This window comes from Symsagittifera roscoffensis, chromosome 5 (assembly GCF_963678635.1).
Source record: "Symsagittifera roscoffensis chromosome 5, txSymRosc1.1, whole genome shotgun sequence".
Lineage (NCBI taxonomy): Eukaryota > Metazoa > Xenacoelomorpha > Acoela > Convolutidae > Symsagittifera > Symsagittifera roscoffensis.
In genome coordinates, this window is record NC_087066.1 from 28,647,570 (window position 1) to 28,715,681 (window position 68,112).

At 35.2% G+C, this 68,112-nt stretch overlaps 2 protein-coding genes across 4 annotated transcripts; both read right to left on the reverse strand.

Moving 5' to 3' along the window:
- Positions 1-10,246: 10,246 nt before the first annotated feature.
- Positions 10,247-12,672, reverse strand: LOC134846889 (uncharacterized). Its single transcript, XM_063864302.1, has 3 exons — positions 12,466-12,672; positions 11,928-12,023; positions 10,247-10,977 (listed from the first exon to the last, which is right to left on the reverse strand). The coding sequence occupies exons 1-3, from the start codon at positions 12,508-12,510 to the stop codon at positions 10,459-10,461; spliced, it is 660 nt and encodes a 219-aa protein (XP_063720372.1). The 5' UTR covers positions 12,511-12,672; the 3' UTR covers positions 10,247-10,458.
- A 15,313-nt stretch (positions 12,673-27,985) lies between these two features.
- Positions 27,986-37,300, reverse strand: LOC134846386 (uncharacterized). 3 transcript variants are annotated; one of them, XM_063863720.1, is made up of 6 exons: positions 37,136-37,300; positions 36,307-36,405; positions 34,759-35,007; positions 34,049-34,366; positions 33,667-33,901; positions 27,986-28,791 (listed from the first exon to the last, which is right to left on the reverse strand). In XM_063863720.1, exons 4-6 carry the CDS (start codon positions 34,262-34,264, stop codon positions 28,040-28,042), a joined length of 1,203 nt encoding a protein of 400 aa, XP_063719790.1. In that variant the 5' UTR covers positions 34,265-34,366; positions 34,759-35,007; positions 36,307-36,405; positions 37,136-37,300; the 3' UTR covers positions 27,986-28,039. The 3 variants fall into 3 exon arrangements, with proteins under 3 accessions (XP_063719790.1, XP_063719791.1, XP_063719792.1); XM_063863721.1 differs by having other exon boundaries at positions 34,713-35,007; XM_063863722.1 differs by lacking the exon at positions 36,307-36,405.
- Between the last annotated feature and the right edge of the window lie 30,812 nt (positions 37,301-68,112).

The following is a 68,112-nucleotide window of genomic DNA, read 5'->3' on the forward strand; positions in this document are numbered from 1 at the left end:
CAGTTACACACACATAAGACACAATGAAATTAGAGACACATTCGCCAACCTCACGAACGAACGCCGCTCTGTCAACAATTAAATTACAATTGAAGATGACGCACGACTTCACATTAACGCAAACGGAATCTGAGGTTCACGATTCAGCCGCGGTTTGTTTGATTCAGATCCCATGCCAAACCATTGCGAAAACTGCATAAAGACGCATACAATTATCATGAAACGCTGAAGAAATCCAAATATCAGCAAAGACTTTTAAATGCAGAGCAGAGTAGCTTCTGCCTGTTAATTTGCGGATGCACCGGAGTAGCTTCTGCCTGTTAATCCAACAACTACGCAAACGATGCAACGATTAGCCGAAAAATTAATGAAAGAGAAAAAATCCATCCGGAATCTATAAACTACTAAAATAAGCTTCGCGCTCCTGAGGAGCTCTATACTTTGTATATAGAGAGTGCAAATTGCTGCGCGAAGTTCAGTTTATCCAAAATTCCATTAGCGCTATTGTAGAGGAAGGACGGCTAAGATGAAATAACATTACGGCAATGCATTTAATGATGATTTATGACTTCATTGATAAAATGATAGAGTTTGCTGATATATATGCTTTTTAATAACGCTGGTGTGGCCATATCCAGCCTGTGCACTTACCGTAACTAAATGAAAGGGCCTGGGCCTCTTTTTTAAATTAGCCTTTTTGAAATATTTGCTTTCAGATATTTGCCCTAGATCTATTTTGAATTTGAAAGAAAAAAATAACTCCTGCTACTCTAGGCGTTGCTAGGGAAAAATTAATTGAACATTGATGTTGGGGACCGATCGTTTAGCAGACCAAATTTTTCGAAAAAAATTGGAAAATTTTTTTAGCAGACAAAGGTCAAAAACTGATGCATGATTAATTGACACACACAAAAAAACGCTTAGTGTTGGGTCAAGCTTCCACGGTTAACAAAATTGTCTCTCGATTTGTCAATAAATATTTCAACTTTAAAAACAACTCTAAATTAGCGGCAAAACAAAGACTTACGCGCACAATATTACCCGTGCCGAATGGAAGCTCAGCGTAGCAAGCTGTCGCTATGTGCGAACTCCGATTAAAATTTGCTTTTTTGAGTTGATAACTGTTCTGAGTCTGGTAAAAGAATGGTCTAATAAAAAACCGACCTGCTAAAATCCCTAGAATTAAGCTAGTTATTTTTGTGCTGAAATCAAATCAGCCCCGAAAAATACAAAGGCAAAAAATAAATTACATCTGACCTTGAGGTTTTGTTAAAACTGCCCAAAAATTTAAAAACGATGAAAGATAGAAAAAATCCCAATTGACGATTAACTGATGTCAGTTAGCTTATTTTTTTGCGTTTGCACCATCTTGATATAGCCATTTGATTTTTGTTGTACTTATTATTGTGTCACAGTTTTAAGGCCATCGACCCAACTAATTTCATTTCGTTTTCGTTCACATATAAAAATTACCACAGATCTGGGACTCGGATCCCCAGACGACGTGTATATACTACTAAAAACAAGGCCAAAAACCAAAATTATGGACATTTTAAGTGGCAGTTAGATATCGGATCCATTAGACATGATTTGACTTTTTCCTCACTCTCATTATTTCATGCTCTTGAAAAACAATCAAAACCAAGTTATGTTCAATCAACTCAGCGAGTTACACTAACTAAATCGACCTTGAAAAACAGTCCTCAGGTTTATCCTCTCACCTAGAGATAAGTTTGTTATTTTTTCCTTTCATCTGCTCAGGAGGACTCGTATCCGTCTCGATTACGCAACTCAATCTTCCGTGTTCACTCGATCTCCTTCTCAAGTATTTTACGACGAGAGCGTATTGTTTCAGGAGGCTTTGTTTCAATATTTCAGTGTGCTTTCTGTCTTTTCTCGACACCGGCTGTTCGTCGTGAACTATCCGGTTGTTGTGCGTGTGACAGGTTGTATCCAATAAAAATTGCAAATTCAGCATTTCTGAGAACTGCTGGGTCCTAAATGGGAAAATTTGAAAACTCAAAAACCCAGACATTTTGACGCTCTTTTCTTCTACTTCCGTCCAATTAAAATGCCAATTGACGTTTTCAACATGCACCGGAAGGTTCGGCTGTGCCATTGCAAATTTTGCCCAAAAAATTATACCGACGGATACTAAAGCTACATACTATAACGACTAGCTAGCGCCTAAATGGAGCTTTACGTGCTGCTAAGCGTCTTCGTCATAGCAAGTTCAATCTAATTCTTGTAAAACCGAGTCGAGGATATCGTTACAACTTGAGCGCTATCAGCCGTAACGCGCAAATTATTTGAGTTACATGAAAAAATAATAAGCTTATGGCTGAATATCAGTATCCCCAGACCACGTGGTCACTCGGTAAAACAGGGCTACTAAATTGTGACTACTAAAATACTATATTACTATTGTTTTTGTTCAGTAAAGAAAACCATCCTATTAATCGGAGATGTATCGACCCTTTCCCATGTTAAATAATTTAAATTCAGGCCATTCCGTGAAGCTAAAAAATGTTAAAAACACAACTTTCAGTCACAGTTCCGGACCTATCCGGTTTCTTCAATACTCGGAAAGAAGCGTCTTTTTCACAATCAGAAAATTTTGCAATATTTTTTGTCAGTCTTCCCAAATCTTTGGATGTGCTCAGTATTATTCGTAACAGTACAAAAGTTACAGTTTAGAGTGTCTTTTTTCGAACATTGATGATTCTCGCTTTTTCTGTTTTCCTGTTTCTCTTGTACAGGATCTGTCCAATTCCAATCAGCAAAAAATGTCGGTTTAATTTTCGCGGTTTTCAGTTTTCGGAAAACTTCAAGGTGGTCACTTTTGTTTATTTTTGAACAAATTTTTAAGAATAATTACTACGGTTCAAATCGATCTTTCCCAATATGTTCATTTTAGCAAATAAGACTGTTAATTGTCAAAACCAGCTTATCTTGCGATCCAACAACTATAAAATAAATTTCGTTTTGTTGTGTGTTTTTGATGTCATTCTGGTCGAATGGTACACACTCTCCGGACAACTTGTGTAATGTCCTCATTGAATTTCGAGTAACTCATCAAAAAGGTACAGTGCCATTGAACAGAAATTACAAAAATTAAACCAAAAATAAATTTATCTACACCATATCGACTCACCATGTGCTAAAAATGGCATTGTATTATATCGTTATAACCTTCTAACCGATTCATTAATCTACCCTTCAAAAATGTAACCTAAAATAAAATAATTTTCTGATTTCTTGTCTCCTTGTCGCACATTAAAATTTTTCTCTCAAAATTAAAATCACCTTCTCCGAGAGATCACTCAAGTTTCTTCAGATCACCACAAAGCAAACAGTTCTCTTAATTGATTAAAAACAACCAGGCAGGCTGGCATACTTTTAATCTTTTCTCCATTCAAGCTTCTCTGAATAAGTAGTAAGTGTCCACAAAAACACTAACAAAATCACAACGCAAAAAACATAATCGCAGCAGTGATGAAATCTAAGTTAATTAAATTTTCTTCTTCAAGTTTCAAATCTAAAATTGGTTAGCTCGGTTGCCCATTTGAGTTTTTTCATACAAGTCAATTTTTGAGATTTCATTTTTTGATTGTTGTTATTTCCTTGTTTACAGCTTTCTTTTAATTTTTGTAGTTTAAAAATTCTACAACTTCGAAATATTTCTAGTCGTCTTCGCTTCTTGTCATTCGGCGGTTATTAATGCTCCATCTCCTCTTCTTGTGACATCAACTCTGTTTTCTCGGTTTCAGCGTTTTGCATCGACTTACATTAGTGACCATTCTCATGCTGTTGGAAGCAGTCCTCCAACACCCCTGCTCTTCTACCCTCTGTTTACATCAAGGTAGAGGATCCACAGTAATCTTCTTGTTTCTGCAGAAGCTGTTGTGGAGGCGCAACTTCACTTCTCTCTAGATTTTTCTTCAAAATTTCTTCTCTTTCTTTTCTGTCACAATTGGTTGTCTTCAAAGTCCTGATCACTGCTGTGGTTACCGCATTCCGCAAAACTCATTTGAAAGCTTCTATTCCTATATTCAGCTGATACGAACTGAACACTCTGATGGGCTGCAACATATGCTTTTTAGCATATTCATACAACAAAACAGTCATGTTGGCTCTGAACCATGGCATCAGTCATCTTCAGCCAATATTTTCTATAATTCCGTCGGACTATTCAAGTTTTTGCTAATCTTCTCGAAAAGATCTAAATCTTTTAGACAATTAAGTGTTCCGACTGTTCTTTAGTCGGTGCTTCCTGTCTGTGGTTTTTTGTCTTACATGAGCTTCCACCAACCTAATCGCCATCAAAAATCCATTTATTACTATCGTTACGAACTGCGATAAGTCTGGTAAACCCATAGAGAGCAGCTCTTCAAGATCCCAATTCAACACCAGATTACTACTCCCGGGATACCACCATGTTTGGAGGAAACAGTGGCATGGGAATTCATCATGCGTTAATATAATGCTCCTCCAGTTTCGTTGCCCGACTCTTCCAGTAGTGATTTCACTTCCATCATTATTCGGTGAATCTCATCAATATCATCTATTGCAGTGTAATCAGTCGCTGCTGATCCGCTCTGCGTTTGTCTCTCGAAATCACTGAAATTTCAAATGGAATATCCATAAACTTCTTCCCAATTATCGCTTTTAGCTCATCCTTACTTTTTTCTGAAACTGCAGCAAAAATCTTACAAGGAACTCGAACTTTGGCACTGACACATCCACTGCCACGAAATGTACTGGATATTGGCTTGGGAACATGGTAACCACATTCGAACCTACTAGGTATAGAGCTCAAGACGGCCTATGATATTCTTCGCTCTGCCTAATATTTAGTTCCAATTGTATCACTTCACTCCATTTTCCGAATTATCTCTGCTCATTCTGTAAAACTGTGACTCCAGGCAACCAAACATGATGTAGAATCCTAGTGCAGCCACTAATTTGACTTCAGTTCCTCCATGATAATCCGCTACTAACTCTGTTTCCATTTTTGTCGCCTTCGTCAATTTCCAAACCAGATCATTAACTGCTTGTGCTGCTTGTGCTGCTTCATTCAGCCCAAACCTCTACAGATAGGACCTTATAGTCCGTAGACTTTTGCCAGAGAGCTACCAAGTTCACTCCATTTTTCCGGTTCCTAGTCAGGCAACTTCTTAGTTTTTTCTCGGTTGATCCAAGAGGCTGCAGTTAGCAAATCGTAGAAAATGTTCAAGTCTTGCAATTTACAAACAATTTTTAGCTCTCTTTGGATATTTTGTCTCGCTCGCAATATTGCATCCGGGTTGGAACTTGGGCACCATGATGACCTCAATACTTCCCGCACGACTACCCAGCTTGTTCTCAGTAATAAATCTGATAACCCAATCCAAATTCTCCTCTGCTAGCAGATTTCTGTGTAGAATGTGCAGTCACCTTTTTTTTTCAATACAAGTCCCACTTTGATTTTTTAACTTGCAATACTTATTAACGTTCCAGACATCCGGAACTTTAGTAACAATACTTGTTCATTATCTAGGTATCAATCAGTATAACTTCGTTGATGAAAGAGTTATAGGCAATTCCAAAACTCCCCATTTATAATGGCATGACTTCCTGATCGGTCCAAAGCTTTCGTTGGTTTTCCCATAGATTCTTTCGTGAGTCTAAGTTCTTTGATGAAAAATCTTCTGATCTGATCTATCTTCCTCCGAGTCTCCAAGTCTACTAGTTCTTTCATGTTCACCTTCAATGGCTTGCTCTGATGAATTTCCAGAAGTACTTGTATGAGTAACTGCCTTCCAGGGTCACTGTCCCTTTTCAGAACCTCGCACAGGTGTTCAACGTTGGTGCCGATATTTGCTCCAATATGAACCTGAGAAAACAGAGCGTCCTTACCGTTCCTTTGCATATTATCAGGTCCTGTAGATGAATTTTTTTAAACACTTTTTCCTCCTTTGGGCTTTTCCTTTCTTCCGAGCTGTTTTCTCCTATCGTCAATCTCGCCATGCACCAGGTGAGTCTGAGTTGCAACTCAGTACTGACATACGGTAGAGCTATCAGAGCATCTATTTTTGGGGTAATTCGCACTTGGTTGCTCAAAATGACATAACAATAATGCCCACTATGCTAAACCCGTGAGTTGGTCCACAGTTTCCGAGCGCTTTTACATTGATAATAGTGTTCCATAAGCTTTCTATTACATTTTCGTGTCCATGATGATGCCTTCTAGATGACACTCCAAGGTTACTTTGTTTTCTAGAACCATTAGATGCCCCTATTGCCGTACTCCTATTTTCCATCATTTCCATGTATCCATCGGTGGGCTCGTCTATCGTAACTGTCACCGATACTGTGTCAATCGGTTTTATTCAACCGGAGTTAGCTGTCCTATGACGCTTTTTTTCCCGTTGTTCATGCTCGAAGGCTTGAATTCCCCGAGGGTACTTTTACCACACTGATTCAAAATCTTTATCTCTAAAGTTGCTCCCCTAAGAATGCGGTCACCTTTTTGGTTTTTAGCTGGCTGATTTTATTCCTTTATCCTACGTCCGTCATCTTTGAAGTGCCTTGCGATCTGTCATTGCCATGTCTTATGATGACAGCTTTCTCTACTCGTTTTCTTTGTCATCACTGGTTGTTCAGGCGTCAACTTCGTTTTTCCAGCTTTCTTCCCATAACCTTGTTGCCCAATTTCATTTTCATGTCGTTGATCTTCTCAAACACTAGTTCGCGTCCTGGACAAATACACTACTTTGTCGTTGCTTGCTTTCTTGACAAGTCAGTTCGGACAGGAGAATTGGTTTGACTCTTATCGGTAGCAGAATCATTGAATATTTTGCTCATTTTTCTTCACACTCATCTAATTTTTCGAGGATTTCCTGCATCAGAGTTCTTTTGAGACATGTTTTCAGCAACTATTGGGTTCCGCAGCAGCACTGTATTATAGTCGAGATCTCCTAAATGCAAGCGACTCGATTCAGTTCACAGTCAGTCTTGTTTTCCTGATCACGGTGGTGAAATTCCCACTCTTCTTCCGGTAGAGTTGCAACGAAAGGTTATTGGGCTGCTTTCTCTATCTTTCTCGTGCGTTGTGATTCTGTCAAGAGCTTCGTTGTCCTTCTTCTAATTTTGTCAGGAGAGCTGCTTTCCAGCATATGACGAAATGTATTCATAAAGGCTGAGGGAGTTTCCATCTTGGAAGATTAGTTTTCCGCTGGTTCAGAAGACTAGTCTTCCGCCACTGTCTCCACTTCTTCGTACATATCGAGAAATTAAAATCCAGGACTGAAGTGCCACCTAATGATGCCCTAATTTTATCATCTTTTTCCGCTTGGTTGGGTCTTGATCCATCGGTTCTTCCGCTTGACGATCCTCCTGGTCTTCGCCCTCTTGTTTTCTATTCGGTTTTGATTCGAAAGGTCCTGGCTCATTGTCTTTTGTACTTTTAGCAGGGAGTTTAGACACTATCAACTCAGCAGCCGACTTGTCTTCATGCTCTTCGCTCAGCTTGAACTCAAATTCTTCCCAGCCAAATGGCCAAAGGGCATCTTTAGTCAAACACCTTCCACTCGTTACGATTTCCGCTCTAACAATTAGAATAATTAGCGCAGCTTCTTGAAGATCAACTGTTTTTATCCTTATGGTCGGCGTAAGATTCACTTTAGTCTATTCTCCATCGAACCTTCCGGGCTTGTGAGTCAGGGCATTGCTCATTCTCCTCCTAGACGCTTCCTCTAGGCACGCAACTTGAGTGCTATGCAACACGGCAGCGTTTCTGCCCACAAAACAAGGATCCAAGGAGCCAGAAATTTTTGCCATTCTTCCCTCATCGAGTTCATTTGCCCTCAGTCAGTTTGCGTATGTTATGGAGTCTGCTCCGAGCAATAGTCTTCGAAAAAGAGAATTTTTGTGTTTTCTTTCGGCACTTTCTTAAAGTCACCCCAATGTTCTGTTTCCTTTCTGATGCACTGCTAGCAATCTGTGGACTCTCGTTATCTTGCCGTCCGTTTTATGGTGGGGTCAGAGGTTCCACAACTTGGGAAATACTTCGATAAGTCCTCTTTCTACCTACCACATCCTATCACGGAAGTGGTTCTTGAAGTTGACGGCCTTCATTTCAGGTTCAGCTATTTTTCTAAATAACAATTCCTCACTCATGGCTTCACGCAAAAAATTTTGTGCATACCAATTGAGACTGATTCGTCGACTACTGAGATGTGGTTCAGGTGCAGCACCGACCTCCAGTACGTTGCTGACTTTAATTAAACGGGAAAAAAGTGCCCTTTTTTGTAAAAAAGAAAACTCACTCCCTACCTAAATTCATAATATTAGGTTTTTTTTTACACTTTTCACATTCTTGACAGAATTTAATGATCAGCTGTATCAAATGCTTTGTTTAGATTGAAAAACAATCATTTTCATCAAGTTTTTTATCTGTAGGGCTCTTCATGAGCTCTGTAAAAAAGTCGAAGCATGAAAACAAGATCCATTTGGCCGAAAACTAGTTTGTTGCGTTCATTTTTTGTTGCGTTCTCGCACGTTTTTTTTGCAATATAACATATTATGCTCAATTTTTTCTTAAAACTAGTTTTTCTAGAGACTCGCATTTTTCAAGTAAAGCTATCAAAAAATTGTAGTCGTAATTGAATCTCGAATGGAACAATTTTCGAATTTGTAGATACGTTCATCTAAGTCATTGATTGCATTTATATTCAGATATCAAGTACAAAATAAAGAAATCATAAAATTGAAACTCACGATTTCAAAATTTATGAAAACTTGCCTTAGCTGCTTGAATTTATTTTTTATCCGGCGTCTAGGAAATCTTCTCTAGAATCTGGTGTTTCAACTGTCGGCTTCATGTTTTTTATTAAGAGTTTACAAAAATATGAAAGTTTTTTGTCATACAAAACTTTAAAAGCAAAAAACTGCAATGGAGGGTGTACCTTAGAATATAACTCAATGGCAAGCGAAAATGTTTCTTGACTTTCCTTTAAGGTCTTTTTTTTGTTTTTACTGAGCGCTGCCGAAATTCATTGTTAAATTACTTCTTTTAGCATTTCAAAGCGTTGCACCAAAATTGGTGCCAAGTCAAAAAATTTAAGGTTTCCCGGTCAAAAACAAAATTTTAGTATTGGACCAAAACAGGAATTCTATAGAAAAACTTGGCCGTCAGAATTTGAAACTGCTCCACCCTCGGTACGACGCTACCTTTTATGTTCTATTTTTTAGTAGCTTTAGGGGCTAGAGGGCCCCTAACATCAATTCTAGTTACCAAAAGTTTTCGACCAGGCAATCTTCGAAAACTATTTCTGGCTGACCAACTATTGTGTGTTCATTCGGCGTTTCATACTATAAAGAACCATAACATGTTTTGCAAAATGTTCTGTGCTTAAAGGCGGATTTTTGAACACTGAAGCCAAAAATGTTTTTTTTTAAAGTTTGTTAGGAACGGATTTGATCAAAACTCGCATTGATCCGGTGCGCTCTCCCCTCTCTAAAATAGCATTTATTGGAAGCTTGGTGGTTTTTCGGCACGGCTCTAAATTTCAAAATGGCTGACCTAAACAAAAAAACCGCGCCTCTCCCGTCAAAAAAATTTGTCCACGCCAGTTTTCAATGAAGGATCAAAAAATTTTGCAAAAGATTTGCAAAAAAGTTTCGTACATTTAATCCATTTTTCTTGTCGTTCAATTACAGATTCTGGGACCTTGTTTTCTTGAATTATTTATTTACATTTAAAGGATTTATTAGGAGTGTGGGAAGTTGAGAGCCGACTTTTTCAGTTCAATCTGAATCGAAATCATGTTATATTTTTCGGTTGGGTCGTTTTGACTTTCTTTTGTCAATAGCCAAAGATGGTACAAAACTATCATGACAGAAACATCTTAAAATAACATAACGTCATTATCATTTGACCATTTGCGAGTTTTCTATTTCTAAAGCCAAAAATGAAAACCATTTATAAAAGAAAACAACAATCGCTTTTCATAAACAAGGAGTGAAAAACTGAACAAATCAACCAAAAATCGAGAAGCAATCTTCGATAAGAACATCGATCTTCCAGTTCGATAAATAGCAAGACTACAGTCTGGGTAGAAGCAATGATTTAATTTGACAGAAAAGACTATTGATGTTGTGATCTGAAGTCATTGTAGTCGCATATTAAAACATTTTCAAGCGAATGTAAGATATTCATCGTGAAGACTGTAGTAGTAAAAGACCGCCTTTGTTCTAGCAAGTGAACAGGTCCGTCGCGAGGTTATGTTTTTTTGCTAGCAAAAAGTTTTACATGGTAAGGTGAGGAGAAGAACATGGATATAAAAAATGATAACTGGAGTCAAAAGCGCTCGCAAAAAATGGGGAGTGATTTTGAGTTTTATTGCAAAGAGATTCATAAAGTAAACTGAACAGTCATTAAAATTGGAAATAGGGTAGGATTTAAAATTTTGGGTTTTAAAAAGGCCTCCAAAAGCTTTCCGATCGAAGCCTCTTCTTTTGAGCATTTGGATTCCTATGCATCTCTTTTTTACTAAGATTTGTGGATGAAGATATATCTGACAAAACAGTCGAAGTACTCCGTGAACTCTCGTCACTTTCAAAAACTCGAACTTCGGGCTCGGAATCTCCCTCAAACTGTTCAAAACTGCACTGGGAAAACTGCGCTGCGCGTCTAGTGTGTGGTTCGGAAGCTTCTAGAATATTTCCGGACGTAATCGGAAGATTATGCTGGAATCCGCTGACATGTTGAAATTTTAATTGATCTAGAAAATGATGCTGACTGTATTGTGACGTCATAACTTGGTTGGCATGAATAGGATTTTGATTGACAGTTGTGATTGGCTGCTGTGTTGGGGATGTGTTGATTGGTGGGTAAGTAGGAGGGGCACAACCGAATTGTCGTGCGGCAATGAAGTCGTTCAGAAATTGGACTGTCACTTCTAGAACATCTGCTTTTTCCAGTTTTGTGTAGGCCTGAAGAAAGTTTGAAATATTAAAACTCTAAATTTTTTTATGCTAAAGTTTTGAAAAATTATGGTGAAAAGTTTTGCGTTTCTAAAAACCTAATCATCGGAATCGAGAAGCTAAATAATTACGGTTTGCGCGGAATTCGTAACAGACGGTATTTTATTTCAACAGGTGATTCCAGAAACCCATCCCTTCAATTACATGTTCACTGATAGCTTCAAATGATGAAACAAGAGAATCTTTGAACAGTTTTAGAAAAGCTTGAACATTTTTTTTGCGTATCTGTTTTCTAAAATCATAGTTAAAGTTCCCCCTTCCCCTATTGCCAAAAGGGGGAAACTTATTACAAAGTACCAATAAATTCGCATATGCTGAAGGACTGAATGAGTTGTTTAAACGAGTTGAAAAATTTAGTATAGGAGGGGGCGGAAGGTCCAGCCAAATTACCAGAACACTACAAAAGCATTTGACTCTAAAATCTGAAGAATAAATTCTTCTGTAAAGGGGTTAAATTTGGGTTATTGATGCAATACACATTAAAATCTATCTTGGGGAACTGGTGCCATTTATGGGAAAGCGTGAAAGGTAAAGCCCTAAAAACTGAATAGCCTATGTTTGATTGGCAGATCCTAAGAATTATCACCTGAAACGACATCACGACACTATATTTCATAAGTTACGAAAAAGTTCATCAAATTATTACGAAACTAAAGTTTGGTTATAGAGTATAGATTATAGCTGAACAAAGTTAGCCCCCCTCTAAAAAGTTGTCTCTAAGCTCGAACTTTCAGCCAATCTTCTAAATTCGTTTGTTTAGTGGGTTAAATTTGTATGTTTAGAGGGGGACAATGATATTAATTTGTTCCGATTTCCGTGTGGTCAAACTGTCCACAAAAAAGGCGTTTTGCTAATTGATTAGTTAAAATGAGAGAAGCAGTTTAAAGAAATAAACTCACCGACTTGCCGAGTACTCTGAGGATGGCGTCTCTCAGCTGGTTGAGGTTGTCGTTGATCCGAAGACGACGTTGCTTCTCCACTTGTGGTTTCCTCGACTACAATTGATAAAAAATCTTCAAATTACGAAATTGATTTTTGGGCTTAAAGTATACGTATTCCTAGATTATCACGTTTCTATCAAACTTCGAAGCTTCCGAACAAAAATTGGTTTTCACATTGACACGATGCGTTTAGTTATAATAATGCGAATCAGTGACCCAAATAATGCTTTTTTGTTAGTTTATTTTTAAGTGGACTTTTTTTGTTTTGTTAGCCGCCTTCAATGCCGGGTTATAAGCTAGTCGAGTAATTATTAATTATATTTGCAGAACTTCTTTAGCGTTTTTCGAAATTAATTTTGATACCAACAAACTGATTTCAAACTTGCAAAATGGACAACTAACACACTTGTACATAACGAAGTGGATGATTGGAATTTTATTTATTGCTTTCAGAAACTCTATAGCGAAAAGCATACGTTTAAAAAAAATCACTCACCTTTTTGTATGTATTATCATAATCATCAACTCGATAGGATCTCATTCTTCGGTAATTCTTCGGCTCAAGGTGAAAGTGAGTGACCTATTAACCAAATCGAATGCTCTAATCTAACCAAAAACTTGAATAATTATTAATTATTTTTGAGGAATTTCTGTAATGTGCGTCGAAAATAGCTTTGATACCAGCTGATTTCAAGAAAACCAAATGAAATTTATAGCTAGTCGAGTAAATATTAATTATTTTTGCAGAACTTCTTTAACGTTTTTCGAAATTAATTTTGATTCCAACAAACTGATTTCAAACTTCCAAAATGGACAACTAACCGTAAATTGGATATTAATTCCGAATCCACTATACCCGCTTAAAATTATACAAACAAGATTAACAATTGGGGCTAATGAGCTAGCGAAAGTTAATTCTGTTATCTAGCTTGGTATAACTTAGTTAGTATGACCGCTGGTTATGAATTCAAAAGACGGCGCTTCATCCCTAATCCCCGGGTTTAGACTAGTTTAGACCCCGTTGGCATGAGGTGTAAACTATTGTTGTTTATATGACAGGTCCGATAACACTTCTAAGCTGCGTTGTGTACAATAAACAGAACTATCAGTAGCGAAACTCTGCTCCCAATAAACAAAGTAGAATAAGCATGATCCCTGTTTTTGAAATGGATTTGGGATACCCTAAGGTGCCTCGGTTTTGAGCTAGCATTTCGCGTCGGTGAACTTAATAACTATGTGGCTTTTTTTTCAAGATTTTCAAGTTAAAAATTCCTTCAGGTTTTCTCGATTGGATGAGTTGTCAAAAAAGCAAGGTGATCGGAGAGTACAAATGAGTTGATGTGTGTAAGGCAGACATAGATTATTGATGATTTTTTTTTGCAAATGACGAGAGAATTTTAAATATACGTTCACAAATTTCATCGAATTTAGGCCAAATATATTTACCAAAATTTGCTAAAACACTAGAAGTTGTTAATATCTTATCTGCATTAAAAATAATTTTATCAGAAAATTGTCAAAAATGCCTAAGTTTGGGAAACTCTCGAAGGTGTTGTTAACCCATTGGTTCGCGGTACAATTTTCTGTGAAGTGGAATCTTTCCTACCCATTTTTGAATAAGTATTTTTCGCAACAGTTACCGGTCTAATGCATTGACTGCCTCACAGGCAAAATACACAAAATACAGTGCTGATTTAAATTATACAAACAAAATGACCAAAACTTGAATTTACAAACACGTTTTTCTCAATTTGGTTTAAGATTAGACAAAAAATGAAGAGAGCAAAAGCTGCTTAACATTTTTTCTCCAAAATTCTAAACCAAAATTTTACCCCAAAAATGGGTCATTTTGGCTTTTTTCAATTAATCAAGAGTTACGCCGAAACTACTTTGTTAATTGATGAGAAAAATATATCACAAGAATCCTCTTACACAGACCAACAAAGTTTTGGAGGATTAAATCTCCAAAAACCAGTATAAGAGAAAATATTTTTTCTGGATAGTCATTAAATGTGATTTTTACTACATAAAACCCAAAACTTTTGCTTAAAAACAAATTTTAACCAATTTTCTCAAATTGCTGGAGATTTAACCCTTCTAGAACTTTGTTGAGCTGTGTATGAAGCTTCTTGTGATATATATTTCTCATCAATTAATAGAGTAGTTTAAGCGTAATTCTTGATTAATTGAAAAAAGCCATAATGACCCATTTTTGGGGTAAAAAATTGACTGAGAATTTCGGAGAAAAAATTGCACCATGCTCATTCTGATCAAGTTCTAAGTTTTTTTAAATTTCTTCTTTTTTTGTCGAATCTTAATATAAATTGAGAAAAACGCGTTTGAAAAATCAAGTTCTGTTCGTTTTGTCCGGATAATTTAAATCAGCACTGAACCTATAACAAAAAAATAACAGTGTGCAACAAAAATTTGATTCTACTTTTTTCCGTTCTTAGAAAATTTCTATTTGTATCCTTTGCAGAAAGTAATTCTCGGACTGTTTTATGAATCAGCAAGGTTTCGGCAACCAAAAACTACAATTGTTTTTTGCGCCAGCGAGACCACAGAAAATGTTTTTTTAAAAAAATGAGTCACTCAAACTTGGTATTCTAGAGAAGTTTAAGAGGTCTAGAGTGCGTAAGCCCACCAGGCACGGAGCAAAAATTTCTGGACGAAAAGGAAGCAACGTTTAAAAAAACGAAGTATTTTCTGTGATGTTGCGAAACACAGCCTTGACGGTAATTTGCCAATTTATCTGTGCCGCAGGCCAATGTTTGGAAGTATAGGCCAACAAGACTGCTCGTATCAAGGCGAAGAGCTGAATGTTCCGACTGAATCTTAAGATTTATGGAGTAGTGTTCATTTTAAGGAAATGGGTGACCTTTGAAAAAATGAAAAAACAATCAAGTATTTTCGTAAGTTTTTTTTAAATCATCACCCACACTCTATTTAATGTGAAAAATTGATATATTTCGCATCACCGAATTATTAAACAGACTAAAAAATCTATCAACTCAAATTGAAGCGATGTCTAAAACAATTTAAATATACGCTTATGCATTAATAGCACAAAGTATATTGCGCGTTATTGGTCCCAAATTGGGAAATTTTTAAACCCTCATAACTCTACAAAAAATACAGGTAAAAAACATAAATTTTTGAAATATTGAGCTCAGGACAATAATTTTTTTTCGAATGAGTTTGAAAAAATCCGTCAAAAATTGCTAGCTAAAAAATCGAAATTTTTCTGGAGGAAAAAAACCGCCCGAGCCTAAATAATCCATCATTATTTGTTCAACTATGATTGGAATATTTGAGGAATTTTTAACTTAAATTTATTATGGCATACAAAACTCCCTAAAAAGCACTTTAAGATTGGTTGAAAGAAAATTGATGCCGAAAAACAGGATGAACTTCCGCTCAAGTTACATATGGGAGGGGGGAGGCTCACCCCCTTTAAACCGCTACAGCTTAGGCCAAATATATTTGAGTGCTTTTGATCATGATTCCAAGACATCAAGAACAGTTTCTTTTTTGTGATGCTTACAAAGTGTGTGATAAATTGTTGGACTCATTTTTGCCCACAAATTTGGGGACAGTCAACTTTTTTGGTCTCCCTTTTCTGTCAGTGATTTGTCTCCTCTTAATAGTTTTTGTAAGTTTTGAAAAGATGCTTTTGACGCCAATAGTTAATAAATTTGAGGAGTGAGCGAGAGCCGCAAAGAGTCAGAAAGATCGTTTCGGCCTAGTTTTTTAATCCGTCTCTGAATCGAGGAACAATAAATCAAAACTAGGCTTTTTAAAAAACCTACGATTCAATTGAAGGTGAAAACTTATCTCAATTTTGAGAATCTAAATTATGAGAATATTTAAAGGAAGTCCGATCGAAGTTTTGACTTTTCTATAAAACATTTCAATTAACTCTCAACGGTTGCCAATTTAGATTGTAGAAAAAGTTTTATAGCACGTTATATGCTCGAGTAATTCCTTTTTCGGCCAATTTAAGTTTGTTTTGCAATTTAGCTATGATTTTGTTCTCTTGTTTTTTCGATACTTTAATTCCTGCAAATATTTTGTCCCAATGGTCTTTGTTCGATGAAATTAAGGAATACTTTTTCTGAGTTTTTTGTTCTGTCCAATTTTACAAAATTTGACTGCATATGGATATCGATCCGGAAACGAACGTATTGCTAACCGAGCATGCTTGCCACTACCCTAATCTCGGTTGATAGTGCTCCATTAAAGTTAATAATTTCAATGCGCGAATGAAGGTGAAATATCCCGCGCTTCCAGTTGTTCCAAACTGAGTTGAAGCAAATTCATTGGTCATTTTAACTAGAATCAAATTTAAGCATTTTAGTAAGAATTCACCAAGAAAATTGTTAAGCAATTCTTTGACGCTAGGTTTTGATTGAATGTTTTTAGCCTGTTATAATGCAATTCACGAAATTAAATTATAATCTTTGAAAAAACTGTTCAATGCAATACAGCTGATAATTCTCAAAACGTTAAACTTTGGTTTCTTTGTTTTCGTTTGTACACTGTTTACATACTGCAGAAAATTTTACTCGATTATTCCAATCACCTCATGGAGTGGAACTACATTTGTTCAAAGCAACCGCAAGTATTTGAAGAAAAGCTGATAAAGAGTAAGTGTGGTGCTCTATAATAGCCTTGTGTATCGGCTTCATAAAATTTTTCCCAAAGAGTTCTTTCAAATTACAAAATGGTGCTCCGAACTTTGATTTCAAACATCCATTGTGATTCTAAACAATGTTGAAGTTACTCTTGTATATTTTTGGCTAGCTTAAATGGGAAAAAAACGTTCCCCTAAAAAGCAGCAATTTTTTCTATATAAATTTACAGCACGGAAAAAATTTATGATTTTCAAATAATCATGCAAACTAGATTGAAACAAAACAGATAACATCAAGAAATTAGATTACACTGGTTACAATCATAATAAGAACAAACTAAACACAAAAAATTATATTTTTTCCATGAAAGTTTTTTAATGATTAGAATTGGCTGTATTCAGTTGATCAATTTTCTAAAAGTAAATCGTTTCCCTGAAATAAATAAAAAGTAATTTTTTTTTCGTTTGTACGTTTCAATTTTAAAGAAGCAAAATTTTGAAGTCGGTTTTTCAAAGTTTACCTGTGGAAGGGGTGAGATGATTTTAAGTTGGTGTACGTTGTCAGCAGCGTACTCTGACAAGATTTTGATTGTTTTCATAAATGAAGGCTTTTTATTTTGTTTTGGACAAAAAAAGAAACAACGATAAACGTATAAATTGCTTCCTTCCACACTGATTTGGGATATTGAAGAGCAGAAAAGCTTAAATTCAACCTTTATGACCGGAGTCGGATCTCAATAATTTTTTTATTCAAGAATTAAAATATGGGCTTTTCACTAGACTCATCATACACAAAATTGATTGACAGAATTGAATTGTGCTCTGACAAAAACGCGGTCTGATGAAAAGATGGACTGGTAAAAATTTTAGTCTCATTTATGCGACAAGCAAAGCACTGAAAACTAATCTATCTAACTTGCAGCCATCAAATTCAGCTTAATTTTTAGTAGATTGATAGTTACTAGGAGCCCGGGTTGACCTCCATAGACCAAAAGTGCTAATCATACAATTCCATAAACTAAGTCTATGAAAAAATACTAATCAAACAAATTTCATACATTTTGCTAAAATGGTGTCATCGAATTTTTGGTTTGTGGAAAAATGCTAGTCATACAATTTCCATATCTGGAAAAATACTAATCATAGACCTTTCATGCAATTTTCTGTACGCATGTAATTGTATGGAAAGTGTATGACTAGCATTTTTCCATATATGGAAATTGTATGACTAGCATTTTTGGTCATTCGGGAGTAGTCCTTAAATTATCCGTATTATTTTTCATCGATTTCAATAATGTTTCCAAAGCAACGAAAAGCTTGCGTACGGTTCTTAGGAGGCGTATAATGTTAATCAGCTTGGACATAAAATATAAGCGCGGGTTGATATGTTTAATTTGATGAAATATTATCTGATATTCACTCTGTGTCGACGATCTTTTTTTTTAGGTTGATGTTCAGCCGATGCTGGCGAGGCTCTCCTTAGCGACTGTAATCTAGTATCAGTTCGACTCTCGACTTCCATTTGCTCATGGTAGAAGGATTATATCGCGCAGCCTATCCAAAAGTGGGTCAAGGCATTTCTGAAGTGCGCTTTGCACATCATCATGTGGTACGTACATCAGACAGAATGCCAGTTTTTTGAAGTCGGTTTCATTTGAAGCCCACAAACATTGTTTTTCTCGTTGTATACATTTAATGAAAGTGGGATTTATCTTTTTCTAAAGTTTATTATGAAGGTCTTTGCAGTCTGATAGTGTATTTTTGAAACGCTTTTTTTTGAAAAGACGAAAAAGTGTCTTCGTATTTGCAGCGAACATCCTCTACAATGAGTCAGATAGATAACTTTTATTTTATAACGAATTCATAATAGACGAGAAAATCAATCGATTTATCTGCGAGATTGCTCTGTGCCTAACCAAGCACCTCTTCTTTGGGCATGAGTTCCTTATAAGTTCCCATACTTTTCAGCTCGTTTTCGTTCAGAAGTTGAAACTCGACTTCGCCCGCTCCTCGGAAAAACTCGTAGCTCACCTCTAAATTCAATGGAAGGTTGTTTGATGTTTTAAAAAAAAAGAACATAAAGCAAAATCAGATAATGACTCAGATGAGTAATCAGAACTTTACCTAACCTATGTAAACAATCTGCTACAATATCTATTCTAAAATTGTGAAGTTTATTTCAACAATACGATGATTTAAAACGTCATTGGATTATACCCTCATGAAGAACAAATATCAAACGATTTTAACTCGTCGGCAGTGAGTAATAAAAAAGTACTTGCTTGTCATGAATACAGTTTTGAAAAGTTTCCGGAAGCATTTGATAAGTATCCCTTCACTGATAGAGCAAACTCTTTTGAGTTCGGATAACTTTTTCACTCTATGGGAGGCTTGTGTTGATTTGTTTACTGGTGGAAAATTGTTACTAACAAAAAAGAAAATTCGATTTGAAATAAATTTGAGCTAGACTTACTTTTTACATGCTGTCTAATAATCAAATGTAGGTCTGAAAAAAATTGATGTTCGCTAATTACTCAAAATATTTTAGTAGTTGAATCTAATTATCACTATTTTCAATAGAATCTGGAAAGAAAACCTGCTCATTACAGTTAAATGGAAACTATAGCAAGAACCTTTATCATTCCATCTCGTCAAAATCAGTTTGCTCAGGAAAAAGGTTTTCAATAATGCTCAATTGAGAAGAATAGATGTTGCAACGAAAACAAATTCAGCTGCATCTTTCCATGAAATTCTTTCCAACTATCAAAAATTTCTTTTGAGAGAGCTTAGAGTTATTCGGAGTTGAAAAGCCATTGTTTCATTAGATACAATTTCTTCTTGTCGCCCTAATGTTACAACAATTAAAGAAATGCAGTATAACATAAATTTTTCAGCTCGTCCTTTAGAAGATTTTCAAAATCATCTTTTTCTTGTTTTTGAATTGATTTTTTACAGGATGCAGCTGAAAAGTTGCATTATCCAGAATTTAGTTGAGAAAACTTGAGTTTAGAAAATTTTTCTAACTTCCCTTGGAGCAAGAAACAAAATTTATAGTATTGGTGAAAGACTATAAAACGTTCAAAATACAAATTCGGATCAATCGCATAGAAAAGTTTAATTTTGTTTGAGCTTTTAGATTCCTATTAAAATATTGTAACTTTTTGGGACATTTCGTCGTTATTGTCTCTGTACCATCTGTTTTTTTTTGTTCAGACCTAAATCTCCAGGAAAATGGACAATGAATGCAGTTTAATGGAAAACTCGGGAAACTTTTACGAGATGGACTGTAAAACAGTGTTCAATAACTTTTGTCCAGTAGATAAAACTTGTGTATGGGGCTTTGTTGACTCAGTACCTTAATGCATGTAAGTCATCAATTTTACTTTTTTATACCAATTTCACTATCAAACCAAAAATTTCTTTGTTTTTAGATGTAAATCAGCTATAAGTTGCAAAGATAGATAATTTTTCACTTCTGCAAGTTATCGAACGAATTTCAGAGCTCAGTTTAAAATATATGGGAGCTTATCCAGTTAATAAAAATCCTCATTTAACAAAACATTCTTTTGCAATCGTTAACTCAGCCCCAAGCAATGATAGAGGAGAACACATGATTGCTCAATTTGATAAAACTTACTATTTTTCTGATTCATCGGGTACCAAGAGATCCACTTACTCCTTTTTGTCAAAAACATATCGACAAATGGTTCCCCGGGAGCTACAAAAAAACTGGGGATAACAAAACTGGATAAGCTCCCATATATTTTACTGAATAAATAGCTGGATAAAGCTCCAGCGAAAGCTCCAGATATTCAAATAGCTGGATAAGCTCCCATATATTTGAAACTGAGCTCTGGAATTCTTTCGAACTATAAAAAACTACAAATTCCCTGAGTGAAAAAACCTTAATCTTCTAATGGGCTGGCTAAGATAGATCGTTTTGAGTTTACCCTGATGTCAACCTAATCGACTGTTCGAAAATTGAAAATTTGATAACAGTCTCTTTTTCAAAAAGGAACAGTCTTTTATGTATCAAGCAGACGCGCTTGAGAACACGAAGATTCCAGGATCGATTCTTACTCAAATACTTAGTTAGAAAGTAGTCTGACTAAAAGAAGCCGCCTTAATTATTGTATTATTTTCTTGATTTAAAAAAAAAAATTTCCGACACAAAAAGATACGTTTTAGCTATTGAGCACGCTTTTTTTATGGTAAAAATTTTTACTCAAGATGACTCATTGCAAAAATTTGAAAATTTTTTATCAGAATTTAGTCGACATCAATTTCCAGCTTCCTGTGAGATGTTTTGTTTTTTGTTTATTATGTTCCATTTCCTGCAAAACCTACCAACTTTTTTTGAATTCGGTCAAATATCCCCAAACTGGTTAATCAATTTGAACCAATGTTTTTCAAAATCTATTAGAAATAGAATACGGTGGCTCAATCAAAGTCATCAGTTTTTTTTATTTTTAAATGCTCTAGGATCAAATATGTGGTGTCCGGCAAAAAAAGAAGGGAGCTGATAACATCACAACCATTTTCGATAAGAATTTAGGACCACGCTACACACAATTCTCCACTACAAGGCTTTCTTTTTTTGTTTTCTTTGTGAGCAATTTTGGTTTTTAGCAATCCCCTGTCTAAATGCTTAAACTTTTAAAGTGGAAACAAACTTTTCTTTTGTCCCCATATGATGTCACTGGGATGTACCATCTACCGACAGTTTTGTTCTCTGCCTGCTCATATTGAATTCACTGCTCATAAAACGTTCATTTGTCATACTCTCCTAAATAAAAAAAATTTACTTTGATCATTTTTACCTACCTAAGAGCATTTGACGAAGAACATATTGAGCCGGGCTGTTTTGTAATTATGGCGATGGTGTCCACTGATAATTTTGGTTGCCAGCCTGTGTAAGCCACTGCTCAGTGAGTTTTTACTCTTTGCATTTTTTAAGTTCTGTTGTTAATCGAACGTAATTACACGTTTTTTCACTGTCGTAGAGCCAAGAAGATCATTAGCGCTCTAGACAGCTGTCGTCGAATTCTGGGTGCACTATACTGCTATCGTCAAATGCTTCATACCACCTTAAAAGAGGGATTTCAAACCGCTTGGTTTGATGTTCCTGTTCCTCGGCTCTAAGAAATTTGCTTAAAAATTACACGGACTAATCAATTTCAATTTTCAAAGAACGAACTCCTCCTCATTTCTATTTTATTTTGGCGCCAAAAGCAATTATAGAAAATTTTTTGGGTCAGTAAGCCAATAATCGATATCTCCATATAGTACCGAGAGGGGAACCATTGAGTCGGCAGGGGCCAAGTCCCTGAGATAAAAGCCAAAGCCAGACCAACTTTTTGAATTATTGAGTGAGCACATTTATGCAGTCATAAGATACTCACAGGGATCGACTCACGGGCCCTAGGGCCCCTCGAGGAGACGTCCCATAACTTAATTTAACAAGACTGCTCGTATCAGGGCGAAATCCTGAATGTTCCGACTGCCTTTTAAGGTTTATGGAGCAGTAATAACAAACAAAAAAAACGTAAATAAAATAAAACGAAAAGTTTTATTTTTCTAAAATTTGATTTTTTTTGAAAATCTTCCCCCCACACGCCATATAAAGTACAAAAGGATAAATTTCGTTCTTTGTAACAAATCAAATATTGCAAGTAAGCTTCTGTCAACCAATTTGGAATGATTTCTAAGGCGGATTAAATCTCCGCTTACGCGTTAATAGCGCGAAATATATCGCTCGTTAATTGTCCCAAATTGGCCAAATCGACCCAAATGGCAATCTTTAAACCCCCATAACTTTACGAAAAATTATCACATGTAAAATATCTTTTCAAATTTGAGCTCAGGACAACAAAACCTTTCGAATGATATTTAAAAAAACCAATCAAAAATGGCTAGTTAAAAAGTCGAAATTTGTCTGAAAAAAAAACCAACCTTAGACGTGTCGAAAGTCGGAACAATAAGCTTAATCTACTTAAAAATTCATCCCCCATTCTTGAAAGTCGTTATGTATAAACTATTACGTTTTGCACTCACAGGATAATCGAGTTATACTGAGAGACTCGGGTTATACTGTGAATGCAAAATGTAACAAAATTATATATAAGGACTTTCACGGCGAAACAGTTTCTAAGAGAAAAAAAAAACCAAAAAAGTACAAGACTGCTCGTATCAGGGCGAAGCCCTGAATGTCCCGACTGCTTTTTAAGGTTTATGGAGCAGCAGTAATAACAAAAAAAATTAAATGAAATAAAATAAAATGATTTTTTTTTAAAATTTGAAGTTTTTTATGAAAATCATCCCCCGACACCCCATATAAAGTACAAAAAGAGAGATTTCGTTCCTTGTAACAATTCAATTATGGCAAATAAGCTTCGTTCAACCAATTTGGAACGATTTATAAGACGGATAAATTTTCGCTTACGCGTTAATAGCTCGAATTATATCGCGCGCTAGTTGTCCCAAATTGGTCAAAATGGCCAAAATGGCAATCTTTAGATCCCTCGTACTTTTACAAAAAATAATCACAGGTGAAATAATTTTTCAAATTTAAGCTCAAAACAACAATACCTTTCGAATGATATAAATAAAATTCCGTCAAAAATGGCTAGCTAAAAAGTCGAAATTTGTCTGAAGAAAAAAAAACCCACCCCGAGCACAAATATTCCGTTACTTTTGTATCGAAAGTCGGAACAAAAAGGCAATGAATAAGACAGAGCTAGCCAAAAGAGACATGATCTAATGTGGTTGAGTGCGGGATGATTGAGAATGATTTTAGCATGTATTTGGCTGTCCGTTGTGTTTGTTCTACGCTGTGCTGCGCTATGTGAATAGGCGGAGTATCTAATGATTTAAATAAGATTTAAAAGTTTGTCCCATTTGACTAGCCCCATTTGTAAAAATAATTGAGGTTTAACTCACGACTTTTCGTTGTCATCAGTGCTAAATAATTTCGTTTCATGTTGTTCTCATTACATAAGAGACGCAGAAGCTTTTAACAAGAACAGGAGTTGCCTTTTGCTCCAAAGTTTGCCAATAACCATTTAACTGATGTCATAGTTGCAAAAAAAACAATAAATATTTTGTCTGTTTGTGTTGTGTTTGCTTATTAAAACCGGTAATTTGCTCTTTTTGCGAGATTAAACCATTTTAAATTAAATATACTTTTTTCTTAACTTTTGTGCTAATTTTTCAATATCATTTTTTAAAAATTTTCATGTGAGTAATTTTTTTTTAACTGCGAGAAGAAAATGCGCCTAAATTTGGCTGGCTAAAATTAGCCAGCCCATCTGCATGTTCATCGAAATACGACAAAAAATAGTTAACTAATTTTTTTTCATATTGCAACAAAAATGTATGAATAAAGCTTGTTTGCATCTGATTATAGTACTAACTGATGATTTTTTTGTTTTAGATGCCACCAATTGTGATAGGAATGAGTTTGCGGATGAAAACTACGGCACAATCGATTTCACAGCAGAACAACGTAAAAATAACGCATAAAAAACTATTTGCTACAACAAAACGTAATTGAATAGGGCTGGTTGAAATAAGTGGCAAGGGAGACTAAATTTCAAATTTAGACTAGAAAAACTAAATTTGAAATTTCTCAACATCAGAGAACATTAGGCGACAAAGAAGATTGGTTGGTTCAAGTTTCAGGTGACAAAAGTCATTCTAAATTCTTTGTTCTGAATCTTTCGCACCAACTTCAAGACCAGAATTTATGTTCACCCAGAAGCAAGACATTCACTTAATATCTTTTATGAACCTTACCGTGTAATATTAATGCCCCATACAGTAAACAAGAGAACGTATAGTTTCTTAAACCTGTACGCAATTCATCAATTAATAAGAGTTGCATTTTGCAGCTAAAGAGTCTGCTACATGAGCAAAAACGGATTATATTATTTTTTCCAGAAGCAAACAATAACTTTTAATTATGTAATAGCAGTCGCGTTTTTGCTTTTTCACTTAAGGTCTAGTAAACTTGAGTCGGAAAAAAGTTGTTTCAGGATGTTAATTTGATTAATGAGATCTTGTGCGGGCAACAACTTGAGTTGAAGTTCATACAAAAAACTCCTGTCTTACAATTTCAGTCTATGGAAAGAATACTTGTCTTACAATTTATATAGAAAACTAATGTATGATAAACAATTATTTAATCGATATTTTTTCAGATATGAAAAAAGTAGCCAAAAAAATTTCATACATTTTTATATATGAAAATTGTATCATAAACATTTTTTCATAGAACAACTTCAAGTTTGATTTAAAAACTGATTTCTGAACTTTTGATGGCAAACTTTCTTCTGTGCTGAAATAAACACTTCACGAAAAAAAACTATTATCAAATTAAGTTTGATATTTTGTGTCTACAAAAAAGTTCAGGTTGAGCTTTTACCCTTAAAATTGTAAGCAAGTGTTTTTTTTTGATAAAAACTTTTGTTTTTTTTTTGTTTTCATATGGTAAGATAAAACTAAGTTTGTAAAATTCAGGCCTAATTTGTCAACCGCAAAACGTTCAAAGTAGACGCTTTCTAGGCATATACTATAAATAACGTTATTGGTATATACTTATGAGTACAAATGTCAACTTTAATTTTCACGGCTAATATCACCAACTGCAGTGTATCTTTTTTTGTTAGGTTTTTTTATTTTGGCGTTTTTGAATGAAACAAAAATTCAAAACGATTTTTGTTTGTATTTTCATTGGTGGAAAAATGTTTGTTTTACAGTTTATAAGCATTCAAAAATTTTTTACGCAATTTTCATATATTTCTGTTTTTTATTTCCAGAATCTGGAAGAAATGATTAGCATAAATGTTCATAGAGGGGGAAGTTGTATATTTTGCTCTTCGCATACTACTTCTTTGGTCACTGAAATTGTATGAAACTGTGTGATAGGCAATTTTTCATAGCATTAATTTGTATGATCCGTTTTTTGTCAATTCGGGAAAAAATCACGGTCGCAAATGTTTGAAAGAAGTAGCTTGATATGATATTCTAAACAGGTGTTAGGATTTTAGACGGAAATCAAACTAGAACTCTATATGAAAATTGTAAGGTATTTTAGACCTAATGTTTTTTTTGCAAAACTAGCATTTTAGACGAAAAGGAAAGGGCTAACAAAACAAATTGCTTTGAATAATTTTTCCCAATTACAAGATAGTATATAAAAGCATTGCATATCCTAAAATTTATTACAAATGGTTTATAAAAAAAATAATCCGATTACCTTAAGACATTATTGAAATGCATAAGTTATACAATTGCGACATGTGACAAAATGATTCGCATTCAAGGAAGACTGAACGAAAGTTAGTTTTCGTCAACGAAACTTATCTGCAGTCAGAAAGCATTTTTTTTAGAGGAAAACAATACAACTATGTCTAATTCCCCATGTTTGTATATTTTTGTATCGATGTCTAAATTCATTTTTCGGTCATGTCTAATTTGCTTACCATCCAATTTCCTAGGCGCCCTTCAAACTAATTGAGCACAAAACTTGTATCAGATATGTCCTTTTTCCAAAATTGGGGGACTTTGTTTTCAGGTGCGTTTTAGTTTTTTCTTTTTTTTTTCAATGCAAAATCAGATAACACAAGCAATTTTCGGAGTGGGTCGGCTGACATATCATTTCAAAAACTTTTCAGCCGTGATTCAAACCGTTGTTTTTTTTCAATATGGCCTAATATCGAGAAAAACAGGTTTAAAAATGTTCCAGACTATAAAATTTTTAGTTACTAACAGATTTGTACAATTAACTTTTGATTTGAAAAAAGTAGCCCATGTGAACAATCTCGCACCTAAATAGACCAAATGAACCTTCTGCCTCCTAGAATCAAAAATCAATATTGAAGCAGCTAGGCCTGCATTTACTATGCTCAAATTGATTGGATAAAAATATTACTTTTAACTAAAAAAACAATCCACTTCCTAAAATAATTTAGGGTGGAGATGATTCTCTTGATTTGAAAAATTATTCGATGAACAAATATTTAGGGATGTATTTTTTTGGTGTGGTAACAACATGATTGAGTCAACAATAATTGGCATTTGCACTTAAGCGTTGAGCATCAAAAAGTTTGCATTTAAACATTAAGCCTCGCAGATCATATGGTTTGAAGCTAGCTCAATTGTGACCGGCAGTTTTAAAAAATATATTTTTGTTTATTGAGAAACAGCGTGCAGTTAAAACATCGTTTTGATTTCAAACTTGGGGCTGCTATATTTTCAAATAGTAATTTGCACTGAAGTTTGATCACTAGAAATGGTCGGAATGAAAAAATATGAAATCAATTGAATTCAAATAATTTTGTTACTGTTACATTAAACTTTTCCGCAACAATTATTCAATGTTCTTTCGAATTTGAAATTTAATAAAAAACACTTTCCTTGTCTATTTTACCCTATGCTCTGTATCGTGTAATTACTTCTGTCAAGTGCTTCAACCATATTTTGATTGTATGATCAGACAGCTAATGTCTGAAAATTGTATGATCAGACGTGAAATTGTGAGAAAAATTCTTTTTCTTGTTCCAGTAATTGCGTCTATAATTGGTCAGTTGATAATTTGAGTTTTGGTCTACGGAGTTTTTAAAAAGCTTTTTAAATCTAGTTAAGATCATGTTTTGTCAGGTATGATCATGTTTGGTCCAGGTATGATCATGTCTTTTCAGACATGATCATGTCTGATCCAGGTGTGATCAGGTCTAGTCCAGATATGACCATATAAAGTCCGGTATGATCATGTCTGGTCCAGGTATGATCATGTCTGATCCAGGTATGATCATGTAAAATCAGATCTGAAGCATACCTGGGACAGGCCTGATCATACCTGGGCCAGACCTGATCATACCAGACTTTTTCCATGTTATCATATCTGTACATGTCTGACTCAGACATGTACAGCGAAAAAAGAGACATGCCACAGGACTGATACAGATCTGAAATTGGTATGAATTTTCGAGGTCCAGATTTGAGGTCCAGAAGTAAATGAATGAAATATCATCACTGCGTTCTTCAAATTTAAAGATTTTGTATTTGTTGTGTAGTTACAAGTATACTAGGTGTTTACAGGGCACTAAACATAGAGGTGCATCGGTTTTATTAACTGAAGTTATGCAAACTTTGAAATATATCATATATATAAAAGAGAAATCAATTCAATGAATGAATTGATAAACCAAAACATTACTTGAAAATTTAGTGCACTATTGCACGTTTTAAATGAAAAAGTTAGAGTTACAAACATCAAATTGTTGCTTTTACACGAAATGAACTGAGAAATGGACAAAAACGATCAAAAAATACTCAATAATTGAGGTCTAATTAGTGATATGTAATTTCAACTTTTCTTCTTTTTCAAAAGCCGTCTACAATTCTTGTTTTGTCTGGAACCCGAAGTAGAACTGAATTATTCCATTGGAACACCGGAGTGAGGTCTATCTTGCAACCAGTTCCAGAACTCTTTGTCAAAATCATCTTTGTGCAGCCTGCAAGGTTTTCCATGATCGAGGCACTTCTGAAACGCACTTCTCACATCGTTATGTGGTGCGTACATAAGGCAGAACGCCAGTTTTTTGAAGTTCTCGTCAGTCAAAGCTGACGAATATTTGGATCCTAGAATTATTCTGCTGAAGAATAAGGGCTTTATGTATTCCACGGTTTCATTGGCAATGTGTCCCTCAATCGATTCTTGCAGTACCTTTTCAAGACTATCAGGTAAAAAACTCGGAGGAAGCAGATGACCATTAGGTTGTAAATTCCTGTATTCGCAACGAATGTCCTCGGCAATGAAGTCCTCCAAGTAACTTTTATGCTCAACGAAACCATTCTTAATGAGAAAATCAATCCATGTTTTACCAAGCTTGCTCATTGCTCTGGCAATTACATTTATTTTCGGAATTGTTACTGTTTTTTCTGTCAAACTTTGCAGCTCGTTTTTGCTGAGAAGATCAAAACAAGTTGAGCCGACTCCTGCAAAGATTCCACTTTTTGTGTCGTCAGATTTCACGCTTAAAGTTGGCTTACAATCAGCGGCACCAGGGAAGTTGCATAGAACTTTAGCCGGATATACATCGTTGCCTCTCATTTGGAAGGTGATTGTTGCCTCTCTTTTCTTTTGCGTTTCTTGCTCAAACTCCAGCTGAGTAGCCGTATCAAAAGCTGAAAGAAGAATAGAAGGGTCGCTTAAAGTCCTTAGAAAAGCTCATGCTATGCCCACTCTTTTCTACAGTCAATTGTGGGCGTTTTAATGCCCATCATTTTTTATCTTGCGCAGATATTTTTCGTAGCAGGTTGAAATACGAGGTCTATGATTTCAAGACTTTGTGAAATTCATTGCTGCACAAATTCCTTTTTCTTAAATTCAGCCTATTTTGGTTTTAGAAATAATTCAAACAAAAAAAATTGAATCACATGTTCGACCATGAAATGGAAATAAACTCAAAAAAAAGCGTCAATCGTTGAGTTTTCTGAGTGCTCTGCAATTTTCTCAATTTTTAGAGCTTTAAATTCAATAATAGCCGACATAGAGCTTGGAAAAAGTATCGACTAGAAGAAAAACGATGAAGAGCAACGTTTTTTTTGAAGCCTTTAGAAAATTGAAGGACGATTAAGATTTATGATTCACAAACATCATTTCGAACTGGCACGTTTTGACATCTGCTAGATAATTTGAAAAATAAAAAAACTGGATAAATAAACTTTTTCTTTAAGAATTCTGAGACATTAAATGCAATTTTAAAAACAAAAGTCATTTTTTGTCTCACTTGAGTTTTTATTGCAAGGGAGCGTAATTGCCATCAAAATGATCATCGCCAAACAAAATCGACAAATAGATCAAAATTGTGATTTTGAGTGGTTTCAGTTATTTTTTTTCCGAAAAATAAATTTGCTCTAACTGAGTTGAAACTCAAATAAATTTTTATATCAAATAACTAAAGTTAACTAACTAATTAAAAGAATTTTAATTTTCAAACCATTTACAATTTTTTTTTGTAAATTTTCTCCCCATTAGCTGAAGCAAGAATAAACTGATGTAACTAAGAAATTTTTTCAGCAGAGGCTAATTCGCTGTTGTATAAGACAAAACAATACGTGCAATAAGAAGTCCAAATTGACTCCAAGCTGATCAGAAAGCCCGCAGCACGTCTCATGATAAATAATATCAGCTGAAAACGTGATTAATAAATACCATTCGATGTGCTCGATACTTTGGCGTTATATGTTTCAAATACAATGTTGTTTCCAACAACTAATATGCCTGAAATTTTTTCAAAGCTATAATAAAGATAGACAAAATTTTTTTTGGACATCAAACCTGAAGTTGTTTTTTTTGCTAGAAAAATTACCCAGCATCATTTTACCTAGCATCATTTTACAAATTACTATCAGGTGTTTTTTCTCGATTTAGTTTTTTTTCTCGCTATGTCAAGATACTCCTTATTGATTTGTATTTTTTTCCAAATAAAAAAAAATTTTATTTTGGTGTTAATCGCTGGAAAAGTGATTAAGAAATACCATTCAATGTGATCCAGACTTTGCTAATCCATTGGCAATATATGTTTCAAATAAAATGTTGTTTCCAACAACTAAAATGTCTGGCATAAGCCCGAAGTTTTTTCAAAACTATAATAAAACTTACAGAAAGTGAAGCAAAAGTTTTTTTAAAACATCAAACATGAAGTAGTTTTTTTTCTAGAAAACATTTGTTTTTATTTAACATCATTTTACAAAATACTATCAAGTGTTTTTCTTCAATTTAGGATTTTTTCTGGCTGATGTCAAGATATTTTTTATTGATTTATCTTTTTTTCCAAATAAAAAAAATTTTTAAACTGGCTTTCACTCCAAAATGCACTACCTTAAAAGTTCACCAGTAAAATTTTGAGATTTGAGCTTTTTGTTCTTAATTTCATTTGAAAGCCAGGATGCTGGGTTTTTATGACTTCTGGAGTCGTGGCAATTCCAGCGGCAATTATGTATAAACATTTTCATACAAAAGAGCAAATATTGACAAAAAACTTCGAGGATCGATATAACAACTTCGAAAAAAAGGTTGTTTTCTGAGGTTTGTGATTTTACACTTTGTGTGAAAGCACTAAAAAAATTGTTTCTTTTTTCTAAACGGAATACAAAAAAAATAAAGCAAGCTAATCTATGAGCAAATTGTATAAATTGATTTTTAACTTTGCGTATAGTTTACACAAAGTTTTAATGGTTCTTTGAGCAGCAATAGATGGTAAATTTGTTTTCGAGCACGTTTTTTAATTGACCAAGCCAACAGACAGTAAGAAAAATGTCAATGAACGCAAGAAAACAAAAAAACTTGTTTTGAAAAGTTTTGAAAAGCTTTGAACTTTCGAAAATCAAAAAAATTGCCTTGAAGCTGTTTGAATTTCTAGAACGTTTGATGACTTTTAAATGTTCGACAAGAGCTGCCCAGTTTGAACCAATGGAGGGGGTATTTTTTTTCAACAGGGAAATCTGAAAACCTAAATCAAGCAACATCTCTAGCTGAATTTTTTCCTTATTCGATGCAAGAGTTAAATTTAACCACGAAAGTTTTTTTTCGCCATATTTTTGAGGAAGCAAGGAAATAAAATGAATTATAATTTTCAAGTGGCCTCATTCATAAAAAATTTACAAACAATTAACTCCATTAACTCCAGTAATCTCTGCAAAACATAAATGTTAAAACCTTGCTCTAGTGGCACAAATATCACAAAGTGCATTATGATTTCATTACTCTTGTAGTTAGTTAGAATGGAAAAATCGCAGGATCAATTGAGCAATCTCTCTCCCAATCTCGCGTGGGGGGGGGGGGGGGGGGAGAGATAGATCAATAGGTACTTGAGACATGTTTATAACCACTTGAAAATAGTTTGAATGACGTGAAATCATAAAACATATTTTCCAACGACTGTATAAAGCCAAAATTTACAATATCAAAGCTCAAAAGTTTCATTCAGGTTGAAAAAAGAATCAATAAAACAGGCATAAAAAGCGACTTTTTTTCTTTCTTAAAATGACTAAAAGCTTTAGCGTACAATATTAAGGTGCTGCCGAGAACCGTTTTTGCTATTCAGATACAAGACTAGAGCACCAACCCTGGTAAATCGCTTTCCTCGATGAGGCTATGGTCCCTAAAACAAAAATTTGCAAAAAAAAAATTTTTTTTCATAAATTTCGAATTTTTTTTTGAAATTTTTTTTTCGATACTCATATAAAATAAACTTCAGTCGATTAATTGATTGCGTGCTGTAAACACATCATCCATCTACTTGCGTTTGCTGACGTCTTTTTGTAGAGTTTTTTCGTTTTTGCTGGGGGGGGAGATAGCTCAATTGGTCATTACGGGGGGGGGGGGGGGGGTTTGAGATTGCTCAATTGATCCAAATCGCAAATTATCATTGTGCTGTAGATAAACAAATTCCGTATCCAAGCATGAACTTAAAATTTCAAATTGAGTGATTCGTATTCCGCGTTAAACATTATTGTATTGCGTATCAGCATTATGTGGATTCCGTATCCGTTGCGACTCTGCGTCCAATAACAAAACATCGCAAGGTAATAAATGAAGAAAAGTCAAATTGTCACCGAATAGGGGAAGTCCAAAACATTATGAAAATCAGTGGGCCCGAATTATAATGAAGTGGATAATGGAATCCACAAACGAATTGGAAAAAAATGATAACTTCAGTATGATTTCAGCTTGAACAAATATAAAAAGTGTTTGTTAATTGAATTTAAAAAACTGAATTTCTGTAATTACTAAAACACAAGTGCTGTAATATCTGAGAAAAAACCCTGATTTCGGGGGAAAAATCAAATCTAAAGTTTCTCCAAACCTTCGAAAGTCGAAAAGAAATGCATGATAAATAGCGTTGTTGATTATTAACAATTTCCCGGGTTGTCCTTCATAGACCGAAAATGCAAATCATACAATTCCATAAAATAAGCGTATGAAAAAATTATACTTATAAAGTTTCCATACTTTTTTGCAAAAATGGTATAAACGAATTTAGAAAGTATTTTATTTCCTTTTTTTGCATAAAAGCCTGTGTATCGTCATAAAAAAATGTCGGCAAAAAATGCTACTCATACAAATTCCATGCATATAAAACTTTTTGATGGCGACAGTAAAATTTTCGTGAAGCAGTTTTAAAATTTTCTACCAAATTTTTTATTGCTTTTTTAAAAGCGCAAAACGAATTTTGTACTTTAAAAAAATTTCCATTCAAATTTTGGTGCGCATTTTGTCGTCTTGAATACACTAATTTGGATAATTTTTCCATTTCTCTGGATATAATTTTTCAAAAAACGCTCAAAAAGCTTACTTCTTTTGTGTTGTATAATTTTGTATGCCTTCATATTTTTGTATAATTCAAATTTTAAATTAAAAATTAGGCATATTTTTAAATACTTGTCAAAATTTAGTATTTTGCTACCATCTTGATAAAGTAAGACTTGATTATGTAAAACATCTCTATTCTGATCACTTCCATTGTATTATACATGCAATCCCGCAATAAAAATCTTTGTGACACTACATTTGAGTAACAGGGTCTTTTTCATTCGTTTTCGGTTACGAACACAACCCAAAAATTTTTAGAAGACACCAAACAACAAAACCACTATAAAATCTTTACAAAACATCCTATAAAAAATCTTTAATCAGAGGTTTTTGATGTAATTTCTTTACTTGTGGAATTGCATGAAAAGTATATTATTCGCATTTTCCATATATGAATTTTGTCTAAATAGCATTTTTGCTCAAAATTGTATCTGGGGTACAAAATAACTATATAGCCAGTAGAGGGATTAGGAAATTTGAAATTTCGTCCATCTTTTGGAAAGTATTTGCAGTGAAAATCAGTTTGACAAAAACATCAAGGAATTCATTAGAAAATTTACGGCTTCAAGAAAGCTCGGTAAAATCAATTTAAGAATATATTAATGACCAAAATCTAGAATTTTTACTGAATCTTTGTAAAAGGAGCACAGAAGTTTGGACCAAAGCTCGGATGATCTAACTACCTGTAAGAATTGCTTTGAAATTCTGCTGGTTGTGTTTGATGCCATTGGCGATAGTGTAGAACATGTTGTTGTTTCTCAAGTATTCATATCGCTCTTGCCAATTTGGGAACTGGCCACATGATATCACTAGGCGGAATTGGTTGCCTTCAGCCAAAGATTGTTGCAACTTAAGGTAATGATCGTTGGCAGTGAAAAACTGGCCGATTTTCGATCCCAATCGAAGGGGAGCCACTACCTGCAAAAAGAAGGTTGCTAGTGTGTTATGAATTTTCCTATAGAAAAGTATAAGATCATGTTTTTCTTCAAAATAATTTTGAAAAAAAACATGACCACACTGCAATTTTTGAGTAACTCTAAGCAAAGATTTTTCTGCTGTACTTACATTGTCTTCTTTGGTCAGGAAAAAGCCAGTATCAGAGAAAACAGTTGTGCTGAGTTCGATATAGTCGTCATGTAGTTCGAACGTTCGCGTCTGCAGATTTTCCTCATTCTTTTTGTAATCCTTGCTTTGCAGTTTTTGTAGGTGGAACTTCACTTTCACCGGCCTCAGAAACACACAGTCTGTATGTTGTGTTAATCGGAGGATGTCTGTTAGCATCTTTGCGCGGAAGCTATCTCGGTCGTTGCTGCTTGCAGTTGGTAATGTTTTGGACTCGTCATTTGCTATGCCTTCGTTAGACTTCTTGCCTTCGTTAGACGTCTGAAAACCAATTATTTGTTAGTGATGGCAATCTATACATGTTTTTGAGTTTGGCATAGCGGATATCGAGTGGGGAAAGGCTAGGTGGACCTCTTTCTCAGTTTTTTTTACCAAACTTTTGGTACTATTTTTCGACATCTATTTTTGGCTGACGGACTTTAAAAACTGTCGCAAAATGCCTAGGCGCCAATTTATACTAGTTTTAAGTGGGTATCGCACTCCACAATTTTTCGGTCAGCGCAAAAAAAAGAGTCAAAATGCTTTGAAAAAACACTTCTCGCAAAATCAATTTTCTTGACCCAAGAAAAGGTCAAAAAAACTTTCAAAAAAACTTTAAAAAATCAACCCTGTCTCCCCCTCGAGAAAATCCTAGATTGGCGCACACAACCTACAGCATTTGGGTTTGCGGGCTTAGGAATTAAGTCGAAATCTTTCCCTTGAACTTCGAGCAACTCCAGCGATACTGCTCTTTTCCCAATGACACATCCTGGTGGGAAAACAACAGCGACCGAGGTGACACCCTTGAAGTTTTTTACTGGAACAGTTTTTCCTTCTGAGGTCACAACCGTCTTGAGTTCGCTTGTCGGTACTGTAGTAGCCCCAACTTTTTCATCAAAAGGGAATTCTTCTGTCCGCCTAGTCTGAAAACCAGTAAAGTTTATTCATATTTTTTGAATAGGTATTTTGTATAACACTGTTAAGCTTTCTGAATCAAATACTTTGAAGATTGTTAGTCACTACGCCTAAGAATCAATGAAAAAGCTTGTTTTACCGATCACTCGAATACCCGGTCGGGTCGTATTTTCAAAAAAAAATCCAGTCGGTTTTCACTACTTGAAGAGCTTGAATCACAACCAAAAGGGCTTAAGTATGATATCACACCTAATACAGGTGGTCAAGTGTGACAGCATATTTACGCCCTTCTGGTTGTGTTTTGCTTTAAAAAAGAAAGTAGTTTCAGTGTCGCAAAATTTTTTTTTGAATTCACAGACTAAATAACACAAAATTTGATGAGAGGTTAAACTCCCATTGTTATGTTAATTGATTTATAATCTTGTTGAATTTCCGAACCTCGAATAAAAAACTAAAAGAAACATTAGACAATAAATGCACAAGTAATATTATTTTCGAATTGTTTTTTTTTGCTGTCTTAGAATTTCTTCGTTTCAAATATCAGTTTGATCGAAAAAATACTTTGCTCAGCAACCGGCTATTCTTGTTATTTAAAAAAAAATAATATTTTGATGCAGATGAGTTCTGTCTCGAAAACTATATTTTCGATTAACTGAGAAAATTGGCTGAAAAAAGATTAATTTTTTTGTGGATTTTTGTAAATGAAAAAACCACTCATCTAGACATTATTTCAAGCAAGAAAGTACATTACAATAGAATTTTACTCATAAAACTTTGTTGCAGATAGATTTTTTATCTGGGCAAAACCAACAAAATTGGAATAATTCCTGACCGGTTATTTTCGAATTGGGTTTGCATTAGACAAAGACAGATATATATTTCATAAAATTTGGTTGAAGAATTTCAACAGGAGCTATTTTATGTACAATATAAATTTAATTTTAAAAAATTTGTAAAGGAAAAGCAATGCGCAATATTAAGTTATTTTTTTTCCATCTGTAGGAAATAAAATTAAAATTCACTGGACCTCTGGATTCACTGGATTATAAAATTCAAATTCAATTATGATCAATCAGTATTAATATTCATGTTTGCAACTGATTGAGGAAATGTTTATTTCAAAATCTGGCCTTTCATGAAGCTCATAGAAATTTATCTCGTAGAAAAATCATGTTTTAAATAGTTTATTAATCATTGCTATACAACGTGCATTTTTTTGATTAATTGTTCAAAACTGCAATTCGGATTGTTAAAAAAAATCATTTACACTAAGAGTTAACTGAATTTACCCCGAAATATTAATTTACCTTCGGATTGACAAAAGCACTTTTAGGAAACGTTTCTCTGCGTTGAATGTGTTGAAAACTGAGGGCTCCAGATGTATTGCTTGCCACGTGATCAACTTCCTTTCGTTACCGAAAAGATGAGACGATATTTACTTTATTGTTCTTATTATTTGAACTAAATTTTAGCTTTTGAAAAACGTTTCAAGTTTTTTTAATGAATACATTTAAGAAATGTTCAATTTTTATTTCGCTATCAATAAGAAGACGCCAGCAGTCATTTCATAATTGATTTGAAACAATTTTCTTCAGAATTCAGAACCTTGAAACTTGAAGGTGCATGCAAACCCTGGCTCAAAAATGTTTCGAACATTAGTCAAGGATTTTTTAAAATTCTAGTTTCTTATTTTTTTTCAGCTTTTTAGTTTCTCAAAAAGTTATCTTTAGGGTTTTTATAACATGTTGATCTTTTTAAAAAATCTTTTCAAAATAAATTATTAGCCTTTATTATCATAGATCTCAAAAAGCAAAATAGAAAAAACAAAAATTGACAAAAGCTGAATTTTGAAAAAAAAATCCACTGGAGCTTGATCTCAAACTCAAACATTATCAATGAAGACAATTATTCATATTTGCAACTGATTAAAGAATTGAGCATTTCAAAATGTGGCCTTTCATAAATGACATAGAAAATTTTGTAATAGAAAAACCGTTTTTCAAACGTATTATTGTCCGTTGCTATAAAACGTGCAGTTTTTTGGTTATTTGTTCAAAATTGCAATCAGGATTGTTAAGAAACAATCATTTAAACTAAGAGTTAACTGAAATTACCCCAATAAAAATTATAATTTACCTTCCTCTTGTCAAAGGCACTCGTAGGAAACGTGTCTCTGCGCTGAATTTGCTGAATTTTGTGGGCTCCAGATGTATCGTTTTCCACATGATCAGTTTTTTTCCGTTATCGAAAAAATGAGACAATTTTATTATTTTTTTTTATTTGAACTAATATATAACTTAACAAGAATTTATAGAGTTTTTTTTTAAAACTGAGATTATAAATTTTTTCAACATTTGTTTGCCATCAATAAGATGACGCAAACAGTCCTTAAACAATATATATTAAACATTTCCCATCATAATTTAGAATTTTGAAAATTTGTCTGTGTATGCAAGCGCTGTCTCAAAAAAATCGATCATTTTTCATAGAACATTTTTTTTATATTTAAGACTTCTTAAATTTTTTTCTAAGCTCTTTTAATTTCTTTTAAAAAATTTCATTGGGATTTTTTTCAACTGTGTAACTGTAAAATTCAGTCTGCTTGCGTGCTACTTACATAAGGCAAGTTTTGGTTTTCGATCGAAAGGACGCTTGGACAATATGCGCTCGTCAGCATCATTGATGGTCTTTTTTTCTAAGGCACTTGACAGACGTGGTGTCGTTCTATTATGACGCTCGCTTTCAATAAATTATGTCAATGTATTGATCCCCGCTAGTAACCTTCTTCTAAAATTAAAATGTTCACTTGTTTTCAATTGAAAAATTGCGTTATTTTCACCAAATCTCGTAAAAAATGACCTCGGCAGCTACTCGAGTTTTCAACTGAAACACTTGATTTGTAAAAATGAGAGAATTGAATCGCGCACGTAATTTAAGTTGAAGTTTTGTGTACAAAACTAGACAGTTCAATCGGTTTTATAGATTATCTAGTCGATTGCTCACTTGTTGTTCCGACTTTTGATACGAAAGTAAGGGAATATTAGTGCTCGGGGTGGTTTATTTTTCTTCAGACAAATTTCGACTTTTTAACTAGCCATTTTTGACGGAATTTTTTATATCATTCGAAAGGTATTGTTGTTCTGAGCTCAAATTTGAAAAAATATTTCACCAGTTATCATTTTTGTAAAGTTATGGGGGTTTAAAGATTGCCATTTTGGCCAATTTGGGACAATTAACGCGCGATATAACTAGCGCTATTAACGCTTAAGCGGAGATTTAATCCGTCTTAGAAATCGTTAGAAGTCTTACAAAACGGTTGAAGGAAGTTTATTTGCCATAATTGATTTGTTACACGGAGCGAAATCTATCCTTTTGTTTTTAATATGGCGTGTGGGGGGATGATTTTCATAAAAAACTTTAAATTTAAGAAATCTTTTTTCATTTTGTCTTATTTCATTTAGTTTTCCATTCTTATTACTGCTACATAAACCTTAAAAGGCACTCGGAACAGTCAGGGCTTCGCCCTGATACGAGCATTCTTGTTTTTATTCTTATATTCAAGTACAAAACACTTGAAATCTCAAAACTACAAAAAAATATTAAATAAAAAATCCGTCAGCATTATAATGCTCTGTTTGCTGCACTTGTAGGAAAATACTTGAAAATTCAAATGTGATTTATGGAAAATCAGTTAACTCTCGTGCTCATAACTCACGAGACTGTGTGTCAAGTAAAACACTGAAACACTTGATTTGTAAAAATGAGAGAATTTGTCGACCTTTTTTTTAGGCGGACCGAATTGATTTTCTGAGCTCCTCCAAACCACTATAAAGACCCTGTTTTGAAGACCCGCAGGCAAAATTTTGAAAAACAGGCCAAAAATAGCGTTTTTGGGCTTTTTTGGAAAATTTCGACCAAAAAATTGCGTTTTTTCGGCGCGCGCTACCCTTCAAAATTAGTATATATTGGCGCCAAAGGCGCCTTTAGAACAATTTTAGGGTCGGTCGGCCAGAAAAGGTACCAAAGGAAATCAGGGGCGGATCTAGGATTTTCCCGGGGGGCGGATTTCAAAAAAGAAAAGTTTAGAAAATTTTGATTTTTTTTAGGTTGACGAAATTGATTTTTGAGCTCTCCTAACGCAATAAAAAAACCGCTGTTTCGACCAAATTTTCAGAACTGCAGACAAATTTTTGAAAAAACAGGTAAAAAAAGCCGTTATAGGGCACTTTTTGGAAAATTTTGACAAAAAAATGCGTTTTTTTGGCGCGCGCTCCTTCTCAAAGTTAATATATATTGGCGCCGGCAGGGGTCAAATCCCTGAGCAGGGGGAGGAGGCGTCCGCGCCCCCCCCTTTAAATCCGCCCCTGATTGAAACTCACTGAAACAATATTATCACCAGTTCTATATATCATATCTCAATTTGAATAAATCTTGAAAAAAGCACAAAGAAACTTGATTATCACACCAATAATTTGTGTCCAACTGAGTCTAAAAAGAAGCGTATCTTAAACTCCAGGTTTTACTGTTTTCATGTCCATGATTTGTATTCTTTTTTAGATTCCGAAGTAAACCTACTCTATTCGGAATATGACTGCTGAAATTGTTACGCTGGAGTCGTTCAACTCCAAGTTTGAAGACTTCCATCGCCTAGTACAATTTCAAAAACCAGACTCGGTGAGAATGGCTAAACTTAAATGCATAAAACTGAAGATTATTAGTAAGCAAGATTACTTTTTTAAAACAACAGTGTTTGCATAAAATCAATGATTGCTATCAGGGAACCGAACAAACCACAAAAAGAAAATACAAAAACATCAAGTGAATATGCTAACTGATAAATTGAATTGTAATACCGAACTGCATATGACCCTATCATACAAAAGAAAAGGCTGTTTCTTTGATTTTTCGCTTCGATATCGTCATAATCATCTCAGCTCCAGCATCTTTTCAATTCCGTCATAATTCCAAGTAATTTTTTCTAATAAAATAGTTGAGCTCAAATGATCAATTCCCACTTTAACTCCATCATACCATCATAACTCAACGCTTCAAGCGCAGCGTATAAACTTAGTTCTATGAAACAAATTTAGGACTAAACCGTAATCAGTTCGTCTAAAACTAGTTTAGTATTAAATTGTGTTGAAGTTGTTAGTTCCCTATTAATTCAGATCCTTATGCCGCACTCAAGAGTTTTGGTTCAGAAATCAACCAAACAAACTTGATTGCTAAAATCCTTGTATAACCATTATTATTGCGATAATATACATGATTGCTAGAAACTTTTGAAGAGCAGAACACATAAAAAAATGAGAGATTAACGGGAAATGAACTTTTTGACCGCCAAAAAATGTTATGTGTCAAAGCCAGAGTTGGAACCAGGCCCAGTCTTCTTACGGGCTGGGCAGGGCCGGGCCGGGGCAGGCCAGGGCCGTGCTCGGGCCTCATTGTTAAGATAAGCAACCGGGCTGACTTTCAAAAGAGGTCACCACTTTCACCGTTTAAGCTACAAATGCCCAGAGGGAGCGTGACTTCAACAGGGGTGGGCAAATCCGGACAGAAAAGCGTGCCCTTCTTTCTGCGGCAAATTACAGCTAAATTGAACTGCTAGGATCGGCTGCCGCCAAAAAACTGATTAAGTTTTTTACAATTCACATGTGAATTTCAAGTTATTTTTTGTTAGGAAATTCGGGTTTTCATGAAAAATTGGCCCAGGCCGTGCGCGGGCTTGTATTTATTGTTTTCTAGCCGGGCCTTAAAATCGGGCCTGGTTCCAAGTCTGGTTATTGCATAACACAATTAATCCGTTATTTAAACAAGACTGCTCGTATCAGGGCGAAGCCCTGAATGTTCCGACTGCCTTTTAAGGTTTATGGAGCAGTAATAACATTAAAAAATTAAACGTAAGAAAAAGTAAAATGAAAAAAAATTTTTTCTAAAATTTGAAATTTTTAAATTAAAATCATCCCCCCACACGCCATACAAAGTACAAAAGGATAGATTTTGCTCCTTGTAACAAACCAATTATGGCGAATAAGCTTCTTTTAACCAATTTGGAACAATTTCTAAGGCGGATTAACTCTCCGCTTACGCGTTAAAAGCGCGAAATATATCGCGCGTTAATTGTCCCAAATTGGCCAAAATAGCAATCTTTAAACCCCCATAACTTTTCGAAAAATGACCACAGGTGAAATATTTTTTCAAATTCGAGCTCAGGACAGCAATACCTTTCGAATGATATAAAAAAATTCCGTCAAAAATGGCTAGTTAAAAAGTCGAAATTTATCTAAAGAAAAAAAAACCCACCCCGAGCACAAATATTCCGTTACTTTCGTATCGAAAGTCGGAACAATAGATGCGGAAGATATAAATTTGTGTTTTTGTTCAGTCACATTTCGGCAATCAAAATTATAGATTTTACCAAATTGAAGATATTAAATACTTGAATTCAAATGTAAAGAATTTTTAGCCTCAAATAGTTTTGGTGAAGTTTTGGGGGTTTGAAAATTGCCAATTTGACCATGATCTGGACTAATTTATGTGCGCAGTGAAGATTTAATTTCTTTTTCTGAAAGAGTAATGAAATTTTCTCGTGCCTGGCAAATTATCCTGCTATATAAAATTAATCCAAATTGACTTGAGGCATACTATTAAGGTCTTATTAATTTCATACTGCTCAAACGTTTGTCTAAAATTTATGGTGTTTCGATATTTCTTACCATCAACTATTCATTGCCAATTAAGGGTCAGTCGAATGTCGAATCATGCATTGTTCTGCGCTGATATACGAGCAGACTTTTTTCATTATTTAAAGAAATATTTTTGCACTTACTACTTCTGCCGTAACGGACGTTTGATCATTGTTTCACAACTTGTTCAGCACAGTTAGCGTAAACCGGTAAGCTAAGCAGACATATTTGCATAGCAACCCTTGTGTATCTAGAGTGCATAAATTGCGTGAAATTATTTTACAGCAGTGTTTAATTTTAAAATTAGATTTTAAAAAACTTAACCTTATTGGATTAATTGAAAACTATATGATCAGGATTATTTCTCAACTGGATAGAAGATAGTTTTTTTTTGCTTTACTGGGAATTTTCTGGGAATAACTGGGAATACCTAACTGGGAATAACTGGGAATACCTAACTGGGAATAACTGGGAATACCTAACTGGGAATAACTTCAAATTCCATTTTCGAAAAATCGAATTTTTAAATTTTGCTTAATCCACAATATGGGGTTTGTTTTCTCGAATTTGTTTCCTAACTGCATGTTTGAACGGTGACAGCGGTTTAAAAGAACTGATGCAAAACTCTCAAATAATTTGCACAGCATAAGAGATGGTACCTTTTTGTGATTGTTCTGATTCCTCGGTTTGAAGATACCGGCTTCTCCTTAATTTTGACTATGGTGGGAACTTGTCGTTTTGAGCGCTCGCAGTCAAATCCTTAGCTCTAAGTTGACCGTACAAACTGTCTCAATATCTAAAAATTAGGATGTAAAAAAGTTAAACAGTAAGTTTGACAGTATTTTAGGCTCAAATTTGTGGAAACAAAAAACAAGCATACATAGGCTGTACAATGTTTTGTAATTTAGTTTGTGCGTGACTACTTTTAGAGTTAAGTTAACCGTAAATGGCAAATCAAGAAGGAACCAGTGAGCTCCAGTATTGACCAACTAAAGTTTCTCATCAAGTCCAAAATTTTGTGATTGTAGATTGTTTGTTGCATTCGTTACAGCTAGAGTGAAATATAACAAGACTGCTCGTATCAGGGCGAAGCCCTGAATGTTCCGACTGCCTTTTAAGGTTTATTGAGCAGCAGTAGTACATAAAAAAAATTAAATGAAATAAAATAAAATGAAATTTTTTTTTTCTAAAACTTGAAATTTTTTATGAAAATCATCCCCCCACACGCCATATAAAGTACAAAAAGATAGTTTTCGTTCCTTGTAATAAATCAATTATGGCAAATAAGCTTCGTTCAACCAATTTGGAACGATTTATAAGACGGATTAAATCTCCGCTTACGCGTTAACAGCGCGAATTATATTGCGCGTTATTTGTCCCAAATTGGTCAAAATGGCCAAAATGGAATACTTTAAACCCTCATAACCTTACGAAAATTAATCACAGGTAAAATATCTTTTCAAATTTAAGCTCAGGACAACAATGGCTTTCGAATGATATAAAAAAATTCCGTCAAAAATTGCTAGTTAAAAAGTCGAAATTTGTCTGAAAAAAAAAACACACCCCGAGCACAAATATTCCGTTACTTTCGTATCGAAAGTCGGAACAAAAAGCTGTGAAGATTTCTGATTTTTAGGAATTGTGTCATGCAGAATAAAAACTCAAAATTTCACTACAAATTTTGAGAACCGTTTATCTTCTTTGTTTTCTAATCTCTAAAAGAGTATCATTTTTTGGAACCTATTTTCGTAGGAAAAAAATTGATTTTTTTTGTTCGATCTAAAATATTAAAATTACATTTGGCACTGGCGGAAAAAGTATTTTGTGACGAAAGAATATTTTTCCCAATATAGCATTGCTATAACTTCTAGAGAGTTTTGTGTAATTGGGCCCATTTACTACCATTTTCGCATCCCACCAGTTTGCCATTGCACAACTTTTACACTCCCTGATTACCAGTAACCCCATCTGATTCTTGTAAATATGTTTATTGAAAACCTATAATAAAGAATAAACTTCATCCAACTTCACAGCAGATCAAGAAAAGATTGAACATGCGAGATTAGTCGCTTAAGGCCGCGCTAGCTCGTTTAAAAGTCAAAATTTGTCTGAAGAAAAAAACACCACCCAATCACAAACATTCCGTTACTTTCGTTACGAAAGTCGAATCATTAAGTTAAATTTTCCAGCTGTGTCGTCATTTACTTCTAATTGTTTAACGGAAGCTTCATTATTCCAACTTTTTTGTCAAAAGAACTGTAACTTAAGGTTCTCTTAAACCAATCTGAATTTCGTCTGTCATCCGTTCGGATTGGCAAATTTAGATATTTAGCTGTTTTGATATATACCTCACTACGTTGAGCAGGTCACTTGACTTTGTACGATGTTATGAAAGCGCAACATCATGTTATGTTGACTAGAACTTATATAAAGATTTTCAGAATTAGTTGTTTTCTTCGAGATCTCAACTTAAACTCATTTGTTGTTTACCAGTCGGTTCGGAGTCGATATTAAAATTTATCGTACATTGCGGTATGACATGGCGCAGCCAGTAGGATTCATGAAAATTACACTTAGCACTTTGAAACGAGCACTTTGGAAAAGATTTCAGCGGAACCGCGATTAGAATGTTCCAAGAGGGCCGCGATTGTCAAAATGGCAGTATTCGCAAAAGACGGGATCGAAGTTTGAACTTTATTACGGGACAAAACTGAATTAGTCGATCCACCCGAATTAACTTCAGAAAATGAAGTAACTGGGGAAACAGAGGTGCAAAGAAGTAAAGTACGAAACCAAGAGAAACGCGTGGGATGGGAGAACAGATGCCAAAAATTACTGGAAAAGGGCGTCTTGTGTAATTCAGTGGCAAAGGTGAGAAGTTATTTGTTCCTCTGCTTAAGCACAGCGGGCAAAAGGAAGGTACAGCAAAAACATCCAGGGTTAGACATAAAAACTACAACAACTAAAATCTCATAGGAGTGTTGGAGTATACTTTCGTCACAGAAAAAGTTATCACATTCGAGCCATACCATTTTAATTGTCGTGAGCAGAAAAAACTAAATCGCTAGAGCAATTTCATTCTGACTTGGTGACACTCGCATCAACTGCTGGGACCGCGAGGACGAATGGGTCCGTGACATGCTCACCGCTTATATGCATCATGATAAGGTAGCAGAAGAGCTGCTAGCAGAAACCCGTTCGCCGCAGGACGCCTACGAATACGCTATCAGACGAGAAAAAGGTATCAAGTTATAAGAACTATCGCACTAGTAAAACTATGAAATCCAATCCATTCGGACAGTCAACATCTACTGCCATAAAGCAAGAACCTGTGGGTCGCATTCAACCTCGAGGCCTGAGCAAAACAAAAACAATAGCAGAGGAAAATACCTAAGACGTCGTCAAAACTACCAACGCGGAAACCAAAATAGAAACCTACAAAACCAGAACAATATCCAGCAAAAAGAATGCTACATACGTGGAAAATCATTTGAGCCGACTCATTCACAAACATGTCAAGTAAAAGACAAAATATCTGCAAAATGCGCGAAACGGGGCCATTTTGCGAAAGTATGCCACTCGGTAATTGTCAATTTCTTACAAAACAACAACGGAGAGCAACACACCGCAGAAACCGATTGAGCTCAGAGTGTAGAAGAAATTGACCCAGTCTCATTTGCCGAATTCAAATCACAAAACGGTTGGGATGAATTACAAAGAGATATCTTCTCCATGATGGCAATCTCCGAATCATTTGAAATCAAAACGTCAGCAAAAATAACTGACGAAGGTTCAAATGAACACATAGTAAAACAAAATCCGAACCCATATTTGCTATCGCTGATTCTGGCAACCCTCTGTTGTTCTTAAACGAGACAACAGCACGTCGTCGGCAACCCAACGACAGCTCAATAATCATTAGGGTATGTTCCCCCAGAGACGCCGCACGAAATTTAGCATGTTACAATGAAAATTTCATTACACCGAAAAGACGGCTGAAGATGGCGCTCAAATCCGGGGGTTGGAAAATTCAACCAGCCCCATTGATTGTAGTTGATGATCAAAAAGCAAAATTAATCGGTCGGAACCTAATACCACAAATCGGAATAAAATTGGTAGAGGAAAAATCAAAATATCACCAAATTCTCAATAAAATTGAAGGAGAAAAATCAAAGTTAATAAGAAAACATTGGGTTAAGGATAACTTCACGCAAGTATGCATCAAATTCGAAAGAGCAAAAAACACGTGATGAAAACACAGTTGTCCTGAACGCCAGCAAGAGGGCCGCCAAATCCCAATACACCTTCAGGAACGAGTCGAAAAAGAATTGAACAAACTGATAGATGGGAAACATATCGTGAAACTGGACAAACTTCCAAACAAACAGTTCGTCAGCCCGAACGTAATTACCGTAAAAAAGATAAAACGGTGAAACTGGTGTTAGATTCGAAAAAAATTAACAAACGTTTTCATAGAAACAAATATCAAACGCCTGATATAGAACTGCTTTAGACAACATTGCGCAAACAAAAAAAATGTGACACCACAGAGCAAACATCATTCTCAGCTTTTGATTTGCGGCATGTTTACTCGCAATTCCCTCTAGATAATCAAATCCGAGAACAGTGCATTCTTAGCCTCATCGGGGAAAACGCCACGGGAACCTATATATTCGAAAAAGCTCTCTCTGGCCTCACGGATAAGCCGGCAAAACTCCAAAAAGCAAGCAACCTCACGCTAACATATTGCAAAAAAACCTACGCATCTCTTGACGATATGTTGATCGAAACCAAATGGTCGTTGGAGGTACAAAAAAAAACACATTACAAAAAGTCTTACGAAAGCCCGATGAAGAAAATCTCGCCAGCTTTATAGACAAGTGTAAAATTGCGTGCAAGCGAATAGAATGGTTAGGTTTAAATATTGATGATGGGGACAAAACACCTCTCATAAGAAAAACAGAAGCCATAGAAAAACTAAATCCACCATAAACATTCAAACAACTAAAAAGTTTTATGAGCTCAAAACATCATCTCACAAAATATATCCCACATCTGGCAAAAACCGCCGCGGCACCAAGTTCCCTTTTAAAAAACCCAGAAAAAAAATAAAACAATAGATTGGACATCAGAACATGACAAAAACTTTAAGCAAGATTGAAAAATAAGTCTCAGAAATCATGCAGATTATACAATTCTATCAAAATCTTGAAACCCGCAAGATTTCGATGCATTAATTGCTAATCTAGGCGCAGCTCTAGAACAGATCACATCAGAAGGTTGCGTGGCAAAAGCGTACGCGTCAAAATTTTTAATTTCTTTGCAAGAGAAAAACTCAGTAAGCGAAACTGAACTCTTGGGTGTTATATCGGCAATAGAACACTTCAAGTACTATTGGTACGGGAGAATTTTTTACCGTCAGCACAGACTACCAGGCTTTAAACAGCGCATTAAACGCAAGCGGAAGACCAAAAATTAATCAAAGTAAACTCACAAGATTGATATATCGGCTAGTGCTTTTCAACTTCGACATTAACTACTTGGCAGAGAACAAAATGGGATTAATTGACTACATGTTCCGAAATCCGGTTGGCTTAGCAATACTAACCAGTTTGTGGTGGCGTCAATCAACTCATTCATAGTTAATCTTGAACTGATGGATAACTTAATTTTAAACCAGCTGGCCAATCAAAAGCGAGCACCTAATCGACTGAACAAAAAACGCGCGGAAAATGAAAGAACGCTAACAAGCCAAACCAAATTTCAAGTGCATTCCAAATATTTTAAACAACCCACAAACGTTCTCAAAGCATCTCAACAGATTTTGAGTGATTAGCTGACAAAATTTTCCAATATCCAGTCACAAAGAAACACACTGATAGAGAAACAAACTTCGTAAATTTAACACAATTTCTAGCAAACACAAAAAAGATGCCGAAAGGGAAAAACTACAAAAGATTTGAAGGAAGATTCATTCATTCCGGAAAACGCAAGCATTAAAGATTGAAGCAGGACCAGTCAACGCAACGAGAAATGGCAAGGAGTGTCCGATCGGGAAGAGAAACTTTCCGATCCGCGCTGGCATAGACGATGGACTATCGAAAAACACGTCAACCAACCAGATTCATCGTTGACACCAGTCACATTCAAGGACGCCATTAAGCGAGCAACAGAACGAAAAAAGCATTATCATTCCCAAAAGTCGTTTTCAGCGACAACAGTCAAGCCAAGCAGAATCGAGTAAAAAACCAAGTATGTAAACAAAAAACGACAACGGAAATTTCGTCTCCCAAACAACGGATCCCACTAAGGATGCAACAAATGGGACAAATGGAGGCAACAACTCAAGAAATACATACACAAACAGAAGTATCAATCGGGACAAAGGAAAAATATGAGTACTGTGTGAGCCACGTGGCCCCAATCACAGTCAGACAGGAGGAAATCCATCCAAATTTGAAACCACTCACAATGACATCAACACACGCGTGGGAACAATAACAACAACTACAACTAGAAGTCAGCCACAAAATGGTAACAGAGGGTCTGGTAGCTTTATTCCACAAGGAAACCAACAAATAAATTGAGGAGGACACACCACTTTACAAAAAAACCTGCAGAAATATTTGGGAATCAGTTTCATTGCCACCGCAACGCGAAAAGACCGGAATATGCGCCCACTCATCAGCTTCGTGAAAAAACGAGATTGAGAAGCCCTCAAGTTGTCTTTTGGACAGTACTGGTACAATATACGACACCGCCTACACGTGCGAGATGATTGCCTGCTTATAGATGAGGGGATTGTCCTCCCTACTCAACTTCGTCAGACAGTTCTCGATAGTCTACACCTCACTCACCCCGGATCCGCGGTCATGCTAGATCTCTGCCAACACATCTGGTTCCCCCATATCCAACGATCAATCGTGCAGATGGCACAAGCATGTCGTCAACGTACCGATTAAGGCAAAAACTTGAAACCAATAATAGGCAAATAACACTCATTCCAAATGGAACCTGTTTTCGAACCTGACGAAGAGGTACATTTAGATTTTGCAGAACCCCTCCTAAATGAATTAATTAAAGACGCATATATACTAGTTGATATCGATAAGCGGCCAAAATTCTCAACGGCTAAGGTAGTTTTGAAGACGACAACGGACGTCGCATTGAAATTTATGCAACGCTATATATCATTCAACGGAGTACCACCAAACTAGAATAAGACCAAGCACAAATATTTAGAGCCAAAAAAATTTATGTTTTTCGCAAATCAAATCATTTAAAAGTTTTGGTTTGCACTGGTAGATGATCACAGATCAATGAGGGTATTAAAAAGGTTGATACAAACACTTAACGGTGTCTCGAACCTATGAGAATTGGCAAGAATAACACTCCGTTCAAATTAGCCTCTGATTTCGTTAAAATTATCAAAACACTAAGCATGACTCTACACGTAGTAACAAAAAAGAGCACGATTTGAAGCCCGTAATGGTAGAAAACCAATACACCTCTTTCCAACTTAACAACAACCATTTCACCTAATAATTTAAGTTGGGAAAACGCCAAACACCCCTGTTTAGATGGCAAATACTTGAAGCGCCCTCCCACTCTGGCGCCCTCCCACTCATCAATTTCAGAAAAGACCGGTCACTCCGCAGATGCGCCCTCGCACTCATCAATTTCAGAAAAGACCGGTCACTCCGCAAAACGGGTCAAAAAAAGAAAACACACGGAGCCTCAAAACTCTTGGCACCAACGAGAAAATCGGGTCGAGCCAGACAATCAACACTAGACAGGGCACTGGGAAATCCGGTACCAATCGAGACAATAAGAAACGTGACCCAATTACCGCCGAAATCACCGAGTCGCCTACCGATAAAAATGCCAGGGAAAAGATATGGCCTTCAATCAACTCCCGCAACTCCCGATCCGGAATCCAGCCTGAAAAGCCTCATCTCGGAGATAATACTTACTGAGAAATCGCCGGAATGAACGACCTGCGTGAAATTTGTGGAGGATATAAAGACAAAGTCATGGAAAGAAGAACTTAAGGCAAGGAAAGTCGTCGATTTGGAAAATCCCATTTGGAAAAGCAAGGAAAATCCCCTTCAGACAGTCCACAGAAAAAACAGGACAAAGAAGTCGTCGTGGTAGCAAACTTACGCAAGAAAACATCGAGAACACAGAAGTACACTATAAAAGAGACGACCTCGAGGAGCACCAATAAAAACACCAAAAAGAAGATCAAGACGATGAGGGAATTCAAAATGAGGGGGAAAAGGAAAAAGCAACAGCATAAGAAGTTATACAGTCCAATGAGGACTCAAAACACCCTATTTCCCTACTGGGACATAAGAATTCCGGTCCTACAGGAACCTAAAAATAAAATCATGATTATTTTGGTTTTTTTTCTCCTGGGGGGAATGTTATCCGGCCAGATTGGCAAAGTTAGTAATTTAATTGCATTGGTGTATAGCTCACTACGTTGAGCAAGTTACTTGACCTTGTACGATGTTAGTAAAGCACAACGTCATGTTATTTTGACTAGAACTTAAACAAACACTTTCAGAACTAGTTAATTTCTTCGAGTACTCAACCTAATCTTATTTGTTGTTTAACAATCCGTTCAGATTCGATATTGACATTTATAATACATTGCGGTATGACATCGTCTTTCAGTTTTATGACTAAAAAAATTGTTTTCCATGGAAAAAAAAACATTTATTTTTAACTGAGGTACTATAAGTTTGATATAACGTAAAATTTGCTGAAGATTTTGTGTGAGATCGTCAAGTTGTGTCAAACTTTCAAAAGTAATCCTACGAATAACATGCTGAACCAAATAGATAACCCTGCTCACAAATTGGTAGGCAGTTAGAGAGCCTTTTTTCGTTATCTGCTATCGGAAGCTTGACTGGATCTTATTTTAACATATGTTGCGGTAGTCATTCCAATTTTTGTCAAAAGAATGGTAAAGTAAGGTTCGCTTAAACTGATCTGAATTACGTCTTTCAGATATCTGATTCAAAAATGAAACTGTGTTTTCCAAATTTTTTTTACTTCTAATTGAGGTACTAAAAGATTGAACTAACGTAAAAATTACTGTAGATTTTGTGTGAGATCGTCAAATTGTGTCAAACTTCCATGTGCCCACTTGCAAATCACGTGATGAATGAAATGGAAAAGCCTGCTCACAAACTGTTAGGCAGTTAGAGAGCCTTTTTTGTTATTTGCTATCGAATATAAAATTCATGAGCGTTCAGAGGCAAATGTAGGATGCTTTTGAGAGGAGGGGCAGAGTTTCAAAAAAATTTCTTTTTTTTGACATTTTTTTCTCTTGAGTTTTTATCAAGCTAAATTTCTCAGCGTTTTCAAAGAAAAACATTAAAAATCTTATTTCGACCAATTTTTCCTAAGAATTTTACGAGGCCAAACTGTGTGCACTGGATAGACGCAAAATCCTGGATTCCAGAGACAATTATTTAAACATGTTCCAAAATGTAAGTGGATTCCACTTACAAGATTTACGTGGATTCCGCGTACAAATAATTGTAACGTAAACTTTGTCGGCACATTTAACTTGTTGCTGATTCCGCAACAAGCAGATATAGCTAGTTGTTTTGAATTCCGCAACTGTAAATCGATTCCTCGAAATGTAAGTGGAATCCGCAAATGTAAGTGGAATCCTCAAAATTTTTAAGTGGAATCCACAAACTTTAAAGGATTTCAGAAATTTGATTTTTTTTACTGAACTTACATTTGCACTTATGGAATTTAAACGCAAGGAATTAACTATTGTCAGCGGAATCCACGAACAAATCTTAAAACATTGGTTAACTAAATTGATGGTTGTCACACTTTAGTATTTGCAAGCAATTTTTGGGATCATAGTTTTTGAAACACAACACTGAATAAATTCATTGGGTTAATTCGGTAATTGGGTTAATTCATTATTGGGTGGATGTTTCTCCGATATAAGTCAGTATTTGTGATTCAGTTTTTGAGATTCAGTATTTGAGATTTTGTATTTGAGATTCGGTATCTGGGAGCGTGAATTCATATCATGAAGATATTACTTGGGATGAGAAGACAGAGTCCTGAAAAGATATCGCCGAATTAGGTCAGTATTTGGGATTCAGTATTTGAGATTCAATAATTGGGTAGAGTATTTGTGATTCAGTATTTGGGAGCGTGAATTCATGTTATAAAGATAGTATTTAGGATGAGATGACAGAGTGAAATCATGAGTTAGCTATTCAAATCTTTCTGAATAGCTAACTCACAATTATCAAACAAATTTATAGCTCTGAATGTCTTATTCTCAAAAAACTGTCCCGTCTCTATTGCACAAAATGGTGAAAATGCACAAAATTACCAGTACATATATGTAAACGGAATACGCAAACAAAATGCGGATTCCACTTACAGTTTGCGGATTCCACTTACAATTTTCGGATTCCACTCTAGTTGCGGATTCCGCGACAGCTCCATTCAACTATACACATGCCGTTTTATTTGTTTGTGGATTCCACAAACTGTTCTGGATTCTGCAAATACGTTTGCGGATTCCGCAAATTTGCCTATTTTTGGAGCGATTCTGAACGGTACAGTTTTTTAGGTATTTGTTTGTGGAATCCAAAACGGCAAAGAATATCAAAAAATGTAGCAATTTTGCACATTCCGCGACAATTCTGATTTGTGCCTGTTGCGGAATCCGCTTACAATGCACAGATCGCTCAGTTTGGCCTCGTAATGAAATTTAAAAAAAAAACGGTCCAAAAGGACGTTTTTATTCATTTCCTGGAAAATTTTGTCAAATAGTTGCCAAAAGGTTATGATTTCTTTTTTATTTATTGGTAGAAAGTTTCGATAGACATATTTTCAATTCAAAATTCGCAGTTTGTTTATTCAATTGGGTCCGCAGCTCTTAATGATAATATTGCCAGATTTTGGTCCTGTCTCTCTCTCTCTCTGTCTCAAAGTCAGTAATTCTGAACGTTCAAAAACTAATGAAAGTGGGAATCTTTGGATGGCAAGTGTATCAACAAAATAATTAACACCTTATCTGTAGACTACAAGACTAATTATGGTAACCTTTCCGTTATTTTTGCTAAAAGCACGGCTAAATTTTTATGCAGTTTGAGCGGTTATTTCAACTAACTGCGTGAGCGAGCATATAGTTGCAAAAATCTAATTCAAATGTTGTTATTAAAAAATCACTTACCATAAAAAAAATAATAAAAATGTTTAATAAAAACATTAAATTGTACAACTCAAATAGATATGTGTCACACTCAACATTCAAACAAAACCAACCAAATTACAAACCAAAAAGGATGGAATAATTTTTAAACGCCCACACTTCGCATTTCCATATCTCAATCTGTGTACCATATTTGTCAACAAATTGTGCAGATGTTTGTTCTTACCAACTTAAATAATTTTTTAGATGATTCAGCATTTTAACTAACTCTTGAATGAAATGAGATTTTCGGAGTTTTAAGTTGTTTGGCTTCATTTTATTTTTTGAGGTAATTTGCGAGGCAATGTCCACATAACATTAACGACCTGATCACATTGCTCCATCTTTCCCCATGCCCCGCAAAATTCTTTTCCTGCAAACAATGAAATGTCATTCAAAAAACTTAGGACAAATAGAAAAAAAAGGAAATTTTTAAATCGATTTTGACTTTAGAATAATTCTAAAATTTGGAAACTGGGCACCTCATGTTTTCTTTTGAAGCAAGACTGTTTGATGTTATGAAATACTTTGGTCGCAAACAACTGGATCTAGAAAATTCAAGTTTGAGAGATCTCACAAAAACTAACATGACTGTTTGTGTCGGGCGAGAACCTAATTGTTTCTACTGCACTTTTATAGGAATAATGTGTTGTTGGCAAAAAATATCCAAAAATTTCGGTAAACTTTTTAAATGCTTGCCAAACACTAAAAATTAAAAACGAAAGGATCAATTTAGCGTCGGTTAACACATTTCGTAAATCAATAAGCATGCCTCAAACAATTTCTAATGATTTAATTGCTATTTGAGATTCAACAAATAAAAAGTCAACCGCGTTAGTACCCAAATGAATGGCCAATTTTTCACATGGCCAATTTGAGTCTCACATGGCCAATTTTTTGCTGAGGGCATGGCTGAAAACGTCATGAATAATATACAATAAAATCGTTTCATTCAATTGCTTTCAGCAGCTCAGCTTCAAATAAAATAAACTTCGACCAATTAAAAGTGTAATTCAATTTCTTGTACAATTCTTACATCTCGTTACAATAAATTTGGAACTGTACAACGTTTTTTCATGATTTAAAAACCAATTCAAAAGCGTATATAATTTTTGCAAGATTTTGACATCCGAGAAGCAGTTCAGAAAAATTCAAAATATTATAAGAATCTTAAAGAAACCTAAAATGATTAGGATATTTTGTTATCTGATGTGCTTTTTGTAAGTTTCCAATAAAATTATTATTAATTTTTTTCCTCACTCGAACCATGCAAAATGTTGAAAATAAACAACAATACCAGCTTCTAATACTGCAAATTATGATATATAATTTTTTTAAATTGCAAAAAATTGCGTCAGAATTAAAAAACAACATTTAGATCATAGTTTTTTTTTTGTTTTACAAACCTTGCATTTCAATTCGTTTTCTTGCAGGAATCTTATATCCAGTTTTCTCTTAATTTCTTACACGATAACTAGTTTTCGTACAAGACTTTTATAAGATTCTAGATAGGTTAATGTATTGGTTTTCTAACAAAAATCTTTTAAGATGTGTTTTTTTTTTCATTAAAACACGGAAGTAAAAACATCCAAAAAATTATACCTAGCATCAATTTTTGCATTTTTTCTTATGGATTTTCTTGAATGTTTCTCGAAGGCATGTCTTTTGTTTTTCAAGCAAGCTGGTGGTCTGACGGCTAGCCTAAATTATTTCATAGCAAGGCAATAAGGGTGATTTTGTTTTCAATTTGTGTATATACTAGCTCAACTGAAACGGTTTTTAAGAAATTTCAAATTGCTTATAGAGTATTTTTAATCAACTTTGCTATCATTTTTTCAGTTTCGGAAGCCTTTCAATCTAGTTACTATTGTTTTGACAATGGAAACTGGGAAGGAATTTTGTATTCGGGTGTTATTCAATTTTTGGAGGTGTTTGAGTTATAGAATTTGGTTGGAGGTGTTTGAGTTATAGAATAATTTCGAGTGAAAAAATCGATTGAGTAACGAACGTTCCATGAAAACTTGTTTTCTAAGCTGCTGTCTTGGTTTCACAAAACAAAAATTTAGGAAGCTTCATTTAGAAAATTTCCTTTGAAGTTTTTTTTTCATCTTATAAATCTCATTTTGAAGAACACTATTGCTGAATATGCTCAATTTTCTACATGTCTAGGCGTGTGTTTAGTTTCTTTCATCACATCACCCACAAGACACAATTTTTTTTGAAAAACTCAGTGGGTATTAATTTGACCAAATTTTGAGAAAGTGATCGGACCAATCTAAGCTACTTGTTCTGCAATCGTTTACTTCTGATTTCCTTGAAGTTTGCGCAAGAATTCACAAACTAGTATTAACGATAAAAACACCGAAATAAATAAAACTGCCTGAAAAGATCTTAAAATCTACAGCCTCAATCAGAATACAACCATTTTTATTGATGTGCATGAAAACAATTCATTTTTTTTCATTTTGTAAGAGTCTTCTTCGCTTTTAATTAAGGTTGGTAATAAATTTTTAAACAAACGAGGATCAATCATTCTGTACAATCGTGCCCAGGATTTTTTAAATTTTATTATTGTGTAACACATGTCTCGGTACAGTCTAGCCAACCAACGGTTTTTCAAGGGTTTGGAGCGATTCGGCGCTGGAACGTTGAGAAGTAGAGTACTTATACTTCATACAGACTATTACGAAATCATGCATCTTTTTCAAAGTTCTTGCAAGATTCTTGCTAAATATTGCCAATTAACCTCCTTTCAAGATAACTTTTTACTACAAAACAATCTGTAACGATTTGATTTTTTTTTCAGGAAAATCAGTTGTATGCACAGAGACATCATTTGAGCGTTCAATGAAAAATTTGTGCAGATATTAGTGTTTTCAATTTGTGTATATATTAGCTCAACTGAAACGGTTTTATGTAATTTCAAATTGCTTATAGAGTATTTTTAAGCAACTTTGCGATCAATTGTTCAGTTTCGGAAGCCTGTCAGTCTAGTTACAATTGTTTTGACCATTGAAACTGGGAAGGAATTTTGTATTCGGATGTTATTAAATTTTTTTTTCCTTTTTCCTCACAATGTGGTTGGAGGTGTTTGAGTTATAGAATAATTTCGAGCGAAAAAAGCGATTGAGTTGGGCGACTGTGTAACGATCGTTCCATGAAAATTTGTTTTCTAAGCTAAAAACTTCTAAGCTAATAAGCCAGGATTTTTAAAATTTTTTTATTGTGTAACACATGTCTCGGTACAGTCTAGCCAACCAACGGTTTTCCACGGGTTTGGAGCAATTCGGCGCTGGAACGTTGAGAAGTAGAGTGCTTATGCTTCATACAGACTATTAAAAATCATGCATCTTTTTCAAAGATCTTGCAAGATTCTTGCTAAATATTGCGAATTAACCTCCTTTCAATATAACTTGTTACTACAAAACAATCTGTAACGATTTGATTTTTTGCTATGAAAATCATTTGTATGCTCAGTGACATCATTTGAGCTTTCAATGAAAAATGAAGCAATCTTAGCTTATCAAACCTACACATGGGTTGTCACCGCACTGTGCGGTTGCTACCAAAAGACATGTCTTTCGTTTTTCAAGCAAGCTGGTGGTCTGACGGCTAGCCTAAATTATTTCATAGCAACGCAATAAGGGAGATGGTGTTTTCAATTTGTGTATGTATTAGCTCAACTGAAATGGTTTTTAAGTAATTTCAAATTGCTGATAGAGTATTTTTAATCAACTTTGTGATCAATTTTTCAGTTTCGGAAATTTGTCAATCTAAATACCATTGTTTTGACCATTGAAACTCGTAAGGAATTTTGTATTCGGGTGTCATTTTATTTTTTTTTCTTTTTCCTTACAATTTGGTTGGAGGTGTTTGAGTTAAAGAATAATATCGAGTGAAAAAAGCGATTGAGTTGGCGACTGTGTAACGAACGTTCCATGAAAATTTGTTTTCGAAGCTAAAAATTTGGTTTCACAAAACAAAAATTTAGGAAGCTTCATTTAAAAAATTTCCTCTGAAGTGTTTTTTTTTTCATCTTATAAATCATATTTTGAAGAACACTATTGCTGAATATGCTCAATTTATTACATGTCTAGGCGTGTGTTTAGTTTGTTCATCACATCACCCACAAGAAACAAACTTTTCTTGAAAAACCTAGTGGGTTTTAATTTGACCAAATTTTGAGAAAGTGATCGGAACAATCTAAGCTATTTGTTCTGCAATCGTTTTCTTCAGTTTTCCTTAAAATTTGCGCAAGAATTCAGGAACTAATATTAACGATAAAAACACCGAGATAAAAAAAACGCTTGAAAAGATTTTAAAATCTACAGCCTCAACCAGAATACAACCATTTTTATTGATGTGCATGAGAAAGTTCATTTTTATTCATTTTGTAAGAATCTTCTTCGCTTTTAATTAAAGTTGGTATTAAATTTTAAAAAAAGCAGGATCAATCATTCTGTACAATCTTGCCAGGGATTTTTTTTTTGTTGTGTAACACATGTCTCGGTTCAGTCTAGCCAACCAACGATTTTCCAAGAGTTTGGATCGATTCGGCGCTGGAACGCTGAGAAGTAGAGTGCTTATGCATCATACAGACTATTACGAAATCATGCATCTTTTTCAAAGATCTTGCAAGATTCTTGCTAAATATTGCCAATTAACCTCCTTTCAAGATAACTTTTTACTACGAAACAATCTGTAACTATTTGAATTTTTGCTAGGAAAATGAGTTGTATGCACAGAGACATCATTTGAGCGCTCAATGAAAAATGAAGCAATCTTAGCTTATCAAACCTAACATGGGTTGTCACCGCACTGGGCGGTTGCCACCAAAAGGCATTGTTGCAAACTCGACTATGTTGTGTTTATGACGTCTGCCGACTGCCGATCGCCCCCTAACAACAATCAAAATACGTTTCACTGAAGAAACATGCAAACAAATTGAAAAAACGAGAAGGTTTTGATTTCCTAAAATCTTTATATCTTTACTTTATGATCCACATGCGATTTATAGTTCAGTGATATGTTATGGGTGACGCGACGATTTAATAGCAGCAAATTGTTGGCCTTAATTCAATTTTTAATATTTTAATTTGCCGTTTAAGTTTTGAGCGGTCCAAACTTATAGCGTGCTAGTGGTCTCCCCATCATTAACACGCCATCATCATAATGTGCTATTGATAGGGTAATTTATCCCCAATCAGTATTTCTTTTTTATTTATACCCTTTAATACTTCTTTGTAATTTCCAAAGTTCCACGTTACATGGTTAAGATAAGTGGCTTGAGACTCTGCACACTTGGAAAAAGAATTTAAACAGCAACCTATTCCCCGTTGTGCGCTAGGAAAAAAGATGAAACCGGTCCCCGATACCACGTTGTGCATTGGAAGTCCGTTTGTGTACTACAAGGATATGTGTCAAAGTAGTTCGAAACTTAAATCACAAATATCCTTGCAAAAATTTTTGACTACAATTAAATATCCTGATATACGGGCAGTATTGTTTTCTCTGAAGTCGTAATAATTGCCAAAATAATCTTGACAGTGAGAGAAGCACCATCTTTTTGGAATGAATTTACGAGTGAAGCGCTTTATAGACAACCACGCTCGGTTCTCGTGGACGTTTTTTAGAATTATATACAGCCCGTGAAAAGGTCCGCACTGCGTAATAGTTATTGTTGTTCCAACTTTCGATACGAAAGTAACGGAATATTTGTGCTCGGGGTGGGTTTTTTTCTTCAGACAAATTTCGACTTTTTAGCTAGCCATTTTTGACGGATCTTTTCTATATTATTCAAAAGGTATTGTTGTCCTTAGCTTAAATTTGAAACAAGATTTTACCTAAGATCGTTTTTGCAAAGTTATAAGGGTTTAAAAACTGCCATTTTAGCCAATTTGGTACAATTAACGCGCGATATATTTCGCGCTATTAACGCGTAAGCGGAGATTTAATCCATCTTAGAATTCGTTCCAATCTGGTTTTAAAAAATTTATTTGCCATTCTTGATTTGTTGCAAGGAGCAAAATCTGCCCTTTTGCACTTTATATGGCGTGCGGCAGGACGAATTTTGCTTTAAAAAAGTCCTAAATTTTGGAAGAAAAAAATTGGTTTGGTTTTATAACATTTAATTTTTTTGATTTTATTACTGCTCCATAAACCTTAAAAAGCGGTCGAAACATTCAAGGCTTTGCCATGAATGCTTGAAGCGTGGAGGGGCGGTGATTTTCACAAAAAATGGCATATGGGGGATGGTTTTTATGGCGCGTGGGGGGAGGATTTTTACAAAAAATCTCAAGTGTTAGAAAACAATTGTGTTATTTTATTACATTTAACTTTTCACGTTATTACTGCTCGATAAACTTTTAAAGGCAGTCGGAGCATTCAGAGCTTCACCCTGATACGAGCAGTCTTGTTAGTTAATAGTGTTCATTAAATATGTTGCTAAGACTTTCAAAGCTTCCTGAAATCTTTTTCTGAAATTGCATTGTTGTTTGTAACTTGATATATGTAAAGTAGCAGCTATCATCAATCGGTAAAAAAAAATGGGTGAAGATCACTGGGACAACCGCCCACTATGCTAACTTCCGAGGGTATACATTCACATAATTCTTTCACAGAATCGTCAATTTTGCGCTCTTTAATTTGATATACGGGCAGTATTGTTTTTTCTGAAGTCGAAAAAATTGCCAAAATAATCTTGACAGTGAGAGAAAAACCATCTTTCGGAATGAAATTACGAGTGAAGCGCTTTATATACAACCACGGTCAGTTCTCGTGGATGTTTTTTGCAATTATATACAGCCCGTGAAAAGGACCACACTGGGTAATAGTTATTGTTGTTCCAACTTTCGATAAGAAACTTACTTACTTTTACTTTTCCTTTTAGCGTCTTCTTGTCCCTTCTTCTGAAAATGTTAGACGGTTTATGACAGCTATCCGTTCCGCTTGGTCTTCAGCTGCAGTCTCTTGTACACCAGCGGCTGCCATATCTTGCTTGAGGCACTCTTTCCAGGTTTTCTTGGGTTTTCCTCTTGATCTGCGACCTGGTGCCTCTGCGTGCATGATTTTCCTTAGCGGGTTATATTGATCTTGTCATCTGTAGATGCGGCCAAACCAGGTCAATTTTTTTCTGAAATTGCATTGTTGTTTGTAACTTGATATATGTAAAGTAGCAGCTAAAAAATGGGTGAAGATCACTGGGACAACCGCCCACTATGCTAACTTCCGAGGGTATACATTCACATAATTCTTTCACAGAATCGTCAATTTTGCGCTCTTTAATTTGCCTAAGGTGTAATCAGTTTTTAATTTGATGCTGCAATTGCCCAAAATGCAAAAAAAGATGGCTTTCTATCCTTCTTTTATCTGTAAATAGTGTTTCAAAACAAAACCAGTACCAGCTCAAATTTAAATTTTCTGAAAGTTCAAGAAAAATTAAGTCGTTTCTTAGTTACAATTAATTTGAAAACTGTGTCAATCGCTTTTAATTAAGGTTTTTAATGAATTTTGTTAAAGAAAGCAGGATCAATCATTCTGTACAATCTTGCCCAGGATTTTTTTATTTTTTTTATTGTGTAACACATGTTTCGGTACAGTCTAGCCAACCAACAATTTTCCAAGGGTTTGGAGCGATTCGGCGCTGAAACGTTGAAAAATCGAAATGCAAACTCGACTATGTTGTGTTTTTGACGTCTGCCGACTGCCGATCGCCCCCTAACAACAATCAAAATACGTTTCACTGAAGAAACATAAAAATTAATTGAACAAACGAGAATTTTTGATTTCCTAAAAACTTTAAATCTTTACTTTATGATCCACATGCGATTTATAGTTCAGTGATATGTTTTGGGTGACGCGACGATTTAATAGCAGCAAAATGTTGACCTTAATTCGATTTTTCATATTTTAATTTTCCCCATCATTAACACCCCATCATCATAATGTGCTATTGATAATGTAATTTATCCCCTATCAGTATTTCTTATTTTTTTATACCCTTTAATACTCCTTTGTAATTTCCAAAGTTCCCCGTTACATGGTTAAGATAAGTGGCTTTGGATTCTGCACACTTGGAAAAAGAATTGAATAAGCAATATATTCCCCGTTGTGCACTAGGAAAAAAGATGAAACCGGTCCCCGATACCACGTTGTGCATTGGAAGTCCGTTTGTGTACTACAAGGAAATGTGTCAAAGTAGTTCCAAACTTAAATCACAAACAACCTTACCAAAATTTTTGACTACAATTAAATATCCTGATATACGGGCAGTATTGTTTTTTCTGAAGTCGAAAAAATTGCCAAAATAATCTTGACAGTGAGAGAAAAACCATCTTTCGGAATGAAATTACGAGTGAAGCGCTTTATATAAAACCACGGTCAGTTCTCGTGGATGTTTTTTGCAATTATATACAGCCCGTGAAAAGGACCACACTGGGTAATAGTTATTGTTGTTCCAACTTTCGATAAGAAACTTACTTACTTTTATTTTTCCTTTTAGCGTCTTCTTGTCCCTTCTTCTGAAAATGTTAGACGGTTTATGACAACTATCCGTTCCGCTTGGTCTTCAGCTGCAGTCTCGTGTACACCAGCGGCTGCCATATCTTGCTTGAGGCACTCTTTCCAGGTTTTCTTGGGTTTTCCTCTTGATCTGCGACATGGTGCTTCTGCGTGCATGATTTTCCTTAGCGGGTTATATTGATCTTGTCATCTGTAGATGCGGCCAAACCAGGTCAATTTTCGCTTCCATATCACCAGCAGAATATCCTCTAGACCACATCTTCTGAGGGTTTCTGAGCTCGGCATTCGGTCTGACAGCAACACATTGCAGACCATTGTGAGCATCCGGCGGTCGCAGCTCTGTAATAACTGTTCTTCTCTATATGTGAGTGCCCACATTGCAGCTCCATACAAGATGGTTGAGCGGATGCAGGTATTGTATGCCCTTGCCCGATGCTTCAGAGGGACGGTAGCATTGTATAGCAAGCTGCTCAGTTCCCTCCGCATAAACCAAGCAACGGAGATCCTGTGTCTTACAGCTCTTTCAGCTCCTCCTTCAGAGTGCAGCATGTCCCCCAGGTAGCAGAACTCGCTGACCTCCTCTACTTTACCTGAGTCCAGTATTATGGAATCATCTGTCCACGTCCTTGGTTGCTGAGTACCACTGCACATAGGACATGTGTACCCATTGATACCAGCTAATGAGTTGAGGCCAGTGCATCTCTTGTGACACCATTTGCTGCAGCTTGTGCAGAAAATTGAGTTTACTCCTACTCCACGGTTACACACTGCACAGGGGTTTTGAACAGATGATGTTGCCTCCCTACTTCTCTTCCCTGATATCAACAGTTTGGTTTTGCCAATATTCACCTTCATCCCACGGAGCTCCACTGCACTACTCCGGTCTTTGAAATTTTTTTAAACACTTTCGTTAGAGTCCGCTGACAACACAAGGTCATCAGCATATAACAGCTTCCAAGGCTCACCTACCTGTACTTCTTTGGTGGCTTCTTCCATCACAATCTTAAAGAGCAGAGGAATTAATGCTGAGCCTTGATGGACACCGACCCTGATTGGAAATTTCTCAGACAGACCCCCAGCAAATCTAACTCGTGACGAAGAGTTTGTGTACAGGCTCATTACTGCTTTGACCAGGTATTCTGGTACCAATTGACTTCTGAGTGCCCATGATATAGCCTGCCGTGGAACCTTATCAAAGGCCTTCTCTAGGTCTACAAAGATGTGGTAGAGCTCTTTCTTGTTCTGCAAAGACTTCTCCTGCAGTTGGCGAGCAATGAAGATAGCGTCGGTTGTGGACTTTCCTGCAGCGAAGCCAAACTGTTGTGGGCTGATCTTGACGTTGTCGCCCAGCCTGCGCATTAGAATACGCTCCCAAAAATTCATGCCATGCTCCAATGGCCTGAGTCCTCTGTATTTGCCAAAGCATCACCCTTGCCCTTGTACAAGGGTATGTGATGCTCTCGGCCCATTTATCAGGATTAATGATGTTTCTCAGGATGTTGTTGAATACCAAGCACAGCATTGCATAAACCTGGCCAGCAATCTTGAACATTTCTGAGATGACTTCTGAGGGACCCGAAGCCTTGCCGCTCTTCATGCATTTCAGTGTCAGAGATACTTCTGTTTTTGTGATCCATGTACTGCAGGGGTTTCCTCAAGTATATTTTCGTTTTCCCTGTTCAATAGATCTTCAAAATAACCTCTCCATCTTTCCTGCACTTCAGCAGATTCTACGTTAATTGTCCCCCCGGCATCTTTGATGAAGTTGGAGCTGGAGCCTAGCACATCTTTTTGATCCTTGCGCATCTGTTTTCTCATCTTGAACATTTTTTTGCTGTCCAGCTGTTGACTCCAGATCCTCACTCCATATCCTCCATGCATCTTTCTTGGCTTTTGTAACAACCTTTTTTGCTCTGTTGTTTATTTGCCTATATATGTGTCTGTCTGTGGCTGCTGCTGTGCGCTGCCATACCTTGTATGTCGCTTTCTTTTCTGCTAACACGGCTCCACTGAGTCATTCTACCACCATGATTCTCCTTCTCAGCCTCTGGTCCACAGGTCTTTTCACTGGCTTTTATCAGTATAGCAACGACCTTTTCCCAGGTCCCGTCAAAGTCTTCTGTTAAGGACAGCACTTCCTGGAAGAATTCTTGGCGCACATCAGGGTTTGTCAGTCTCCAGGTTTTGATCTTTTTGACTCCGTTCCATTTTTTCTTTTTCCATGCTTTCAACTTAAAGTCTGCTCTTGTGGTGCATATACTGAGTTGATGTTATATATTGTTGTGCCAAACACTATTTTGATTCTCATTATACGGTCACTTATTCTCTCAACCTCAATGACATCTTCAACCAGTTCTTGGCGCACCAGTATACCAACACCATAGGTGCCAGATGAGCTACTGCTGTACCAGAACTTGTACTTAACTGAGCGTTCACCAAGCGTAGTAGTGCTGTTTCTTTTGTATCATACCTCTTGTACGAATCAGATATCTGCGTTTCTTCTTGCTAACATTCGGGCAACTTCATGCGATCTTCCCTTCATCGTCCCAACGTTTACTGTACACACCTTTAACTTGAGTCCTTCTCTACGGTCATGTGTACGGCTGTTTAACCCAGAGATTCTTAGTACTATCTGCCCATTTAAGGGCCGCTGGGGACTGATGGCCATTGGCTGATTTTGTGCTGTCATAGTTAAGTGAAGCGGGGGGTTTTACACACCGGATGCCCTTCCTGGCGTGCTCGGGTGGGTTTCTTTCTTCAGACAAATTTCGCCTTTTTAGCTAGCCATTTTTGACTGAACTTTTTTACATCATTCAAAAGGTATTGTTGTCCTTAGCTTAAATTTGAAACGGTCTTTTACTTTTGATCGATTTTGTTGAGTTATATGGGTTTAAAAATTGCCATTTTGGCCAATTTGGGACAATTAACGCGCGATATATTTCGCGCTATTAACGCGTAAGCGGAGATTTAACCCATCTTAGAAATCGTTTCAAATTGGTTTAAAAAAAATTATTTGCCATACTTGATTTGTTACATGGGGCAAAATTTGTCCTTTTGCACTTTATATGGCGTGCGGCGGGACGATTTTCACTTAAAAAAGTCTTGAAAAAATTTTGAAGAAAAAAAATTCATTTGGTTTTAAAACATTTAATTTTTTTAGTGTTATTACTGGTCCATAAACCTTAAAAGGCTTTGTCATGGATGCTTGAAGCGTAGAGGTGGGTTGATTTTCTCAAAAATTGGTGTATGGGGGTTAGTTTTTTTTTGGCGTGGGGGGATTATTTTCACACAAATCTCAAATGTTAGAAAACAATTGTGTTATTTTATTACATTTAATTTTTCATGTTATTACTGCTCCATAAACTTTTAAAGGCAGTCGGAACATTCAGAGCTTCACCCTGATACGAGCAGTCTTGTTAGTTAATAGTGTTAATTAATTTTGTTGCTAAAACTTTCAAAGTTTCCAGAAAACTTTTTCTGATATTGCATTGTTGTTTGTAACTTGATAGATGTAAGGTATCATTCGGTAAAAAGTAAGAAAGTGGACGAACATCACTAGGACAACCATCCACTATGCGAACTTCCGAGGGTATATATTCACATAATTCCTTCACAGAGTTGCCAATTTTGCGCAATTTAGTTTGCCTATGGTGTATTCAGTTTTTGACTTGATGCTGCAATTGCCCAAAATGCAAAAAAAGATGGCTTTCTATCCTTCTTTTATCTGCAAATAATATTTCAAAACAAAACCAGTGCCAGCTCAAATTTTCTGCGCTATTCATCTTTTTGACTTTACCGATTTTGAAAAAAAACGAATTTTTCAATCTGGGGTTTTTTATAAAACCAAATTTGAGTTTTCGATTGACAGTTTGTGACTCAAAATTTTTTTGTGTCACATGAAAAATTATGAAACCTTGAGTCCAGAATTTCACTAAAAAATTCGGTCTACGACTTGTTTTTTTTATAAAATTACGTAGGTGTGAAAAATTAATTAGTCCATTTTTGATTTACGTGCGCGTTTTTACGCAAATTTCTATCGATGCGTATCTTGTTAATAGCTGAGAAATGTGTTCCACGTTGAACTAAACAAGTTTTCAGATTCGAAATAAAGATTGAAAAAGAATTTTGTAGATCTGAAAAAACTAAGAAAAAAAACTTTAGACTTTAGAACTGACTTCAAAAAAAAACAAAATTTTAACCTACTCATGATGTAATTATGCGTCTTTTTAACACTTCATAATCCGTTTGGCCCTCAAAAAATAATAAGATTTGAATCACATAAATTTTTCTAAGAATGGTAGAAACTAATCAAGTTCAAGAAAAATTAAGTCGTTTCCTAGTTACAATTAATTTCAAAACTGTGTCAATCGCTTTTAATTAAGGTTGGTAAAAAAAATTTTTAAAAAAAGCAGGATCAATCATTCTGTACAATACTTTCACAGTATTTTTTTTATCGTGTAACACATGTCTTGGTACAGTCTAGCCAACCAAAGATTTTCCAAGCCTTTTGCTTTTGTCAGAGTGTTTGCAGAGAAATTGATGGTGCATGCATCTTGTTTTGGTTAAACATCTGTTAGTGCAAACATCCAAGTTTACATACTTTCCTAATAATCTGACGTCCAAAAATTAAGAAAGAGCTCAGCGTGCCCGTTTTCATTTTAGAGAAAAACTGCGGTTGCGTTCTACTAATAATTGCCCTTACGCGCAAGCAAAAAAAATACTTAAGAAAACTGTAAGACTGTGAAGAACTTCTTAAAACGCGTTTCAGGAGGTTTTCAGCCATCTTTATTATAAAAATATCAGTTGTTTGATTCTAAAAGATTTGCAATAGTGCTCTGAAGCACTAAAAGCACTCAAAAAATTTGCACTAAAATCTGACTGAACCTTGATCGGTATCAATTAGTTGTCGAAAAATTTTTAAAAACCATAAGTTGTTGATAATTTCAAAAGTCAAGTGTAGAATTTTGAGAAACTTGAAATAAATACGCTCGAATAGGTTGCCTCAATTCAATTTGGAAAGCTCTTCTCAGCAAGCAAAAATTAGTTCAGAGCATGGTGAAGTGGCAATTTTCAAACCCCCTAGAACTTTATAGAATATAGTTGAAAATTGCTTTTACATTTGAACTCAAGAAGTTGAAAACTTTAAAGGGAGCAAAAATTTTTGGTAAAACCTATCATACTGGAACCTATCTGGCAAAACCTATCAAAAGAATAGAAAAACAACCCCAAACTTAAGTATTACCCAAATTTTTGGAAGCCAGAACAATGACATCACTTTGTACTTGCTTCGCCCAGATTTGAGCTGTTTCGTTTGCGACTGACATACTTAGAGTTTTAATGGTTGGTTTATGTATACTTGGTACAGTTTAGATAGAGCTACGGTTTTAAATCAATTACTGCTCAGCTTATCTTAAGTACATTAACACTGGATTGAAAAAATGAAAAAACATAAAATCAGTGAGTACAAACACTTCGTAAGCATCGCGAGCAAAAATGGTTCCGAACAAGATTCTGGACTGTCTTGTAAACATTTTTTAGCTGTTGCAGGAAGTTAACTGTTCAAAATTATAATTAACTGTCCGAAATTAATTGTATACCATGCTTTCTTTGTTCCCAACTCTAATGCTAACTTGCATCTAATTGAAAATTCGAGAAAAAAATTTGTTCAAATCTTGACACCTTGTCTTTTTTCTAATCATAAAGGACTGCCAAACCTCATAAAACAATTTTTCTAACTTTTATGGTTTGAGTTGCAACAAAATCTGTGATAATTTTTTTAAAAAGTAGCTTAATCAACCAATATGAGTGAATTCAAATTATACAACGGCAGTCTCAGCATAAAATTTGTCAGTAAATTGTTGTTCCGACTTTCGATACGAAAGTAACGGAATATTTGTGCTCGGGTCGGGTTTTTTTTTTCTTCTGACAAATTTCGACGCAATTTGTCAGAAAAATTTGTTCTGGCTTTTTATACAACGGCAGTCTCAGCATAAAATTTGTCAGTAAATTGTTGTTCCGACTTTCGATCCGACTTTCTGGCTTTTTAAATAGCCGAACCGCTTGAGATTTACCGGAAAAAAAGTGACGATGCAATAAAAACACATAGCGTGACAAACTGACAGTGTACTCTGTCTGAAACTATTCTTTGATTTATCAAAAACAATTCATCACATCGGCACATCTGGTGCGACCAACAAATCGTACAAGATACCCTAAAAAAATATTTTAGATTGATGTTACAGTTAATATACTAAAATTTATACGCTTCAAAGTTTCCGACTACAAAAACTCAGAAAACCATGTTAAATGATTTAATATTGTTGATAGCATCAAAAATTTATCACTGAATAACATCTATCAGGAATACACAACTCTGATGGGGAATAACATAACAACAGAACAATTATAACGAATAACATAATTAAAGATCTCGATAAAAACTTGCAAAGTTTTCTTCAAAAAGTGATTTGTTTTTTATAATTTTTGAAATATCCGTTTCAAACTTTAAAAAATTTGCGAAAGCCAGTTAGATTGTTTACTTCGCAATCCAAATTAATGACAGATTTGAGTTAGTTTTGACAAGCATTCCACAAGACTTCTCCATGATCAATTGACTAAACAAAAAAATCTTGGATGGAGAATTCTTAATTTACCATATTTTGCCT

Excerpts from the sequence above, each read along its gene's own strand:
- LOC134846889 (XM_063864302.1), bottom strand. The coding sequence starts at position 12,510 with ATGAGATCCTATCGAGTTGATGATTATGATAATACATACAAAAAG. Across the intron at positions 12,024-12,465 it reads ATGATAATACATACAAAAAG|TCGAGGAAACCACAAGTGGA; the intron begins GTGAGTGATTTT and ends TATCAATTGTAG. Across the intron at positions 10,978-11,927 it reads TCAGAGTACTCGGCAAGTCG|GCCTACACAAAACTGGAAAA; the intron begins GTGAGTTTATTT and ends AACTTTCTTCAG.
- LOC134846386 (XM_063863722.1), bottom strand. The coding sequence starts at position 34,264 with ATGCTAACAGACATCCTCCGATTAACACAACATACAGACTGTGTGTTT. Across the intron at positions 33,902-34,048 it reads TCCTGACCAAAGAAGACAAT|GTAGTGGCTCCCCTTCGATT; the intron begins GTAAGTACAGCA and ends TTCTTTTTGCAG. Across the intron at positions 28,792-33,666 it reads TTTCAAAGCAATTCTTACAG|CTTTTGATACGGCTACTCAG; the intron begins GTAGTTAGATCA and ends TTCTTCTTTCAG.